Here is a 72,089-nt window from a genome sequence, read left to right as displayed (position 1 = left end):
TATTGTAAAGATAGGCTCACAGATAGATGGTCGACCAGTTTCGCCATTAGCAAGCAAGAAAGCCTATGAAAACTGCTAAGGGAACCAGAAATCATGAGTTATCATCAGCAATTTTGTTGACAGATCAAGATAAGTTCAGAAGATGGATGCTAGATAATCTGATAAGTTCAGAAGATGGATGCTAGATAATCTGATAAGAAGATAGAAATGAGTGTTACTTATCATATTATACTAGTAATTAGGAGTTATCTTTCTGTTGTAGTACTCTCAACTTGGATTGCATTTAGATCTCGTGGTTATCAACTTGTACAGATGATATCAACACTCACTAGTAAGTTGTCTATAAATATAACACATTGACACAACATGGCGGGATCATTATCCAGGCTAATATTCCTTTCCATCACAATATTCCTTTTATGGTATGTACCAGAGCAACAAGGTTAACGTTGCTTCATTTTTCTTCGTCTCCAATGGCTAGCTGGATCTAGTAGCAACTCAGTCAATGCATCACTTTCTTTTTCAATCCCCAATGCCAATTATTCGGCCTGGATATGTCAAATCACTCCCATACTCAGGATTAATGGACCCTTGGGCATTGGCAATGCATTGTTGATGGTTTAGAGCCCTATCCATCTTTAGCTCATTCCTGACCTTGACAAAAAGGATTCTATGATGCTGAGAACTCAACTTATGAACTATGGGAGAAAAATGACTAGTATATTTTGAGTTGGTTCATTGCCACACAATATGCTAAGATACTCCCAACAGTGTATGGTTGGACTTAATACTTCAAGGCAGTTATGGATTGCACTGTCTACAAATATTGATTATTAATGATAAAATTTGAAATTATTCAAAGAAACCCACATGTCTTTCTTAAATAGGTTCAAAATTCAAAATTATCAGAATTTTTTCAAAAATAGAAGAACTAAATTATTGTCTGAAAAATTAAATATGTAATTAAAACATAAGCCATAAGCCAGAATCATGGTCATTCCTCTGATCCTCCAGGTTCTGCGTTACTAAAGTACGCTGGATTAATTCCCTCTTTTTAGCTCTAAAATTTGCAATCATCACACGATCTTGTAAAGTTACAATCACGATAATTAAAGGGGCTTTCCATTCAGAACATGCCCACGCCGATCATGATTTTTATCACCCGTCATGAAAACTGGACCAGAATTACCCATATATATCAATTTGGGAATAGCTCATATTATTTCAATGATGTTTTTCACAATTTAACCAAAAAAAAACCCTATATTTTGGTCTAAAACATAATATTTCAGCAGTAAAATAATAGATGCAATATATTGATTATAGTGTGACGCACAATTAATTATATTTGCTGTTCATCATTCATGTACACTACACACTATATTTTTTTATTTTTTAAATTTTTTTAATTTTTATTCTTTTTAAATTAATTGAATTTTTCTATTCATCATTTATATATCATACATTTGACAAAAGAAAAAAAATGTGGTGTACGGAATGAATAGAATTTTTCATAATTATATCATCGAGCATGCTAATTTCTAGCTCAGTATGCAACTTGTTGATAAATAATTAGATAGCTAGCACCACAAACTAGGAAATTTCTTACCCAAAAAAAAAAAATAAAAAAAATAAAAAAAAGAGCATAATCTTGAGGCAAAAAGATACACATAATAAAAACAAGCTGCTTATATATTTTGAATTTCCAAATATAAAAATTAATTGTTTGGGAAGTTCTTTTCTTTGGATCGCAGCAGTACAGCTTGGTCCTGAAGGCGTGCCATATATGCAGCCCCTTTAAAAATCCTATATAGTCTCTGATCTCTATGTCTCTCCCTCTCCCTGATCTGATCTATCATGTGAAACACATGCATGCGCACGAAATTAAATTGGGGATGGAGAAATATATATTTCTTTGCTGCCGGCCATTCATGCCTCTGATGATCAGTAGCCTGATCGATCTCTTTTGTTTTTGTTTTTGTTTTTGTTCCACTTGATAAGAAATGTGCCTTTTTTAGGTAGAATTATTAAAGCAAAAGCTAAGCAACTGATTCTCTAACCAAACCCCCATTTTCTCTTGATCGAGATTGAACTCCACAAAAAGTAATAAAGTAATTAAAGTCGATACATGAGATGCTTTTTTAGTGGATCGATCCAACTCTTCCTAATGGGCGCTGTGTAAGCCTGCCTTATTAATATAATGTTTGAATCGAAGAAGATACCCTCTGGGCCCGAGCGACACCAGATCATGTATAAACAGTACATTGAAAAATATTTCGACTTCTTTTTCTTTCCTTTTTTTTTTTTTTTTTTTTTTCTTTTTTGTTTTTTTAATGATCAGCAATATTCCATTAAATTAAAAACTTAAATATAAAAGAGGAGTTGAAAATCATAAAAAATACTCATTACAACATATGATGGATACAAATAAAAATAAAAAAGATCGCAGAGGCAAGAAATTGAGAAATCAATTCTTATCCCAACAATTTAAACTAATAAGGATAGGTAGGTAGTTTTTATCATTTATATTATATCAATAGCTTAATATTATATTATATTAAATGTATAATCAAGGTTCTAATTTATTAGTTTTGCTTTAATACTATGTGAAAACATCACTTATCCTTAAAATTTAACCTGATAAGAAAATGTAGATTATATATATATATATAAATAGAATTGGTAAGGGCAAGTATTTATTTGCTTATTTAAGTAGGGAAAAGTGTAAATATATATTTTTTTACTAAGGCTTTGTTTGGTTACATATATAAGATGATGTGAGATGATAAACTGTAAATAGTAGTGAGATAGTTTGTAAATAGTAATGAAATATTTTGAATTAAGATCTTTTATGGGGTTTTGAGAAATGAGATAAAAAATGTTGAATAAAAATATTATAAAATTAAAATATTATTAAAATATATTTTTTTAGGTTTGAAAAAGTTGAATGGTTTTTGTGTTTTGTTAAAAAGTTTGAAAAATTTATAATGATTAAAAGAAAAAGTTTAAAATTTGAAAGTTTAAAATGAAAAGTACCATTTGTATTTAAATTATGTTTGAATGTTTAAATTAGATTAAATGAGTTGATACTATCTGTAAAACCAAACTAGTCACAAGGGGTTTGCGTGGTACCGCATCTCAAAGCTATAGAGGGGTGATAAAATAAATAAGTTCTTCTATATATAGTCATTTTTACATCTTCATTATGCATTCTATTAATGTAATTGATTAAAATATTTATTTTATATTAAAAAAAGTAACACAGTCAATCACATTAATAGAGTGCGTAAAAAAATATACAAGAATGACTATACAAATTTTTTTTATAAATAATAAACTAGATTGTTTCGAAGCATTCAATATATTATATATATACACACACTCTAATCAAATATATAGATCCTTACAAAAGGAAAACAAAAATGAACATTTGCTTCCGATAAAAGGGAGAACAAATAATATTTTCTCTAAAAGAGAGAGAAAGAAATCAAGAGTCGTATTAATTAAGATGCCCTATGATATACAAGATGTGGGCCTCATAAGCCAGCATCGGTGGTGGCGTAAGGAGTACGCATTGGCCTTGTACGTGGAAAAGTAGTGTTGAACGATATTGGATAAACAGTCAGCAAAACCAATATGAGAGCACATGGTGGATTGAAGAGCTGGTCACCGGAATTGGTACTTTCTTTTCTTGCTAAAAGGGAGGATCGAGCTATTAATGCTAATAGCATATATACATGATGTTTAAGTTCTTGTGAATATAAGCATTGGCACATCTACATATATAAACTGCATAAACTTATTTAAAAAAAAAAAAAAAAACTCAAAATTGGTTCCTGAAAATTTGCAGATAAAGTTAAAGGATATACAAATAAATGATTTTCTTAAGATTGAATAGCTAGTTTGTGAGCAAGATTAAATTTATCTAATAAATAAATGAAATGTTCGTAAACACAAAATAGAATAATTTGGTGATGAGATCAAACTCGACTCATTTTTTTTTTTTTTTAAAGAAGAGAAAGGAACCCTAATCATATCTGAACAATCATTAATTAACCACCCATGAATTAATATTCATTCACACTTCTACTTAATTACCACCGGTCTATTGGAGTGATTCTAGAATTTGTAACAACAAATGAATGAATCAAAATGTTCAAGTAGTGGAAAGCATGCACAAGTCATAATTCCAAATCAAAAGTAGCCAATAAACACGTATAAATCACTCGTGGACCCATTGCTTTTCTAACATAAAATATAGAAATAAAGTATCTCGGGATGAATGTTACCAAAATAACCCCGTTTCCCTAACTATATAGCCCTGTGTTCGCGATGCTCCACGTTCAGGCAGATGGAAATCCTCCAACTTCCCTTCTTATGGTATTGGTCCTAGAGCTCTTCTCCACAATTGCCTCTAAACCTACCTTAATATAACCCAGCCAGGTATATATATATATATATAGCCCTTTCGTCTTGAATTCGTAATTACTTCTACAATGGCTTCTATCAAGGTAGAAATAAAGATCAGAGCCTTCAACAACCATAAGAGGCATCAACTTCTAAACAATCTTTTCCTGTATTCCTTGACGGTATTAACTTTTAGCCTATTTTGTTCCAGCCCTTTTTGGTTTCCCTACCTTTTTTCATCCATGAAGGTCTTTCTCTTTGTCTCCCTCAGAGAAATCGCTTCGATCCTCTTTAGCTACAAGTTTGTGTTCATAGTAGGCAATCTCATCGTTGTTGCCCTCCTTATAGGACAATCCAAAATCTTTTCTTCAAACACTACTTCTCCATCTATTGATGATTTGTATGATGAATATGTACTTAACAGTACAAGGAGCCTTCAAAGTTCTTCAACAACTGAAGTCAAGAGAGAGATAAAAATAGAGAACTACGATGCGGAAAATGTGAGGAGGATTGGTAAAGGTGGAGAGAACGCTGAAGCAATCACGAATTGGGCCGTAAAAAGCCAGGATATAGATGGAAACAATATTCACTTTGCTTCGCCAGCGGAGGAACTGAGCAAAAGGGCTGATGATTACATTGCAAGAGTGAATAAGGAGAGGAAGCTTGAAGCTAGACTTCTCCTCTACGGTAGTGAAGAATATAATTGACATGCTTTTTAAGCAGTCTGAGTACTTATATATGTATATATATTTGATTGACTAATAAGCCATTCTAGTAATCTACAATCTCAGGTGCATTCAAAATGAAATGAGAATTCAAGCTTGAACAGAGGATAAGTTCAAGATTATGTACTTGATTATACACTTGAATAAAGGAGTATATACATGCACTTCGTGACCATCCTCTTATTCTAATTTTGTAAAGGGATACCGATAGGTCGCTCGTGGTTAGTATGTCACTTGGAATCCAGTTTTACTGCAACTTAGAATTATAGTATGATTCATGTACTAGAATATATGACAGCTAATTGAGACTAGGAAAGAAAATGATTAACGTAATATCCCGAGTTTAAGATAAAATTAGAATGGTGATATTATCCGAGAGGACTTAAAATGATTCAATTGAAGGCCGAAATCTATCAATTATAATATTGATTAATCATTTTAAAATATAAGTTTTTATATATGTAGTTTGAGTTTTTATAGAACCTTACAGATAGTATCAGAGGCAATCATAACTAGAGTGTAAGCCTTGAAATAATTAATAACTATGGGTATGGTATTTTAGCAATAATCATGATTAATTTAGTGTTTGATTGAAAACCGGCCGTGGAGTTAACATGAGGTGTGCATGGTATGTAATCTAGCTAGTACTGTGTTACAGCCACGGCCAGTATAAATAATGAAGATCGGTAGTTTCTATTTACTTTCTGTAATTTGTGAGTTGAGACGCTTGCTTCAAACTTGCAAATTAAGTCGAGAAATTATGAAAGAAGAGGCGTGAATTTCAAAAGCGAGAAGAAGACCTAAAATTCAAAAGCAGCAACAGTAGCTCTGCATGCTGAAGGAACATCAAAGCGAAATGATAATGGGTCCCGATCGAGCATTTCTCTCGATAATTTTTTTTTATTTTTTATTTATTTAATTAGTGATTAAGTAAGTATTTTTTAATTAATATATTTTTTTTCAAATGTCTAAAGATAAGAAGAAAATAAATAAATAAAAACCATTTGATCTTGTCGATCTTTACTACATCCTGTGTGGCTGTAGCAAGGCTCAACATAAAAAGCATTAACATCAAAAGTGACTTTAAAAAAAGAAAAAAAAAATAGTTAAATTAGCTGTGAGTAATACCACAGACTTTTATAAAGGGACCTCCATAAAACAAATATATATTAGAACAATGCTTGCCGCCCATGCAGCATGTAATGTTAGGCGTACTGCCGTACTTTTTTAAAAAATATTTTTTAAATATATTTAAACACACTAAAAAAATGCAACAATTTATTAATATTCATTTTTAATTATTAAATAAAAAATAAAATACATGTATATTTTAACTAAATAAATTATTTTATTAATTAAGATTATGAGCTTTCTTATTTTAAATTTTAGATTATTTATATGATATTATTTTAGGACTTTTAACTGTAAAATTTAATTTAAAGTGTTTCTTGTTTTAAACATTGTTCACTATTTAAATTGCTCTTTATTATAAATTATTTAATTATTTTATTTTATTTAGTCATTGCGTTTAAATTATTTTATTTAACTCGTCGTTTTGAAATTATTTTCGTTGGATCAGTTTTGAGACCCATATTAAAAAAATTAGACTTCTTTATTTCCATTCATTTTTCTTTTTTCCCTCTTTTTCTTTTCTCTTTTTCTCTTTTTCTTTCTTTTCCTCCTTTTCTTTTCTTCTCCCCTGCTTTCCTTTCTCGCGCGAGCCTCTCTTCCCCTCTCCCCAATTCAATTTTTGTTTCCTCCAGCGCGCCACCACTCGTCGGTGTGGCCTCCACCACCCATCACATTCTTTTCCCTTTCGACTGGCATCCCTTCCCTTCCAATCTCAGCCCCTCTCATGTCACTGTTAACCACCACAAGGGAACCCAAGCTACAACTATTTTTTCGTTCTAGCGCCGCCGTTGGCCACCATCTCTTCAACACACCATCATCAGCCCTCCAGCAACCAAAACCACCTAACCTCAGCTCCGATCAGCTACCTTTGAAGCCCCTCTTGCTCATTTTCCGATTTGGGTGTTTTAGCCCCCAACAGCCGCCCACGCCACCACCAACGGCCAAGCACCACCACTATCAGTTTCATCCACACCTTTAAGCTCTTCCCCAGTCATCCCAAGTCTTTGTTCATTCTTGTTCAAAATTAGGTATTTTGATACTCACGGCCTTAGCCCAAATTGCCTTGTTACGTTGGTTTGCTGTCACCTCTAGCACCTCTGTGATCCATTGAAAATTATACTTTAGCACTGTAAGTAATTTTTCAAAAATTTTTTTGAGATTTGAATATATTTTTGCACTAACATATTTCTTGCAGTCTAGTTGACTGTGCCAGATTTGAGTCCGAGGAGTATGGGGGTCAAGCTGAATTGAAGGAAGGGTTCGTTTGTAAAATTGGATCATGTTGGATATTTTATATGGGGTGTTTCATCTCATGACATTCATCATTGTGTTTTATGCATGTTCATGGTTGCAAATGAAAACTAGGTTTTCATTTGAGAGATGATTTTGGGTATGCTTGTAATGAATGAATTGAAAGAGAGGAAAAAGAGACAGTAGGTATGGTGGTAGTCCCACCTGCGATTCCAGCCTATATTGCTCAGATATATTAAAAGAGATGAAAAATAAACTATAGAGATAGTGGTAAGAAAAAATAGTGGTAGAATCCTGCCTGCGATTTCTACCTATAATGTTAATTGGTTAATGGACCATTTTTTGAAAACATTACAGTTTTTAATAAACAGATATGTGAACCATTTTCTGGAAAAATAGTTGATTTAATGATTGAGCAATTTTCCAGAAAAATGGCAAGTAATTATTTTAATGGATTTGTTTTTGGGCCAAATGGGAGTTTGGTGTGCATTAGAAAATAATCATTTTAGGGGAAATGATAGTTTGGGTCTAATACGTGTTTCATGTGGTGCATGCATACATGTTAGTTGCATGAATGTATTTTCATCTTTTAGACTGTTTGGTTTATTACTTGCTGAAACTCACAATCTGATGGTATTTAATATCCTGCGGTACCATTTCATGATAGCGTAGATTTTGATGCAGATGATGAAATAGAACCTGAGAATGTGGTTCCACTGGAGGAGTGATCAGGGATTACTTTCTCATAGGGTGGGATTTGTTTCCCGTTTTTTGATATTGTATTTTGGTTTATTTATGTTTTCACTAGATAACTGTAATATTTTTTCAAATGCTTGTCTTTAAGTGAATTTGTATTAAACAATTCTGGTACTTAACTTATTTAAATTATTCGCTGTGTTGTTTTTAGTGTACACTTTTTGCATATACACACTTGGCACTATTTGTTGGAATGCATGACCCATGTTGTCATTACCCTAACATCATGATTCTCATGTTTCCATTCGTAGGAGTCGTGGGCGTCACACAAAATGAGAGAGCAAAACCATGAGGCAAAGTGACATTTTCGTTTTATTAATCCAGCCAGCCACCATTCGCAAGCATGCAGAAATATATCTTAAATCAAAATGCATCATGTCTTGATAATTAGTACCCAAAAATATGATAAACTAGAAACCGCCAAAGCATTTAGTAGTAAAAGAAGGTTAAATCAATTTGATGATTTGTTTGTTAAGAATTTAATTAAGTACTATTAGTTTTAACAAAAGTATTGATTTCTTAATTTTTAACGAAGAATTCTACATCTAATTGTAATTAAATTTAAATCCAAGTTCGTGATTTTCAAGCCGCTTGATCTAAATGATCAGATGCGTCAGTCATGATCCAAGTTCGATCCAGACCATGGCAACTTATTCCATTTTTTTCCAGTTTTTTTTTTAAATATATTCTAAAATTTACCCTGATTCTATAATTATAATTGTATTTCTTTTAATGATTAATTAAACTTTTGATCAAGGACTTGAGGGAACTCATCCAAAATCGGTATGTTACGCGAGCCAAGAGGATCATTTCTCTCTTGCAACTCCATGCAGTACCAATCATAGACACATGGAGAGGTTCTTGGCAGATTGCTCAAAGCTCTTTTGTGTTTTGCTATCAAAAGTTGTTCTACACAAAGTCTACGTGTTGTTTCCTTTCCAACCGCTATGTCCTTACGTTGCAAACAGCCGACTTTCTATCGAGACTCCAACAAAAATTGCCCGAGGTTAAGGTCCTAGACATGCATGGTCAACCTAGCCTAGCATTGGAGGACTTCTCTAAGGATCTAATGCAGACCCTAGAGAGATTGTGAGAATGGCACGGGTCAATTGGAAGATGGCCCACATCTTTCCATTTGACTAAGCCATGGCTCAACCTTGACAGCCCATTGACACTGTTGTTGACATGCCACGATAACCCTATAGGTCATGCCTTGACATGCCCTGACAGCCCCATGAGCCCTGCCTTGACACTGTCGCTGACATGCCCTGACAGTCCCATGGGCCATCAGCATGGCCAACACCATCAGCACGCCTACAGGCATGCCAGGGCCCCCACTATAGCACGCACTTGACAGCACCACCATCATACCATGGCCCCTGCCATGGCACGGGCATGATAGGCTATGGCTCTTGCCATGACATGCACTTGATAGCATCTCTAGCATGCCATGGTGTACTCACACCATCCAGCGCATGGCTCCAGCCCATACCTTGCAGGCAAGGCCAATGACATGTCCACCAAGCATGTCATCCAGCGTATGGCTCCAGCCCGTGCCTTACAGCCCCAATACCCAGACCATCAGCTTGGGCCATTCATGCTAATCACCCAGGCCACCAGTCAAGGCCATGTAGGACCAATGCCCAAGCCACTTAATTGGGCCTCACAGCAGCAGCACGACACCACCATTTACCCACCATCAAGCCTAGGCTTGGCACCATGCCATGCCACCATCAGCAGGCCATGTACAGCGCCATGTCGTGTCCACCACCAGACCAACGCATGGCATCATGCCATGCCATGCAACCATGCCATCCAGCAGATCTATGCATGGCACCATGCCATGCCCAACATCAAGCCATCAAGCCATATACGACACCATGTTGTGCACCCCATGAGCCACCATGGCCCATCCATGGGTCGTCGCATGCCACAGGCCATCATGGCCCGTCCATCACTATGTTATTACTTTTAATTTATTTATTTATTTTATTTATTTTGCTAGGGCCCTTTTGGGGGTTTCCAACTTATAAGCTCTATAAATAGGAGCCTTAGGTATTTCATTTTGCATCTTTTATCATTTGGCATATTTTCCTTTGTTTAACGGTTTGGTGCGTTCTTGTGAACACTTTCAGTGCTTTTGCACTTGGGCTCTTTTGGATGCAATTTGTGAATCCCAATGAGAGGATTAATGCCTTGCAATTCGTGAATAGGTGTTGTCCATTTATCTATCTTTGTTTCATCACCTTGCAATTCGTAAATAGGTGTTGAATCTTTATCTATCTATCTTTGTTCTTCCATATATCTTTGTTCATATATTTTCCTATTTGTTCTTATGTTTCCTTGCATATCTAACATATCCTAAGCATTATTATTCTTATTCTTTGATTTCTCAAAATATTCATATATACCAAAAAGAGAATCTTCATCTTCCCTTGTTGAGTTGTTATCCTTTGTGTTCATATTGTTCATGCGTTTTTTTCGTATCCTTCCATCGTGCTCATCATTTATCTAACTTTAATCCATTTTCCAAACACCACACGCCTACCACCTTATTTCCCATAGTCCATATACGGCCAACACTTTCCAAAATGCCCTCCTTCCATTTTTCACAAACCCTAGCCACCCATCACTATCCATCTAGGGAATTCCTAAACTTTAAGATCCCAAATTGCCTTTCCCTATCCATTCTCCTTCATTTTTGGTGATTGATCTTACTTACCAAGTTGATCCCTAAATTCTAGGAGACATCTTAAAATTTCTCAATCACCTTATTCCTCCATCCCATCTTACCATATCAAATCCCTTCATTCTAGGAACTACCCTAGAATCACTCAAACTTTAAATCCCTCACTCACTCCATTCTTGCCTTAGCCGAAAAACCCTAATCCCTAATTCATTTCCTGCCTTTTAGGAATTCATCTTCCATCTTCCAATCCATCCAAATTCAAAATACATCTATTACCTTAATCAAACTCCAAGTTGTAAAAAATTCCCATCGATCTTATCATTTAGGATCAAACCCTAGCCACCTACCCATCATACAAACTCTATCTTCCATCTCCAAATCCCTACACTTTAAGAACAACACTAGACTAATTCAAACACCATCCAACTTCATCCGCTTACCATATTCAAATCTTACATTCTTCATCTTACCTTAGCTAATCCCTAAAGTCAATGAGCAAACCTAGACTCTTTCAAACACCTTCCAAACCCTAGTAACCCATTTTAGACTCCAACCCTAATACACCACTTCCCAATTTCATAATCCCCTTTAGCCACCACTCAAAACCCTAGCTACACTTCACCCTACCAACACTAAGTATCATCCAAGTGGGGCCAACATCAAGGGCAACCATCAAGTCGTTCCATATTGCATCAAACACACAAACTCACCACTTAGATCACCCGAGCTCATTATCATCATAAAATCTATCACTAAACACCATACCTTCATTAACCTAGGAACCCTTCATTGCCATATCCCAGCCGAGAGCAAGTAAGACAATGAGGAACATTCGGTCATCATAAGGCAACGCGAGACCCTTGGACCCCTAATGTTTGGGGACTAGATCGAAGTCCCCAACACTTTCACTTCCATGCATGTAGAAAATCAAATATATATCACTTGAAACTCCTCTCTCTGATAACATTCTAGATAATCAAGCTAGAAGCCATGGATCTCGTTCACAAACTGATGAACATTATAGTCCCTCCCATAGGCCTAACCATGTTACTCTTCTTTCTATCAACCTATTTGTTCTTCAAGCTTCTCATTTCCACCATAAAATCCATATTCAGTGAAGATGTGGCAGGAAAAGTAATACTCATCACCGGGGCATCCTTTGGAATTGGAGAGTTTGCACCAAGCTATACCCCCAACTCGTTTAATACCTCTATATTTTTTTTCCTTTTTTTTTTTTCAGGTATATATGTATATATATAATTTATATATTGTGGTTTTAAAGCATCTTGCGTATGAGTATGCAAGGAGGGGAGCTTGTCTAGCCCTCATAACACGAAGAGAGAACCGTCTCAGAGAAGTCGCCAGCACGACCTATCAGCTTGGCTCCCCTGAAGTTATCGTCATCCCTGCAGATGTCTCTAAGGTTGAAGATTGTAAGCGCTTTGTTGATGAAACAGTCGAGCACTTTGGGCAGTGTAAGAAAAAAATTAAACGAAAATGATACTACCTTTTTAATTTGTTTTTCTCGTCGAGATATTTTGAAAATAATATTATGTGAATTTTTATAGTAGTAGATCATCTGGTAAACCATGCCGGAATAACTCCGGTCTGCATCTTTGAGCACGCCCCCGATATTGCTAATCTTTGAATAGCTATGGTAATTATGTAGATTTTCGACATGACTCTCTTCTCTTGCTTTTTTATATACCTAATTAGACTTAATTTTATTATGTGAAAGGAAAAAAAAATTGTAAAAGACTGCGACCCAAGTTATATTGAATGAGATTAGCAAGATCAAAACTGAAATTCCGATGCAATTTCCTGGAAATACTTCATTGACATTCATTGCAAGTACCTATTGAATGACTTTTTACTGTATCCGACCTTTAGCAAAAAATGTATACCTAGGATGACAAAAATACTTTCAAATTCTTGTCCATTGTTCGAGACTCCCAAATTTAAGTAAGAGAGATGGACATATGAAATGATATTAATCACAACAAAAATACTTAATTGTGTGCTATGTTTTGTCAAAATGTAAACTTCTGGGGTGCAATATATGCTACCTATTTCACTATTCCACACCTTAAAAGGAACAAAGGGAAGATTGTAACCATTGCTTCCTCTACAACATGGTTACCAACACCAAGGCTAAGCTTCTATTATGTAATTAAAAATTAATCTCGTCGGCATTCTTTTCTCAGTATTATTCCCTTTTGTTTTTTTGTGCATATTTTTATTGAGTTTTCTTACTGCATTGAGATTGACATCAACCCAAGCAAGCAAAACAGCAGTCCAAAGCTTCTTCGAGACATTGAGAGTTGAACTTGGGGAAGACATTGGCATAAAAATTGTGAATCTAGGGTTGATCGAGTCAGAAATGACACAAGGGAAGTTCCTATCAAAGCAAGGTCGGATGGTACTTGATCAAGAAATGAGAGATGTAAGCTTCTCGGCATTCTATCTGCAACATAATGGTCATGCATGTTATTGCATGCGGTTTGGATAATAAATATATACTTAACTCAATCAATGCCATTGGTATTAGATTTTAGTGAGTATAATGCCAATAGAGCCCGTTGGAAAGTGCGCCAAAGCAATTATGAAAGGCGCTTGCCGTAGAGAGAAACACTTGACAGAACCAGCTTGGACGAGGGTGACATATTTTTGGAAGGTGTTCTACCCTAAGATACTGGAGTACTGGTTGCTACTCCCCAGACCTGGATTAGATTTGGAAAGAGACACACCTACCAAGAGGCTCCTCCATCTAACTGGACTAAAGAAATATATATACTCAGAATCTGTTCAATTCCCCGAGCTCAAGGCTACTGGATAGGACCAAAGTTAACATTAGTTAGAAGTGATGCAACGTGTATGGATTTATATATATATATATATATATATATATATAGTCTCTCTATGTATGTTAGCTTTAAAACTAAAGACTATGGGATTTGTCAGGCATCAAGCAACAAAGATATATATTGTCCTTAGAAGAGTACTCATGTAGTATTACTGTTTTTACTTTTCGAGGCCAATTGTCTGTGGTACTATGTGAAGAAGTCATATAGAGAGGTGTATTGTATTCCTTATATAACAATGTTACAGTGTGAATCTTGGCGAGTTTATACAAGGAACGCTAAAATTTCATAACAAGACTAGAAATCATGAAGCAAGTTGTTGCCCAGATGACTAACACAAGAGGGAAGTGAATTGAGTTGTATTAAAAAAAATAACAATTATAAATCAAATATATAATATAAAATATAAACAAAATATGAAATAACAATAAATATAAAGAGTAAGGGTAAGAGAGAAGCAAACTCAGTATTTTAACGAGGTTCGGCCCCACTGCCTACGTCCTCGCCTCAAGCTACCCCTTGAGGATTCCCAAATTCACTATTCAACCTCCTTCAGGTGGAGATAGAAACCTATTACACCTTTGAACAACACCACTACAAAGGATCCGTGTAGAACACCCTCTACACTTGCAATCACCTTACACATAGTGATTCAACTATTCCCCGTATAGAATACTTTCTACACACACAAGAGTTATACATACCATTTTTCTGATACAAGAGCTGATAGTGGGTAAGTTATCAGAAAACACTCCTCAATGAGTGAAATAAGAACAATACAGCGCAAACTATATCTCTCAAAATGAACAAGGATTAAGACTCAATGCTTAGAGAAGAGAGAACGAAAGCTTTGAATGAATATTGTATGCTCTTGGTGTTGTGAATGTGAAGCTCTCAAATGATCTATGTATAGGCATATGAGACTTCATATTCAAATTTAAAAAGATTCACATGTCAAAGACAACATCATTCACTTTTTCAAAAAATTCAAATAAAAGGTTCTTCTTTTTCAATTGTCAAAGACAACATCATTCATTTTTTTCAAAAAAATCAAACCTAATTTTTTACTTTTGGCATATGACAAAATGAACACACTTTCCTTTCCAAAAAATTCAAACCTAATCTTTTACTTTTTGCATATGACAAAAGGAGCACACTTTCCTTTTCAAAAAATTCAAACCTAATCTTTTACTTTTTGTAGATGACAAAATGAGCACACTTTACTTTTCAAATTTTTCAAACAAAATCATCTACCTTTTGTATAAGTCTAAAAAAGTATCAATTACTTTTGAAAATATTCAAATAAAACATGCACATGTGAAAGATGACAATCAATCATCTTTAATATTTTCAAAATTCAACCCTTTAATCAAGGCATGCACATGTAAAAGATGACAATCAATCATCTTTCAAAATTTTCAAATTTAATTTTCAAAAAAATTCATGCACATGTGGAAAATGTATTTTAATGATTTATGATAAAATATTAATTTTGAGCATTAATCCTAATTTCGAATTTTAAGAGATTTACAACATTACTCTATGACTTTAATGTGAACTTATTTCCTTCTTGCTCATACTTGGTTCTTTGATGTGTTTGATTTCATCGTGTGAACAACTTGAACTTGAAACTCCTTTATTCTTTGAATTCATTTGTTATCATCAAAATCTATGTGTAGATTTATAATCACATGAAACTTGAAACCTTGGGTTCAACAATCTCCCCCTTTTTGATGATGACAAATACTTAATAGAACTTGAAACCTGTATTAATACTTAAGCTTCCCCTGAAAATATGCGTTAGTTTTTTAAGCAAAAGTATAAATATAATTCCAAGCATATATAACAAGTTTAGCAATTTAAACAATGTTAATGTTCTAGTCTAAAACTTCTCCCCTTTTTGGCATCATTAAAAAGGATCGGCAGCAAGTAAATGAACTGAAGAAAATTATACGTTTAATAATCACTGTAGATAGTTGAAAAAGGAGTCGTCCATGACCCGACAAATGCTGCAAAGTCTCGAGGCCTAACTCTATGAATTTAGTGCGGCTGAAGATTTAAACAATCGCCTGATATTGTTGACAAACGTGATTGAAGGCTCTGAGTTGCTATAAAAAAATAATCATTTTCATCTATCGGATGCCAAAAAAATAATCGCTTCTTGACCTGAGTTCTATTTTTCCACAACGATAGAATGGCTGAGCAATTCTCTTCTACTAATATTTCAGACTTGAATCAGGAACCCTTGACGTATCAATCATCAATCTTCTCTCCTGAGGCCGTCAATACCATGATAGGAGCAGTGAACCGTTTTTCTAGTAAGGCTGATTCTGAGATTATTGCAGAATCAAGAATGCTCAGTAGTCAATATACTGCCTCTGTTACGATCATGTTTCAGAGGTTAATGGCGAGGGTGAGTGAGATTGATCATCTTAATATGCAAATATTTGAGTTACGACAGAAGCTTGCTAATAAGGATAGTGAGAATAAAAGGCTAAAGCAAGAAAATTAAGAATTGAAAAAATTTGCAGATTGGTATGCTCATGATCTGCAACCACGAATAGAGGAGCTGGAACGAGAAAGGGTTCAGATACAAGGTCAACATCGGCAGATAACAGCAGAGGTTCATCGTTTACTAGAAAAATATGGACATTCTACTGTTAATCTCGCTGGCTTAGTAAGAAAACTTTTGACAATGTGTGTCCAGCATATCTTGTATTTCTTTTGACTAAATAAGATTTGAAGAGACAATAGTTTGTCTTATTCTTTATGCTATCTCTATAAAATCAGTCCTGAAGTTCATCCAATCCGCTTCAAGTTTTTATCTCATCTCTATAACTCATCTGCATTCCTTCAGCATTCTCGTTTTAAGCTTTCTATTTTTTTCTCAATGGCTCATTCTTCTAACATTTCTCTAGATCCATCCATAAGGCATTCTTCACCTCAACCTCCTGTCCTTTCTGCAGCTGTCATTGGTGCCATGTTGCAGCAAGAAAATAATAATCTGACTAATAAGTCAGATTCTGATGCTATTTATGACTTGGTGAGTCTTGGGACTCGCTACTCTTCCTCTATTGTTATTTTTTCTCAGTGGCTACAAGCCAAAAATCATGAAGTTGAAAAGCTCAAAGAACAAATTGTTGTACTTCAACGAATTGTTCAAGAGTCTCACACAAGGGAAGGAATCATTCGGCAGAAGAATAAACAGTTGAAATCTTTATTAGATTCTTCATTCCGCTTGCCGGTTCCCATGGATAAGAATGACATGATATTGTATGAAGAGAATGAGCGTCTCAAACATGAGGCTAAGAATCTCAAGTTTATGTAAAAGTATTTAAAAAATCTATCTCTATTTTTATTGACTCTGGTCTATCTTTTAAGAGATATTCATAACATGCATCATACCTATTTCTCTTCTGATCATACATAATCTATCTTCTGGTAAAGGTTTTGTGAAAATATCTGCTAATTGATCGTGTGTGTTTGTGAACTCTAATATTATATCGCCTTTCTGCACATGATCTCGAAGAAAATGATACCTTATTTCAATATGCTTAGTTCTAGAATGTTGTATTGGATTCTTTAAAAGATTTATAGCACTTGTATTATCACATTTGATTGGAATGTGATTATACATAAGTTTAAAATCTTCAAGTTGTTGCTTCATGTAGAGAACTTGAGCACAACAACTACCCGCAGCAACATATTCTGCCTCAGCAGTAGATAGTGCAACAGAATTTTGTTTTTTACTAAACCAGGAAACTAGTGCATGACCTAAGAAATGACATGCTCCACTAGTACTTTTTCGATCTATTTTACAGCCAGCATAATCTGCATCTGTGTAACTGATTAGATCGAAAGATGTGTGCTTAGGGTACCATAACCCTAGGTTAATTGTACCACTAAGATATCTAAGAATGCGCTTAACTGCAATTAAATGTGATTCTTTTGGAGATGATTGAAAGCGTGCACATAAGCACACACTAAACATAATATCTGGTCTACTGGCTGTTAAATATAATAAGCTACCAATCATACCTCGATATATTTTCGAGTCAACTGGCTTACCAGATTCATCTTTATCAAGTTTAGTTGATGGGCTCATTGGTGTTCCAATTTCCTTAGCATTTTCCATCCCAAACTTCTTCAGTAATTCCTTAATATATTTTGATTGATTGATGAATGTCCCACTTTTTGCTTGCTTAATTTGCAATCCAAGAAAGAATCTAAGTTCTCCCATCATGCTCATCTCAAATTCTTCCTGCATAGTCTTAGCAAAAACTTGACACATATTTTCATTAGTAGCACCGAATATTATATCATCAACATAAATCTGAATCAAAAGAATATCATCATTTTCATATTTAATGAAAAGAGTTGTGTCGATTTTTCCTCTTAAAAAACATTTTTCAATCAAGAAACCACTAAGTCTTTCGTACCAAGCTCTAGGAGCTTGTTTAAGTCCATATAGTGCTTTTGTGAGTTTGAAAACATGATTTGGAGAAATATGATTTTCAAAACCTGGAGGTTGCTCAACATATACCTCTTCATTTATAAAACTATTTAAGAAAGCACTTTTAACATCCATTTGAAAAAGTTTGAAATTTTTATAACAAGCATATGCAAGTAGCATTCGAATAGCTTCTAATCTTGCGACAGGTGCATATGTCTCATCATAATCGATTCCTTCTTCTTGATTAAAACCTTGGGCTACAAGTCGAGCCTTATTTCTAATAATGACTCCGGACTCATCTTTCTTGTTTCTAAAAACCCATTTTGTTCCAATAATAATATAATTTTTGGGTCTAGGAACAAGTGTCCAAACATCATTTCTTTCAAATTGATTCAACTCTTCTTGCATAGCCAGAATCCAAGATTCATCCTGAAGTGCGTCATCAATATTTTTGGATTCAATTTGAGATAGAAAAGTAGTATGATTGCAAATATTTCTAAGAGATGATCGAGTACTTACACCTTGTGAAGGTTCTCCCAAAATTTGTTCCACTGGATAATCTTTCACAAATTTCCACTGTTTGGTTGTATCTTGTATTAAATTTTGATGATCTTTCCTGATGGCTCCATGTTGAACTTCCTCTATTGTTTTCTCTTTGTTGAGATTAAGACTTTCCGTATTATTTATACCTCCTGTTTCTTCATCAATAGATTTCTTGGAGAGTGAAGAATTAGATTCATCAAATACTAAATGCATAGATTCTTGTACAGTCAAAGTCTTTTTATTAAATACTCTATAAGGTTTACTATTAGTAGAATACCCGAGAAAGATACCTTCATCAGATTTTGCATCAAATTTGCCTAAATTATCCATATCATTCAAAATAAAACATTTGCATCCAAATACATGAAAGTAACCAATGTTGGGTTTTCTCTCATTCCAAAGCTCATAGGGGGTTTTATCTAACATAGACCTTAGTATAACTCTATTTATAACATAACATGCAGTACTTACCGCTTCGGCCCAAAAATAACTAGGCAAGTTGTTCTCATTGAGCATTGTTCTTGCCATCTCTTCAATCTCTTGAAGATATCTATTTTTCTTCTCTACTACCCCATTTTGTTGAATAGTTCGAGGAGCAGAAAAATTATGCACAAAACCGTTTTCATCACAAAATGTTTCAATATTTTTATTAACAAACTCTTTTCCCCTATTACTTCGGATACTTGAAATAGTATACCCCGTTTCATTTTGAATTCTCTTGCATAACTTGGTAAATGCATTATGTGCCTCATCTTTATGAGCAAGAAAGATGACCCAAGTATATCTAGAAAAATCATCAACAATAACAAATGCATAATATTTTCCTCCTAAATTTGTAACTCTATTTGGTCCAAAAAGATCCATGTGTATCAGTTGCAATGGTCTAGTAGTGGAAATATGTTTCTTAGTTTTAAAAGAAGTTTTTGTTTGTTTACCAAATTGACATGCATAATTTTGTCTTTAAGAAAATATGTTTTTGGTAAACCTCTCACAAGATCATTTTTTGAAAGTTTGGAAATAAGTTCCATGTTGGCATGACCTAATCTTCTATACCATAACCAACTAGTTTCATTTTGAACTGAAAAGCAAATAGTATCTTGTGAAGTAATTTCTTCAAAATCACTTGTATAAACATTATTGTTTCTAAAAGCAATAAAACAAATATTACAATCATGATCATTCAAAATAATGCACTTATCCATTTTGAAAGTAACTGTAAATCCTTTATCACATAATTGACTTATGCTCAAAAGATTATGTTTTAGACCTTCAACAAGTAGAACATCTTCAATTATGAGAGAAGATTCATTACCAATTTTACCTACTCCCACGATCTTCCCTTTCGAGTTGTCTCCAAATGTCACGTGTCCTTCTTCTTTAGATTTAAGATCAAAGAACTTAGTCTTGTCTCCTGTCATGTGTATTGAACATCCACTATCTAAAAACTATTTGTTTTTGCTTATGAAAGACTTCATGCATACCTATAAAAACAATTAAAATGATTTTTCTTGGTACCCAAGTTCTTTGGGTCCTTTATTTATTAGTATTAGAAGAAACAAAATTTTTAGGTACCCATATGGCCCTAATAGTCATTGTATGATTTCTTCTAATAGGACAAATATGATAATTATGACTATTTCTATTACAAAAATTGCAAATAGCATGTGACATATATGAAAAACTTAAATGATTATAATAATATCATTTTTTGAAAAAATTATTTTTATGAAAAGAATTTTGAATATTAGTCTTTGATGTAGAATGATTATCAAAGAAATTTTTATAAGGTTTGTATTTTTGTTTTGGCATATATCCCAAACCTGCCTTGTCAAAAACATATCTTTGACTACCAAGAAGTTTTTCAAAATTTCTTTTTCCATTCGTAAAGTTTTCAACAATATTTTCTAAATCGGTTTTCTTCTTATGCAATTCAAGATTTTCATCTTTCAAAATGATACTTTCTTTTCTTAAAATTTCAATTTCGTTTGTTAAAGAAGAATTTTTCTTTTTAAAAGCAGTATACTTGATACCCAATTTTTCAAATTCCTCATATACCTCTTCTAAAACATTTTGCAACTCTTCATATGAAGGATTTTCAATATTATCAAGATTTGTTACCTCAATGTTATCTTTAGCCATAAGACAAAGATTTGCTGATTCTCCATTGCTTGCTTCACTATCTGAACTACTTGAATCATCATCCCATGTAACTTTCATTGCTTTCTTGCCCTTGTTTCGATCTTTTTTTAGCAGAGGACAATCTGGTTTGATATGACCAGGTTTATTGCATTTATAACAAATTAAAGTGTCATTTTTACTTGAATCTTTCTTGGAAAACTTTTTGAAAGATTTCCTTGGAGGAGTTCTATTTTTCTTCAAGAACCTCTGAATTCTTCTTGTTATCATCGCAACTTCTTCATCTTTATCTTCATTTTCCTCATCTTTATCACTTTCACTTTCATAAGGAACAGTTTTAAGTGCTAAGCTCTTCTTTGGCTTTCCTTCTTCTTCTCCTCTTTTCAATGTGTACTCATGGGTGATAAGTGACCCGATGAGTTCATTGACTTCGAGCTTCTTGAGGTCTCTAACTTCAAGAATCGCTGTCACTTTTGATTCCCAGCTTTTTGGTAGAGAGTTGAGAATTTTTCTTACTATCTCCACCTTGGAATAAATTTTGCCAAGAGCTGTCAAGCTGTTTATGATGTTAGTAAAACGAGTGTGCATACTAGAAATAGATTCATCATCATTCATCTTAAACATTTCATATTCATGGGTAAGAATATAAATTTTTGATTCCTTGACTTGCGAAGTTCCTTCATAAGTAACTTCCAAGTTATCCCAAATTTCTTTTGCCGTAGCACAAGTCATTATTCTATTAAACTCATTTCCATTGAGAGCATTAAATAATAAATTCATAGCAGTTAAATTCAAAGTATAAAGTCTATCGTCTTCACGATCAAACTCTTCTTCTTCCTTTTTGACCTTTACTCCATCAACCACTTTTGTTGGAATATAAGGTTCATTTACAATACATTTCTAGATTTCTCGACCTTGAGTTTAAAGGAATATTCTCATTCTAATTTTCCTGAATGAGTAATTATCTCCACAAAAGAGTGGAGGCCGACTGCTAGATTGACCTTCACCAAACAAAGCTAAAATGTTAGCCATAAGATCTTAACTCAAAAGATAGTTAGTCTTATAATAGAGCTCTTAGCTCTGATACCAATTGTTGCCCAGATGACTAATACAAGAGGGGGAGGTGAATTGAGTTGTATTAAAAAAAATAACAATTATAAATCAAATATATAATATAAAATATAAACAAAATATGAAATAACAATAAATATAAAGAGTAAGGGTAAGAGAGAAGCAAACTCAGTATGTTAACGAGGTTCGGCCCCACTGCCTATGTCCTCGCCTCAAGCTACCCCTTGAGGATTCCCAAATTCACTATTCAACCTCCTTCAGGTGGAGATAGAAACCTATTACACCTTTGAACAACACCGCTACAAAGAATCCGTGTAGAACACCCTCTACACTTGCAATCACCTTACACGTGGTGATTCAACTATTCCCCGTGTAGAATACTTTCTACACACACAAGGGTTATACACACCCTTTTTCTGATACAAGAGCTGATAGTGGGTAGGTTATCAGAAAACACTCCTCAATGAGTGAAATGAGAACAATACAACGCAAACTATATCTCTCAAAATGAACAATGATTAAGACTCAATGCTTAGAAAAGAGAGAATGAAAGCTTTGAATGAATGTTGTATGCTCTTGGTGTTGTGAATGTGAAGCTCTCAAATGATCTATTTATAGGCATATGAGACTTCATATTCAAATTTAAAAAGATTCACATGTCAAAGACAACATCATTCACTTTTTCAAAAAATTCAAATAAAAGGTTCTTCTTTTTCAATTGTCAAAGACAACATCATTCATTTTTTTCAAAAAATTCAAACCTAATCTTTTACTTTTTATATATGACAAAATGAGCACACTTTACTTTTCAAATTTTTCAAACAAAATCATCTACCTTTTGTATAAGTCTAAAAAAATATCAATTACTTTTGAAAATATTCAAATAAAACATACACATATGAAAGATGACAATCAATCATCTTTAATATTTTCAAAGTTCAACCCTTTAATCAAGGCATGCACATGTAAAAGATGACAATCAATCATCTTTCAAAATTTTCAAATTTAATTTTCAAAAAAATTCATGCACATGTGGAAAATGTATTTTAATGCTTTATGATAAAATATTAATTTTGAACATTAATCCTAATTTTGAATTTTAAGAGATTTACAACATTACTCTATGACTTTAATGTGAACTTATTTCCTTCTTGCTCATGCTTGGTTCTTTGATGTGCTTGATTCCATTGTGTGAACAACTTGAGCTTGAAACTCTTTTATTCTTTGAATTCATTTGTTATCATCAAAATCCATGTGTAGATTTATAATCACATGAAACTTGAAACCTTGGGTTCAACACAAGTTAAGCATGTACAACCAAACACAACAGCTGGACTATCGGTATGGAGGATTATGTTGGATGATATCCTCCTCTGTTTCCTTAGTATACTTAGTTGGCTTCATGCTGTTGTGCGCTTGAGTCATGGCGGATGATTTTGGGAGCATTGTTGTCGCTAGCTAGGTCATGACTAATGAGCAAAAAAAATAAACTATGCCAAAGAGATCATGACTTTCCTTAATTAAACAAAGATAACTTGGAATCGGTTGAGTCAACAATGTTCTTAGTTATCAATTCACATAATAACATCTACAAATTAGAAGCATTCCGTCTATGAAACGGCTAAGCCCATTGATCTTTTTTAACCAACTGATCAAAAGGAGAGATCAAATGTTTGTATTTGCAATCTATGACTGGAGAAATTATTCATACTCATCCAAGTACTACAAATGGATTTTGATCACTCTCAACTTTCACAATGAGTTCTTTGCGTAGGTACTATTCATGATTTTCGTAATCTCGGCTCGTTTAATTTGTCTTCCTGAAAGGATATTATTTTTGGCGTTGTCAAGTTCAATAGTTCATCGATCAAGTGCTATTTGAGTTCTTGTAATGGGAAATAACAAATTGCACCGTAACGGGTCTCTCAACCAATAATTTCACCATTGAAAGTATGTGAATTTCGGCATCCAATGAGGGCGATAGGGATTGATATATATGTCATGCTTTGAGCTATTTAGTAAAGAATTGAAAAACAAAACTGATCATTTACAAAGTCATTTATTGAAAAACTATATATTTCTTGCAGGAGAACATGTCCTCAATATCTCAAATTAAGAAGTATGATAAAAATTCTTCTTATCGAAAACTGCTAATGACTTAGAAGATGGAGGAAAATTATATGGTAATTCAAAACATTGTGGCTAATCCACATGCCAGTGAGATCTAGGATTAGTGTTTTGAATCCCAAAATCAAACATCTACATGTGAACAGAGAGAAATGCAGAGTTTTAACCACCAGGTGATCTCTTATTGGTTCACATCCACTTATCTTGGAGAAAAGTGGCTAAAAGCCACATTTGGTGGATGCAACTCTAAGCATAAAACACTAACATATAATGGGATAGACCAACTTCCATATTTTAGCTATATCATCACTCTATTGCTATGTTTTCATGTAATCTTTTAAATATTTTATTTGCTTTAATCTTATGGGAATTGCATTCTAGAGTTCTGATCTCTCTATAAATGTATAGAACCTGGTGTTCTTTTCCAAGACATGCAGTAAAGTATGCCGCTTATAAAATAGGTGTAGAAAGTGTGAAGTTTTAAGTACTTTGTTATTGGTAGCCATGGTGTTGGGACTTTTGGTACTAGGTCCAAACCTAGTGGAATGTGCATTTGTGATACAACTCAACCCATGCACTCTTCCTCAATGCATTGCTGAATGCAAAAAGGACTTATGGGAAACTTTTCTTAATGAAACTTGTGCAATGCAGCCTCAAGGGAAATTTTGCACATGCTTAGGTTGAAAGCATCTGCTAGATTATGAATGTAATTGGTATTAACTATTAAAGTATTTTATGTTGCTTGAAATAACTTTGTTTGGGTGAAAGCATATAAAATACCCCCTAGCCTACTTGTAACTATGAGTAGATATTTTACTTCATTGTATTGTGCTAGCCAATAAGAATGGCCAGCTGATTTGTGTTCAGGTTGTAAATTCTGGAAGCAGTAGGTAAGCAATTAGGTAGGATTTGCTGTTGATAAGAGTGTTGTGTTGGGTTCCTTCTGTTGCGACTAAACTTTGACTCAAACTAATGAATAAAAAATTTAGTGCAGTTTTACCTGCAAGTATACAAGTGTTGTAGTACCTTATAGGTTTGAATTCACAGGAATTGACTTATATGATAAAGAAAATAAACTCAAATAATGAAAAAAAAAAATTACTAAAAGAAACGTGCGATCAAATATAAAATAAAATTAATGAGATGAAAATTTGTGATATAACTGAATAAAACTAAAATGATAAAATGAATTGATATGGAGAAAGACTAAGGTTTCAAGGATCCGTCTAATAATTTAAAATATTGTTTCTGAGCGATTTACTTCAATTAAACTAAAATAATGATTCCGTTTAATTGGAAGATTTAGCATTTAAGATTAGAAAAAATAGTCACTAATGATCAAGTATGAATGATTGATGATTATAACTTTCACAAACTCATTTGAATATCATAGGGATTTTTTTTCAAGTATTTACTGTATTCGAAAATTACAATGAATCAAGATAAATATATAAATAATCAAAATGTTCAATAATAAAATCATTCAATCGATCGAACTCATAAAATAAATTTCAATATTGATCTGAGAATAATGTTTAAACCATTAGACTTCACATCTAACCTTAGTACGAGAATGTAGCTAACCATATTCATCACAAGTGCTATAGAAATTAAATAAATGTTCTTCATGATAATACTAAAATAAAGTACAAGAAAACAGTAGAAAAATAACCGATAAATAGAACGAGAGTAAAGAGAAGATGAGAGCACCAAACTAAAAATACTCCCTTTCTGTTCAATCCAGCATTCCTTCGGAGGAAAAGAAATAAAAACTCTCGTCACCTTTTTCCTCCATTCATTTCTCTTGCTTCTCTTTTTTTATTTTTATTTTTTTTTTTTGTATCTCTTTTTCCGTAAAAGAACAAGAGCGTCCAGCAACCTCCCGTCATTCTTCTCTCCATCGAAAGTCAGACCAGATGCCCCAACCTCTCTCTCTAAGTCAGTAGCTCAGTTCTCACCGTAACCCCGTGAACTCCCAACTCCTTTCCTTCCGTCCCACTAGTCCAAATGAAAAATAGCAATCACTGTTTCAGTTCATCCGTCATTCTCAGCATGAAAAGTGCTCTGTTCGGCCTCCACTTCAATTCTCCTCTCTCACCCCGAAAGTCTCCGTTTTTCCATCTCAAAAATAGAGCAAAAATAAAATTCCTTCAAGTCTCACACCATTCATCCGTTCCTAGTACTCACTCCATAAAACCGTAAGCGTCCCCACCTCCCGTAGCTGAAGTCAAAAGCCCCACCTACCAGAAATGAAAAATCATCTACCAGAAAATAGTTCCTACGTGAGCCCCTTCTTCCATCATCTCCATGTAACTCAGAAGCTCCCTTTTTCATTTCTCTGCTTCAGTCTCTTTTTGTTTTCTTTTTCTTCGTAAGCTTCCTCTATGTTTCAGCTCTCTGCTTCTGTGTTTTTCTCTTTCGTAAAAACTTATCCCCTATATGTCCCCTCTAAACGTTCTTCTTCCCTGACTTTGCAAAAAACTTCTCTTTTTCACCTGCCTCTGAGATTTTCGTTCCAACGTAAGAAGATTTTTGTTCCAACCAATGTTCTTTTCCAAAACCTACTCCTTGACTTTCAGCCCCCCTTCTATGACTTTCACGTTTCCCCTCCCATACTCCCCTTAATCCCATTTCACGTTTTATGTGTTGTCCACCGAAAACTAGTTTTTTTTTTCTTCTATACGTAAAAACGTCCCCACTTTCAACGTGTCTCCGTGATTGCTTCTCGCCGAAAGTTCTTTTACATTCAAAGTCATCTTCATTTTAGGTCTTTTCAGCTGCCCAAGTCCACCGCTTCCTTCCTTCTCTTTGTCTTATCTTCTACATGTTTCTTTATATTTCATCTCAATTAGCATGTGCTTTTGGTCAAAAGTTTCAACTGGATCACATGTGAATTTTATTTAACCTGAAAATAAGGAGAGAAAAATAACACTCAAAAATAAATTAAAAAGAAAAATAGATTATAAAAAATATGTTATATATGTGAGGAAATATTGTCCAATTAAATCATAGTTATAAAATTAAGCATAAACATGATATTAATCAATTAAAAATCACAACTCGTATTTATGCTTATTAACCATTTTTCTATCTAAAATCAATAATAATGTCATGAAACATTTAAAATATATTGGTTTTAAATATATAAAATATACAATATTTCAGCTCAATCACCTTCCTATATAGAGGATAGCCCATGTGGTTACTTTGAATAGTTCTAATTATCATACTTGTAAAGGAAAAATGGAAGACCTTTGATTTGTGAAATAATTTCATTTACTGGTGTTTGCTTATGAGAAGCCTGAAAATAAATCTGATGAATAATAGACTTTGCAACATCAATAAGTTTGTGGATACATCAAGCAGTGGGTAGATAATAATGTTTTGAACTATATTAATAAGGAGACACATGCATGTACACTCTTGAATAAACTTGAACAGTTATATGCTCGGAAGATTGGAAATAATAAAATATATTTGATCAAGCATTTGATGACTCTGAGATACCAAAATGGAACTCCGTTGATAGATCAATTGAACACGTTACAAAGAATAATTAATGAGTTGGATGGAAGGTGTATCAACTTCAACAGGACTCTTAGGAAACATTTGGAATGTCATCATCTAACTCAACCCCAAATGGTGTAATCAATATAGATCAAGCAAAAAGCAGTGTTTGGATGAAGAGATTAGAAGAAAATCACAGAGTTTCTCTTCACAGTCAGAGGTCTTGGTTACAAAAAGAGGGGGAGGAGTAAAAGTAAAGATCCAAAGAACAAAGATAAGAGCAGAAGCAAGTCAAAATGGTTTGCTAATATTGAATGCTATCATTGTGTTATGAAGGGGCATATCAATAAATATTGCAAAAAATTGAAGAGAAAATACAAGGAGAAAGGGAATGAAAAGAAGAACGATGATGAAAAGAATGATAATCAAGTTGCCACCACTACTACTATAGACTTCTTCATTGTTTCTCATGAAACTAGTTGAGTGATTGATAGTGGTGCCTTCATTCATGCTACACCCCGAATTAAAGTACCCTGTGATTTTGGCACAGTAAAGATGGGCAATGGTGGCTTGGCTAAAATTATTGGTATTGGAGATATGTGCTTGGAAACGAATAATAGCACAATTCTTATTCTTAGAGATGTAAAGCACATTTCTAATATCCATTTGAACTTGATTTTTATACGTAAACTTGATGATGAAGGGTATTCCAACACCTTTTGTAATGGGCAATAAAAGCCTACTAGGGGTGCTATGGTTATAGCTCGAGGCAAGAAGGTTTCAACTCTATACATGGTACATGTAAGGCTCTCCAGTAGCATTATTAATGTTATGGAGAATAAGCTCACAGTACAATTGTGACATAAGAGACTTGCCCACATGAGTGAGAAAAGCTTAGCAATATTGGCTAAAAGGAACTTTCTGTTTAGAATGAAGAGTGCACATTTGAAAAAGTGTACTCACTGTTTGGCAGGGAAGCATAATAGAGTTTTCTTCAAAAGTTATCCTCCTTCAAGAAAGTCAAGTATACTTGATCTAGTTCATTCAGATGTTTGTAGTCCTATGAAAACAAGAACACTTGCTCCTTGTATTTTGTGACTTTCATAAATAATCATTCAAAAAAGTCATGGGTCTATACCTTGAAAAAAACAAGATCAAGTATTTGAAATGTTTAAACAGTTTCAGGCCTCAGTTGAGAGACATATCCTGAAAAGAAGCTGAAGTGCGTCCAAACTGATAACGAGGGTGAGTATTCAAGCCCATTTGATTATTATTGTGGTTAGCAAGGTATTCAGCATCAAAAGACACTTCCAAAGACTCCTCAGCTGAATGGTTTAGCTGAGAGGAAGAACATAACACTGATTGAGAGAGTTAGATGTTTGCTTTTACAGGCACAATTGCCTAGATCTATTTGGGGTGAGATTTTGAGGATAGTTGTACATGTTCTTAATCTCACACCATGTGTTCCACATCAGTTTGATGTACCAGACAAAGTTTGGACCGGCAAGGATGTTAGATGATCACTTACGTGTCTTTGGTTGTAAAGCATTTATGCATATTCCCAAGAATGAGAGATCTAAGCTCAATATAAAATCCCGATAGTGCTTCTTTCTAGGTTATGGTTTGGATGAGTTTGGGTATAGATTATATGATCCAGTTGACAAGAAACTAGTGAGAAGCCGAGACGTTGTGTTTATTGCAGATCAAACCATACAAGATATTGAGAAGATAGATAAAGTAGTATTTTGGTGTAATGATGGTTCAGTTAACTTGGGTATGGTGTCATTGATAGATTTGCTAGCATAGATTGAACATGCTGTTCAAGATGACCAATAGAGTCCAAGTGATGCAGATGCTCTCTTACAGAATGAGACCCTTGATCAGTTGCTAGAACCATAGATGCCTTCAGATGTTCCACTCAGGAGGTTTATCAGAGACTGACATCCTTCCACTCGATATTCTACAGATAAGCATGTGTTAATGACTGACAGGGGAGAGCTCGATTGTTATGCAAAATCCATGGAAGACAAACATATGGTAGAGTGGGTTGTCTTTGTGTTTTGTTAGAACTTGAAAAAAGTTCACATAGATGATAATGGTTATGATATGTTAACGAATGTTGTAATAAGGGAGAAGCTTGAGTCTTGTTCAATCACTGTGATGGTGAGTCCCCCCACAAAGTTGAGAAAGGGAAGATTTATTGTGTTGGGTTCGCTCCTATATAGAGGATGGCCCATGTGGGACCATTAAGCCTACATGTAGAGAGGGCCCAGTTTAATTAGGTTTTGTAAAACCTAAGTGATTCTACTATGTAGAGAAGTAGAGAGAGAACAAGTAAAGAAAAGAGAGAAAACCGTGTAAGAGATTGGAGAGAAAAAGAGATAGCCAAAAAAAAAAGGGAACTCACCCAGCTTCAATCAAACACCCTGATTGGAGTTGTCTATGATCTGATTGAGGTGAAATTTTGTAGGCACATTCATGACTCAAGACTCTACAATCTGAACAATGAAGATCGGATTTCGAGCATATTTCTAGTGTTCAAGGTCGTGAACAATAGCGCATCTCTTGGTAATATCTCTTCTAATCACATTGTTTGATTGCTAAGAAAGTTTTTTTTCTTGAGATAATTTTTTATTGTATGACTAGTGCTATCTAAAGAAAACACTTGTGTATACATTATTATTGATAGTGAAAGCTTTAATTGAAATAAGTCCCATGATTTTTCCCTCTACATTGAAGGGTTTTTTAAGTAAAAATTCTTGGCTCTATACGTGTGAATTTGCTTTATATTTCTTTCTATTCAATTACTTTCTAACAGACTCGTACAAAATGTGAGATAATTATTTTCACTATTTAGACTTCTCCCAACAGAGAGTGGAAAAATCAATGCCAGTGCAACTACACCTATATAGACTTAGATATCATACCAACATGTATTTAATTAACTCATTACGTGCAATCCTGTTTTTGACAAGTCAACAGGCATATATATATTTATAAATGTTAACAAATTAGACTCGTACATGGGTAGGAAATATGCCTAAATTTCTCTCTCTTATTCAATTTTGTGTTTATTTCTTAAGAGCCTAGGTTGAATCAAGCTCAAGACATCTACTACGTCGTACTTTGTTGAGCGTGGCAAACACATTTGTTTGTTGTCCAAAATTCTACTATTTGTTATATTTTACTTGTTGACCAATTATTTAATATCAAATTAAGAGATATTGAGAAGATGATGATAAATAGAATTATTCCTAAGCCTTTTAGTGGAGATCAAGAGACATCAATCTCTCGAGATTCAGGACGGCAATACAAACATGTGAGCTCACTTGCTGGTAGGAGTGAGATGCGATTGATGATCAACCAGGTTCCGTTGATGAGAAGCCAAGAAAGTCGGTAGAATGGCACATGTGGTGGTAGTAGACCCATATGCATGTAGAGATTGAACGACGTGTGAGGTTCACTTGCAATTCAAGTAGAGTGTAAGGGTCATGCGCTGACTGTAATAAGGATTTGCTGGTCTGCTACCAACAAGTGTGGCTGTGGTGGCCGGCTGTAAAATGTGTAGGCTGGAACGAGAGAAAAGTGAGCTGGGGACCTTACAGTTCCAGCTCTCATGGTTGGTTGGTGCGAGATTTGTTTTTTAGCAAGTAATTTTTAGGACCGAACCCTCCAGCTGCTCACCGTCCCATGGTCCCTAAAGACCAGGACGTACGGATGCCAGTCCGCCCAAAGGCCATAGGCGATTGGCGGTTGGTGCATGATTTAGTACATGAGTTGCTCTGTGACCTGTTCCCTCAAGTGCAACAAAAACAGCAAAAGTACTACGTAATTAAAACGTGTACGTACGTGATAAGGCAACGCCAATGACGAATATCTTCTTTCCAAAGTCCTTGGCAAATATATGCTTGCTTAGGTTTAGAGGATCAGAATCTCCGTTATGACATGAGGCCTTATAAATATGTACCACGTTGTTCTGGAATCCGCGTTACGCGTAGATCACTGATCTAGAAGCTAGGCTGGCCAAAAGCAACCTACATCAATCGTCCTTTAGTAGTGCTGTGGCCCCCAAACATGACCTTCCTCTAACTCCTACTTTTGCTGCGATTGCGCACCTCCTTCGTATATAGATTTAAAAAAAATAAATAAAAATAAATAATAAAAAAAACAGTACATCAGTACATGCAGCCAAAACGTTTTTTATTATATTTTATTTTCCCTCTCATTCGGCCAAAAGTATCTGAGAAATTTCGTAACAGATGAATATGACATGTTGGTATTGTTAAACGACAATACAGACAGACAGATTGAGATCAGATGGTCCATATATATATATCAAAAATTCTATGCGCAGTTATTTTTATGGACTCTTTTATGCATTTTAGTGATATAATTAGTTGTGAATTAAAAAAAAAATTAATCCAGCCAATCATATCAGTGGAGTGCGTAGAAAGTACGCAAAAATGACTGTATGTAACATTACTCTATATATATAAAATACTAAAATTACCATGCAAGGAAGCTGTGGGGGAGATGATACACCTCTTGGCTTTTTGAATAAGTGGAAGAATGATAACCACGTCGTTCAGCTTGATTTTTCCATTAATAATGTTGAACACTTCATTATCTTGCTGGAATTCTGCAACATAAGTACTGCAGAAATTCAATGCAGAAACTTTTGCATCTATGCTGGCCTGCATAAAGGTTGCAGTTAAACATGGCGGTGTAGGCATTTAAATACGTAATTGAACCAGAAATCTTGAGGCTCAGATTCAAATACGTAGAACCATACCAAGCCTTAGCTTTTCTTGGAAAAAAAAAAATAAGGCTAATTATGTTTTTCATTTAAGAAGCAAATTAAAGTCAATGATCGCCTTCTTTTAATTGGTTCTTTATATATATAACTAAATTGCACAGAAGTTATTAATGGATCAAGTACTCCCATTAATGCTCAAAATTTTTTTAAACGACGTAAGGGTAATGCATTATGAGTAAGGAGCTAGAAATATTGTATCTTTTATATATATAAAGTGTGTATGGAATAGAAATTCTTATTTTTTCGTCTATTTTACTTATTTTTCGTTAAGTCACCGTTAAGTCTCATTTCTGTCCATTTATATTCTTTTTTTTTTTTTAATATTGGTGTCCGTTTATATTTTATTATAATAGAAAAACATTATAACAGAGAGGGAGAGAGAGCCTGCGAAAGAAACTCAAGGGCCTCAAATGAGACTTCTTCATCTATAGACATCACTTCAACCCCACGGTGTTGAATCTCAGCCATCAAATGCCGACTCTCGAGGGCACTGAGGTTGCCTACTGCACCTCTAGCTGCATGGCTGCCATCTCCTTTGTTCTCCTCCATCTCATCAGCAATGGGGACCACATCGTTGCCTCCACATATCACAATGCATTCACTTTCTCCTCCTCCTCCTTCTTCACTCTAATACCAATTTCGATTGATGTTTTCGCCACCCACTCTTTTCCGTTATTTGCTTCCCTGTCCCATGACATTCTGACAGCTTTCGTCTTTGATTTTTATTGTTTGTCGAGACTTGGACTTGGTCACATTGGAGCTGGGGTTCGGCCTGATGGTGGATTTTGGGAGTTATGGAACCTTGAGTTGGGAAAAAGTTTCGGCTCGGCCGGAAGATCGGTAGTGGATCGTTCGGAGAGATCTATCTCGGTCTGTAAATTTAATTTCTATTTTTTTGGGGACCATGGTGATCTCACCGGCTCGGCATCGACGTCGTGGTAAAATGAAGAATAGAGGAAAGAAATAAAATAAAATGAAGAAGGAGAAGAAGAGAAGCAGCAACCACACGGATTGAAGGGTATGAAAACTGAAACGGAAAAGAGGTGGAGAAGCAATGCACGCAGGTGAAAGAAGGAGAAGAGAAGAAGAAGGCCTAGGGGTTGGACTAAACGATGCCGTTTGGGGGGATTTAGTGGGCTGGTTGAAGGCTCACAGGTTGGGCTTGGACCGAATGGGCTGGGTCCAAAAGAAAAATGAAACACACTCCAACAAGTCCAATCCGAAAATAAAAGAGTAAAAAAAAAAAAAAAAAAAAAAAAAAAGAGATACAACAAAAATAAATAAATAAGAGCTAAATAAAAATACTATACAACTCGATATTAATAAAATAAAATAATTAAAATCTAACATTAAACTAATGTAAAGTAAACAGCAATTTAAATGCAAAATAATAATTAATACCAAGAAAGTATATCAAAATAAATTTTACTTCACATTTTTTATATTTGTAATGTGGTGTATAGTAGTGATTTCTTAAAAATATATTAGTCTGGAATAATTGAAATAGTCTGGTAAGTAAGAGAAATAAATCTCATAATTTATATTAATTTACCATATTTTGAATTTTTTGCATTTATATTTTTTACTTTTCTATTGATCATACACAAGTATTAAATTCATATTATATAGGAACATTTGTCATATTTAAAAAACATTGTAATAATAGATTTCACAAAGAGGTGATTCAACTTGGTGTATTAATTAATTTTTTTATAAAAAATAAAACTAGACAAACGTGCTTTACACGTTGCTCCGACCTAATATGTTTAAAAAAGAAGAACAAGAAATGAGAATCCCCTAAAATATATTAATACAAAGATCGATATTAGTGGTACTATAGAAAGTTGCTCACAGAGACACAAAGATCTCCAGCGTTCCAATTCCACAGCTCTCATATATAATTCGTGTTCCTTGTTCAAAGGCCCGCAAGCAGAACATCCGAACCTTGAGAGCACTATCTGAAAATATACAAAACACGTCGTTAACACAATCAATCAACTTTAACAATACAAGTAGCATACCCAGTGTGTTGGGATTAGCATTTGCCACATATCTAGTAGACTAGTTGTTCGTTTATTTACGATAAGTACGATTCTCTTGTGCTTATATAACACAGTGGTTTTGATGTCCCCGGGATTTGGAAGACTGGTACTTGAATGGTCTCATTCCCTCTAGTTAACAAATCATTGTTTCTCTTTTGTCCTCTAATTCTCCCCACCTCAAAGTAAAACATCCTTATCCGATTGTCTTGTCTGTCCCGCCCAATTTAATGATCTGCTTAAAATCATAGGAAAATTTTATTTGCAGTCATTTTTATCGACTCTTTTATGCATTTTAGTGATATAATTAATTGTGTATTAAAAAAAATTAATCTAGCCAATCATATCAATGGAGTGCACAAGAAGTATGCAAAAATGACTATATGTAGCATTACTCAAAATCATAATATTCAGATAATTATTTTACGACTAATTATTTTATATTAAATAATATCAATTGTTTATCAAAATTATTAAATATCTTTTTATTTAGATTTCACATATCTATCAGTCTATCATCCATTTAAAATATAGTTATAAAAATAATTGTAAAACATGTAGGATGTGCATCATTGATTTAAATAATTATACGAATAGAATATGTAAAAAATATGCAAAATTGATTATCCTAACTTTACTGAAATGCCAAGTCGCGTGATTTAAAATTCCAGCGCGGGGTACGGACTCGTCTGTTGATATCTCACCTAAAGAATTAAGAATCCCCCAGTATGCAGCTTTAACTGTTTCCCGGCAACATCTTAACTGTTACTTTAACCAATCACAAATAGGCACGTTATCGCTGCTGATGTTCACGTTAGCTTTCCGGCCCCATATTTTAAACGGCATTGCAGCTTCACTCTGCTTACACAGTCTTTCTCTCAACCGAAAGTTCTCTATTTTCTTAGTTTTCAGTCTGGGTTTCTTCTCGAGGTTTGAGAGTTTGATCATGGATGATGTGTATGCAAAGTTCATTGAGAGAATGAACCCAACAAGGCATGCTACTCTCTCTTTCTCACTCTTACATACAAGCTTTATATCTCAACTAAGTTTCTGGGGATTTCTTGGGGATCATGTATTTGACCATTTGAAATGAATTGCATTTGGCTATCTGATTAATGATAATTATGAAGGCTGTGCAGGTAGAGTTTTAGTCTGCAATCCAAATTGCTAATGGCCTAGCCCTGCGGCTTCAACTTTCATTTTGGACTCCTCTTGCTCTCAAAATTTCGAGCTTTGAAGTTTATGAGACATTGACATTAGTTTTGTGGTTGCAGAGTTGTGATTGACAATGAGTCTTGTGAGCTTGCCACCATTATAGAGGTAAACTCTGCTTTGCCCCCATTTTCTACCTCGCAAAATGAACAGTTAAGAACAGAATTTTTCTGATTAGATTAGCTTTTTACTTAGGTTGTTAGTACTAATAGGCATGGAATACTCCTTGAAGTTGTCCAAGTACTTGCAGACTTAGACCTCATCATAACAAAAGCATACGTCTCCTCTGATGGAGGATGGTTCATGAATGGTATACTTCTACTATTTCCTCCCCTCCCCCCTTCTCTCTCTCTCTCTCTCTCTCTCTCTCTCTCTCTCTCTCACAGAGAGGAAGCAATGTTTACAATTTTCAATTGCGTACAAAACACCCATTATTTTTTTATCTCCATTTTCTCATTTCCAGTGTTTAATATGACTGACTGTGATGGGAACAAAGTTAGAGATGAAGGGATCCTCGATTATATACAGAAGGCAAGTGATTATAGCAGCAGTATTTTTCACTACTTTCTTTTCGTTTGGTTGGTATAACTTAGTTCTTTCGTTCCAAGATCACCTCCATTTGCAAGTGAAATCTCGAATAGCGTTGTCTGGCTGACCTATGAAACCTTTTATCTGGCTAGCACTTGGTTCATCTTTGTAAGTTTCCCATTACTAGATTCAGCTCAACGAAGTTTACCAAATTCCTTTAATTTTTTTGGGATGAGACTGACCTAAATTCAACTTATGTAGACTCAATTTGGGTTCACTAGAATAAGTTGTTGATCATGCCAACCTCGTTTTATGCATGATTCTTGTAGTGTTTTCCAGAACTTTTACATTCTCCTATTTAAACCTCGGATTTGTTGATCAATTTTGCAGACTGTTGAAACTGATGCGTGCTGCTTGGAGTCAATGAGAGGGTCAACTGGGGGAATGCCCTCGGAGGAGCATACGTCAATTGAACTAACTGGCACTGATAGGCCTGGGCTGTTGTCAGAAGTATTTGCAGTACTTACAGACCTCAGATGCAACGTGGTGAACGGTGAAATATGGACACACAATTCTAGAGCTGCTGCTGTTATTGACGTGACAGAACACTCAACTGGACAAGCAATTGAAGATCCAAAACGGCTCTCTACTATCAAGCAACTGCTTTGCAATGTCCTCCAAGGAAATATCAGTTTTATGACACCTAGAATCACAATATCCTCATCTGGGGTAACACACAGACAAAGAAGATTACATCAAATGATGTTTGCCTATAGGGATTTCGAAAGGCTTAAAGATGTCGAGCATAGTTCAAGAATCCATGTTTGCGTATTAGATTGTAATGATAGAGACTATACTGTTGTCTCCATAAGATCCAAAGACCGGCCGAAGCTTTTGTTTGACACACTGTGCACTCTAACAGATATGCAGTATGTGGTGTTCCATGGGACTGCCATCACAGAAAGGATGGAAGCTTATCAGGTATGATCAAAACTCTTAGTAACTGAGTAGTTGAAAATCAGATCAGATCCCATTATATAATGCATGAGAATTGAATAGACAGCCCTTGTTTGTACAACAACGTCTTTAAGTTTGTTTCATTAGAAACTCGGGTTCGTATTTAGGATTGGAAGACCAAATACCGTTTCCTCGCTCAGCCAAGGGATTTTCTTTTCCCTTTGAAGAAAATCTTGTTTTTGGATGTACATGTACTATCAACTAGGAGCTGCTCAAGTACGGTTCTGAATTTTCCTTTAGGTTCATCCTGTCAGACCCATGTCATAATAGTCCTCTGCTTGCAGGAATACTACATCAGACATATCGATGGGCTTCCCGTAAGTTCAGAGGCTGAGAGACAACGTGTTATAGAATGCCTTGAAGCAGCCATCCAGAGAAGAGCCTCTGAGGTAGATAGCCCACTTTAGACACTCGAGTTTAGAGTAGCATTTGTTTAGGTAATTTTCTAATAATTGCTTACTCCGGTACAGGAACTGGAACTAGAACTGTGCAGTGATGACAGACTCGGACTCCTCTCGGATATTACCAGAATATTTCGGGAAAATGGTTTGTGCATTAGACAGGCAGAGATGGCAACAAGAGGAGGGACAGCAAAAGATACATTCTTTGTCACTGATGTGTCTGGCCAACCTATTGATCCTAAAATCATTGATTTGATTAGGCAACAGATAGGACAAAACATATTGCAGGTGAAAGGGAACTTGAGTCTGTCTCCGAAATTTCCGCGGGAGATGGCTAGAAGTTTCCTCTTTACAAACCTTTTCAAAAGTCGAATTTGTTAAGTATATAATCGTGCCCATAGTTCGCTCATGTTATTTCTAGGAAGGAACAACATATAGACATTGAGTGCGATTTCAGAACAAAGGACAACAAAATTTAGTCACCATACACGGCAGGAATGATGATATATCGTTTCTTTGGGCTGCGTAATTGTGTGCGAGTGTGAAGGAAATAAATTGTAGAAATACAAGGAAACTGCTAGATATTTGAATGTAAAATCAAGGTGAAGACTTCAGATTGATACAAGAGTAGAAGATAAATGCTGCCAAGGAAATATTATTGAACCTAGTGCTGTGAACATTTCTAAAGAGCTTCTAGCCAACTAATGGGACGAAAATGGTGTTCATCAGCCTAATTGTAAATTTAAGTGCAACTGGCGGTAACATCGATTTCTGCTTAGAAATAAACACAAAAGCGTACATTGAAATTTCATAAGGCGCATCTTTTTTTTTATAAGGGTTTCATAACGTGCATCTCAGATCTCATCTCTTCGTCTTCTTCTTCTTCTCCTTTGCCTTCTCAATGATATCAACAAAATCTTCAGTTAAATATGCTACCAATCTTAAGATTTTACAGAGTGATCCCTCCATCTAGAGATACCGGCATTGATTGCCTTCTGTAGGACTCCAATCCGTTCTGCTAAAAGGCAATCTTTAAGTTCTTCCATTTCAGCGTATTCCTTCTCCATTATCAGCTCCAGATCTTCAAAATGCTTGATTTTGTGGTGCAACTTTTTCATCTACATATGCATTCAAGCAAAGAATATATTCTTAGGCCTGCCTACCTCTTAAATGGAAAGTTTTCAGCAAGTAGAACGTAAAAGGGCAAAGCATGTGGACCATGAACAAAGAAAGCTGTGACCCACCTGTGTTTCAATTATGATCGCCACTAAATTTTCAACCTCTCTGTCCTCCTGCTCAGCTAACAATTTAGCACGAGCAGCAGCTGCCCCAAGAGCTGTTGCAATGGAAGCTCTAATTTGCAGAGCTAGAGGTATATCATCCCTCTTGTGGGGTGTATTTGCAGTTTCTGTAAGAAGTAAAGCTTCGTAAAATGATAAAGAGTGACATGCTACGGCAATCAATAACCTAATAAAAGAATAGAAAATGGCTGCCCAGAGAAATTGTGGAAGTGAACGATGATATCCAGTGGCCACATGGGAATGAAGCACCAAAAAAAAAAACTACAAACAAAAGGAGCCCCGTTTGGTTACACAGATGAGATGAGATGAGATGTTTTAAATAAAAATGAATAAAATATTATTATAATATAATTTTTTAATATTAATTTTGTATTGAGATTTGAAAAAGTTAAATTTTTTATTATATTTTATATAGGAATTTAAAAAAATTGTAATGATGAGTTAAGATGAGATGTTTTGGGTTTCGGTAACCAATCGGGCCCTCTGACTCTTCCATTATGTTATGAACAAATCAATCTTTCCTTAACAAAACTAAAATGGTTTAGATCTTAAAAAAATAACAGAAAAATCAATGCATTTCAGAAGCCAACATATATAATATACCAAAAGATATCTTCACTGTGACATAGTTACAGACAAAACTTTTGAAATCATTTTGCTTCTTCATACCTGATTGAGTCAAACCTTCCTTCGTCTTAGATTCTTCATTCTTAAGGACTCTGAAACAGATAACAGAAAATTTTAAAATCATAGTATCAGTAGAAGAGCCAGATAATGCTTCCAGTTCCAAGAATCCAGGGGCATTACAATAGGTACTAAATGAATGAATGAATGAATAACCTTTCTGCTTCGTAACTTGCAGTGGGCGAAGATAATCCATTAGAAATATGATCCTCCTCAACATCAAAGATCTCTCTTGGAAATGAGTTTTCGTCACAAAGTGCTGTAACAGCAGCCTCAGCTGCAGCAGCTGTGATTTGAGAACCAACCATGGTTGAGATCCGAGCAACCTGATGCAAACAATTTTTTTTTTTTGGATCGGCAATCAAGAAGTTTTATTCATAGTAATACGCAAAGCCCAAGTACACAGGGAGTATACTTGAGAAGTCATGGACATTCAGTCCATTACAGACAATGGCCCCTACCCATGAAAACCCTGATGCAAACAATATTAACTTCTTGTTGTGCATAATAAGAGGGAAAGGAAAAGCTCGACAGCATGCCCCTACCCCCCCCCCCCCCCCCCCCCCCTCCCCCCTCTCTCCCTCTCTCCAGCCAGAAAAATAAATAAGATTTTAAAAAAATGATTTTCTCCATCATTCATTTACAGGAGAAAAGTTCAGTTAGCCGATATAAAAACATGTGGGAAAAAAAGCTATGCAACTTGAACACATAAATAAATATATATTTATAGATATAACAGAATATCATTTCTTCTTTCTCTCTTTTGCGTCGGATCTTTTGCCCCAGCATTGGAAACCATAAAGCACATTTCACTACTTTTTGTCTTCCAACAATTTTACACAGTTATTGTTTGAATATAATACTCAATTTACCAACTAAACAGAGTACAAACCAGCTAAAACAACAATAATGTCCCAAAATAATGGTTAGCTTGGAAGTCTGAAAAACAATATTTTTGTAACAAGGTCTCCTACCTGTTTCATAAGTGAACTACCGGCATCTGAAAGGGATGCAATGCGCTGTCTTTTTGAAGGATGACCTTGGTCCACAGTGTCTCCATTTTCCTCCCTTTCATTAATCTGTTCATGACATTGACCCTCTAATCTGATAGCTTCATGACGTTCAAATGAAGATAACTGGACTTGTTTTGTTCCATTCATACTGCCATTGAGGCCACCATAATTACCATATTTGTGGGCAGAACCCAACACAAGCTCTCCAAAAGGCAATTCAATGAGTTTCAATATACAATCAACCTTGCTTTTGGTTTGAACATTTTGAGCAACGAGCTCCCAGTCATCCCCATGCTTCAATACAGATTCTAAAAGAAGTAGGGTTTCTGCCTCAGTCCAGATAGCTCCATTACTACCCTTGTTTTCTGCACACTCATTGAGCTTGAATTCATCCATAGACCTGTTCTCCCCATAATTTTGACTTTTGAAACAGTTTATGCAAATTATGAATTCACCCTGCCAGTGTAATAATCATAACAAATATGGGGGTCACAAGCTCTCAAGCACAAAAGAAAATAATATAGGGTGATAGATAATATGAATTACGAACTCATAACAGCGCAGAGAGAGAGAGAGAGAGAGAGAGAGAGAGAGAGAGAGAGAGAGAGAGAGTTTTGTGATGAATTTATTGTACTGCTAAAACTGCAAACCAGCGCTATGAAAATCATGAAAATCAAACCCAGAACATTGTCGCATATTTATCAAGTTCAGAACATTGCTATAATTTGTAGGGCACTTTTTCCTGTTGAAAACTGGAGCGTTGGACATTTGAGGTAACAACACTCAATAACTCAGGTCCTGCACTCAATCGTACTCCAAAAGAATTCACCTTCATCAAACCAAAAAACATGTAGAATCATAATGGTTTTGTGCATATATTTCAATAAACTTATACCTAGCTGTTAGTTTCATGATTGTTTCAATCCTTTGGTGTCGTTTTCAACACAATCAAACAATGACATATATGTTTGCCATCATAAATAAAAAAAAAGATACACATAAACAGCCAAATTCTAAATCTCATCCTTGAGGAAGATAAGAAACATGTATTTGGATTGGTTATACCAATGTTATAACCAATGTTTAACACAAAGACCCGAACATAGAGGATATGTACAGCAAACTCCCACAAAATACCTGACCAATAAGATTATTCATGACTACAGTAAATTTAAGTGGACATGCTAGGCATCCAATCAGTAAAACTAGCCCACTATTTCTTGCAAACAACTTATAATAGACAACAAAACCTGAGATCAAATGTAAACATAAAAGAGCTAATACCTTGGTATATTTATAGTGACCAGAGTCGCAAATTCCACCACAATTTCCACAAATCAGCCCCTTCGGCTTCACCAAATCGCCAAAAACATCTGAATAGGATGCCAATGGCAGAAATTTGAATCCACTCTCAACTGCATTATCCACGACGTTTGGTGGCACGCAAATAGGCTTTGGCGAATTTGGTGAGGCACCAACTCGAACCGCATTCGGGACAACACTCTCAATCTTAATTCTAGACCTATCCTCCCCATCCTCCACCACCACCAAACTAGTATTGCTACCGGAAGGCGCACCGAAATTTATCAACCCCCGCTCGTCCAAGAACTTAAAAACCTTGTGGAGCAAGCTAACATCGCCCACCAGCGATTTTCGGACGTCAGTGAAGCTAAGCCGCCTCGAAGGCTCTTCTCTGTACTTATTGATGATAAAATCTCTGTACTCCTTGTATATTTTGGGCGTCCTTGAAAAAGAGCTTCCGTCGAAGAATTCTCTTAGAGCGAGTTTCTCGGTTTCGTGGATTTCGTCCCACAAGAACCAACCTAAGAGAATTCGATTTCAATCTCAGGTTTTTTGAGATTCTAAAAACAACAAGATAATGATAATAATCATAATTTCGAATTTCTTTCTCTCTCTCTCTCTCTTTTTTTTTTTTTTTTGTAAATTCAACTGTTTGATTAGAAACAAAAACTTCCAAAATACCCTAAAACAACAACTAGCTAAAGAGAATGTATGGTGGGCTTCAATGACAAATTTTGAATCATTTTAATAGAAAGTTGCAGAATTTTATTGTCTTTTCACCCGAAAAATTTTTAGAGGAATTGGATTCAGGGGAACCAGACGAAGAGATTAGGGTTTGAACGAAAAGTGAAGAGGGATCAAAGCCTCGGATTAGAGGAGAGAGAGAAAGAGAGAGACTTACTAGAGTGGCTTGGAATGGTGTAGAGGTCGAGCTCTGGTTCGTCGGGTTTAGAAGTCGGGTCATGTGGTGTGGTTTCCATCTTTTCGGAGTCTCGGACCAGGCTAACTGAGCACGCTCCTGAGTGAGTCCCTGTGTTCGGATCTTACCTGTCCCTCGAAACCCTTAACATTTGCGCGGATTATTATGGCCCTACGAAGGGTAATTAATTTGCGGGCAACTTTGGTCACGGACCAATGAGATTTCAAGTCAACATTTTGACTATCTTTTTTCTTTTTTTTTTGGATAACATTTTTTGACTATCTTTTATGTATGTTCGTATGTATCATGCAAAGGGCCTGTGAACTGAGATCTGGAAAATGGAGTTCTTCAACCTCTCTTTCCCAATGTATCAAAAACAAAAAAATAAAAATAAAAACAAAAAATTCATTATCACATTCACAGCCAATCAAAATTATAAAAATACAGAGATAATTTGACATTCTCCACTCTAAGGCTTCTCCTTCGTAGGGGTTTTTCACTCGTCTTTTGTACAGTTTTTTCGAACGTACAGCATTAAGTATAGTATTATTGGTTTGGATTTATGTGGAGAACAATGGATTGGAGGAACTCAACAAGAAACTATATGTCTCTAACCGATCAAGAACAAAAAATTCAAGTCGAGACAAATAAGCCAGAAGATACCATGACCAAAGGAGATAAGTGCCTTATTATCAAACTCTAAAAGGATCGTCAAATACAATAAGGAAGTTCTCAAGCAAATAATAAAGAAGATATGTAGACAAGTAAAAATATCAGATTTTGAGATTTGGGACCAAAGTTAATTTTAGTGGAATTTGAAGATAACAAGGATAAAGATTGCGTCAAACAGTATGGACCTTGGTCTTTTGTCAAACACCTGCTATTGGTGAAAGAGTTGGAATGGACATTACTACAACTATATTCTGGATATGGACATATGATCTGCCTCTGATTGTGATTGTGCCATGAATGAGTATGTAGGCAAACTGATTAGTAGGGCAAACTGATTAGTAGTGCGAAGGATGGAAGAAATTGATTTCAAGAAGGAGGATATGGCATGGGGAGAGTTCATGAGAGTCCTTGTCTGTATAGATACCACAAAGCCCCTCCTGAGAGGAAAATTAAAACAGTTAATTTAGGTTCATCAAGCTCTTGCTAAGTTCGTTTTACCAATGAACAACTCTCAAACTTCTACTACTACTGCCAATGGACATTGGTGCTACAATCTTTAGCAGAAAAAGAAGGAAATATTTGAGAACGAAGGTTTTCCATATGGCCAGTGGATGCATATAGGAGGTAATGGAGGAAGGGAGTGGGAATGGCAGAACTAGAGGAAAGAGGATGACCTGCCACTATCCCCTATGAATGCTTCAACGAATGAAAGAAAAGAACCAAGATGTCTAGTGGGAATTATAGGGAAATCTGTCAGCCAATTTGAAAATGTGAAAACAGGGGTGGACATCATAAAAAGAATCAAAGCCAATATGGAACGTTACCAAATAAAGACACAAAATGGATGGAGAAAGATAGGCAATCGAATATGACTAGAAGCAATAAATCAAGGAAGGAAAAAGGAAAGAATGAAAATTGAAAAGGGAAGAAAGAAAAGAAGACAACAAATATGGAGGAATTTGTGTCTTTAATGGAAACTCAAGCAAGAAAGCGTACAACTGAAGTGGGCCTGAAAGTTCAACAAAATTGATTGGTCACTTCAAACTAGATCATTGATGAAGGCCTAATAGCCCACTTGATGAGTAAGCCTTTACCTACTAGGGGAAGGCAGTGGAAACATCTGATCAAGAAAACTTAGACAAAAGCCCAATAGTAACCTCTATTCAGAAGAAGAGAAGAGAATTGGAAAAGTTTGAAGATGAACTGGAAAGGAGCTCAAAATGACAATCGACATAGAGGAAGAATGAGGCTAATTAGGAGGTTGATAAACAAAGCAAACCGGCATAGGCTGGCTACCAGCCCTACTGGAGCAATGAAAACTCTGAGTTGGAATTCCTATAGGCTTGGGAACCTATTGAGATTTCAAGCGCTTCATGACATCGTCAGGAAGGAAGATCCCAATATTGTGATCTTACAAGAAACAAAGCTGAAGGTGAGACAGATAGAGAAATGTAAGTTCAGATTAGGTTTTGATAACTATCTAGTTGTGGATTGTAATGGGAGGAGCGGTGGATTAGCTCTTTTGTGGAAGAATGAGGTACTACAAAAGGTAAACAATTATTCAAAATCTCATATTGATGCTCAAATTAAAAAGGAAGGATCTACTGAAGCTGAATGACACCTTACTATGTGTATAGAAATTCTGATACTGAGAATAGACATGAAAGGTAGAGCTTAATCAGATCATGAATATTTGACTATATAGGTCAATCCGAACCCAGTCCTTTAAGTTAAACGTATCAAACTTTCAAACTCTAACTTAACCCTTTTAGATAACGGCTCATGTCGTGCTACCTATTTTAACTTATTTAATAATTAATTAGAAATATGTTAACATGACACAATTTATTTAAACTTTTTTTCATATAAATGAGTTGAACTAAAACACATAACTTATTTAACTTAATTAACATAATTTCACTTAAAAGTTAAAATATATATTTATTAATAACCACAATATCTTTAAAAATATATATCAATATTTTTCAAATTTTAAAATATAATAAAACCCATATTACATTTGGACATGAGAAGAGTGGTCAATTTAGTGTAAGGAGTGCATATAGATTCTTCAAGTCTTCTGGACAATTTAATCAAGTGGGTGAATGTTCTAATGTCGAGGAACAAATGAAGAATGGAGATACATTTGGAAGTTGAAAATTCCTAACAGAATTAGAATATTAGCTTGGAGGGCTTGCAAGAAGGGGCTGCCAACAAAAAGGAATCTAAGAAATAAAAAGGTCATTGTGGAAACCTTGTGTCAATGGTGTAATGTGGCAAAGGAGGATGTTAATCATGCTTTGTTATCATGCCCTTCTATCAAAGATTGCTGGAAGATGTATTTTCATGATTTGAGGGTGGAGGAAGAGTAAATCGATTTTCTACAGAAGGTAAGGAAATTGCAGCAGCTGGGAAATAAGGGTGAGGTTGAAAAGTTTTTCTTAACAGCTATACTAGAGACAACCGAAGTGAGGAACCGAGAGATAACCGACCATACGTGAAACTTATGTGGAATTATAAAAGAAAGAAAAAAGGCAAAAAACAAAATGTAAAATGCATCTCTCTCTTTATCTTCTTCACTTCAAATCCCTCTCTTCCCTCCAGTCTCTCTCCACGCTACTGCTTTGTTTCTCCCAACGCAACATGGATGATGCCATAGTTCTATACCCCTGTGCAAACAGAAGCCACCTGACCGCAATAAAGCTTGGCAAGCTCATACTCCTCTAGTGGTGGATTTCTTCCCACCCACAAGAACCTTTGGCCACTATTTTCTATTCCTACTGCCATTTCTTTCAACTATTATGCCGAAAACAATCCCTTTCATGCTTCCAAATGAAATAAACACAACGTGAGAAACCAAAACCGAGCAACACCCACGACACTATCAGCCTCTCCTCCATAGATGAGCAATCGACGGCAAACCGCAACAACCATAATGCCATAAGACAAGTTCCACCGTGTTCTCTGTTTTGGGAAGTAAAAAACAGAGCAAATTTTCTTGGTCCTTAGCTTAGCTTAACCTCACACAGAAACTTCCAACCACCTCGTGAGTCAGCTTCTCAACAGACCAAGCCACTGAATACTCATGAAAAAATTCTAACAATCGAGAAATCTAACAATCAGAACCCAACATTCAGAGTAAGACAATGAACTCATTAGAAAAATAATACCTTAATGAAGCCAATTTCCTTGGCGTTGCTGCGGAAGGGAAAATGTCTAACGACACAAAAAAAAATCGAACAAAAAAAACTCTATAAATAAATCAGAAGCCTGGCAAGGATCGGAACAAGTTAGATTTCTTTCGATCAATGATAATTTCTCGGGGACCAAACAGGCTGGAAGAGAAGAAGCAATATTTTATACCAGGCGTAGGAGCCAGGGCCATAGTTCTTAGGGTGAGAATTCCACACGTTGGAGTGCCCCATGATCTTGTTCTGTGTCTCAGTGACGGTAGTTTTGTAATGGCTCACGATAGAGACTGGGTGTTGTGTTTTGGTGCGAGAAACTGAGACTTACGGTGGCTTGGGTGCAGTTGGTGTCGGTTTTAAGTCGGTGGTCGTGCGTGGGAGGTATCTGGGCTAAGAGCACAAAATTGTTCCGTTTTGGCTCTTTAAAACAGAGGATTAATGGCAACAGGGAGGTTTGCTAGACTATTCTCATGGAGTCTCCAATGTGATGCAGTGACTTGCGAGATGGTTGGAGTTGCCTTGCGTGAAGGGATTCACGTGTGGTGACAGCAGCTAAGAGGTGGAGATGCTTCACTGAAGCGTGAAGGTTTGCGGCAGTGGTGGTTTCTTTGCTCATAAGGGGGGGCCAAACCTGTTTGGTTTCCTTAAGGAGACAGACGTGCATGGGGCACTAGGCATCTTCAAGGGAGAAGGAGTGCTCCAATGGAGATGGAGATTGAGGAAGGGAGAAACGAAATGTCAAGCGGGAGAGAGAGGGAACGAAAGGAGAGGGAGAGGAAGGAAAAAGTAAAACGGATGACATGGATACGTCGGTTGCACTAACCGGTTGTAGTTATCATTTTTCTTTTTTTAATTGCCTAGGGCATCTGGTATAGAAGGAACGAGCACATATATGAGAATCAAATTCTCAATCTTGGTCTGATAGTTGAATATGCTTTGTCTATAGCTGAGGAATATCAAGCAGTACATGATTTGGCTGATCAAAGCATACAAAAAAGTGTCGATGGAGGCCACCTCAGAATGATTCTATAAAACTAAATATGGATGGGCCTATTTTTATAGACCAATGCAGTGCTGGTGTGGGAGTGATCTTAAGGAAGGAAGGGGGTGAGGTCATTTTATCAACTAGTAATAAGGAAAGAGAGGTTAATGATCCTATTGAGATTGAGTTGATGGCTGTGGTGAGAGGCCTTCAGATCTGCATTCCTTTGGGCATACCAAACTTGCTCATTGAAACTAACTCCTTGTTGCTAGTTAATGAAGTTGTGAATGACAAAGAGACAACGACACATTTTGGCAATATGGTCTATGAAATGAAAAGATTGATGAAATATTTTCCAAAGTGTAAGATTAAGCATATTGTAAGAACAACTAATGAAGCAGCTCATAAGTTGGCTAGACATGCATGGCATCTTGAAGACTTAGTTATGTGGTGGTATTCATGTCCTAAATGTATTACTCAAACCATTTGGGCTAAGGGCAGGCTTGATAAGTAAGATAAGAATTTTGAGTTGAAATGAAAGTTTAAAATATTATTTTTTTAGTATTATTATTGTTTTGAGATTTGAAAATGTTGAATTGGAATTTAAAAAAGTTAAATTGTTTATTATATTTTATATAGGAATTTGATAAAGTTGTAATGATGAGATGAGAATTTTGAATTGAGATGTATCTTCCAAACCTGCCCTGATGTAATGTTGAATGTTATTGGAATAAAAGTCAAATTTTCTTATAAAAAAAAAAAACAACATTACAAATTATATAATAACAAATATGAACATAGGTCTAAAATTATAGTTCCAATAATAAAAATAATAAAAATATAAGCATACTGAGAAATACCAATATTACAACTTAACAATAATAAAATTTTAATTTTGAAATAAATTCAAAATGGGTTGATTTTGTGTTAAATATATTGATCTATTATTGATCTATTTATAAATCCTGTCTTAATAGATCTATCTATTTTGATGCAAATTCATTAACATCATGTCAAAATCTGCTAATTTTGTACTGTGTCCTTGTTGGTTTCATACATTGTGTCATGTATTACACCCATATTTTACATTGGTGGGGGGACTGGCTAGTCATTTCCTTCGGTCATTTTAGAGATCCATATAGCAACTATCGGGCTCAACCAGCCCACCGCCCGACCAAATCGTTAAAGTTCTTTCGGTTTTTTATTTTTTATTTTTTTGAGAACAATTTTTTTCAATTATTAATATGCATATGTGTATATAAAAACGTATAGATCGAATGAAGTCCTTGAGAAATTCTTATACGTATTTATATAACCCATACAATTAATACATGTGGATTGTTATCTAGTGATGGAGGAGAAAGAAATGAAGGAATAGATCGAAGAAGGTGAAGTCATATGCACCAAAATGTGAAGTCTTCCCTATTGATCTATCATTTCTCTCTTGCCTATTCGGCTATTTTCAACTGCTCCATTGCCTCCGTTACCAGCTTTTTGTCCTCTTTCGTTAATATTGAGTCTCGTCTTGCCTGGACCTGTATAGATAAATCACAGGCGCCTTTCGTCTTCCCTGTTGGAAAGGAAAGCCCTTCAATTTATCATTCATGGGTCTAAGATTGGAGTTCACAATAAAGATAATCGCAAAAAACTATCTTAACACATGATATATTAAAATATGGGCAGACAGATAGATTTTCATCCGCCTGGAGATAGTAGAATCACCTATATACATCCAGAAGACGAACCCCCACCCAACCCCAAAAAAATACGTAGATAATTACCTGCTCGATCTAGTTTATGTGTTTGTATTCTATTGTTCATGTGTGTATGTATCCATGTATACATGAGATCATGTTCGCGCGTTTGTCATTTTTATTAGGAATATATGCGCGTTCGGCCTCTTGTCATGATCATGATGATATCATGTTCAGTGCCTGGAGTTGATCATCACGTTTAATCATCCTGATGATCAAGTGGATATATGAAAGATTAATTGCTTCATCCAATTCCACTGAATACTTAGTTATGGCTGCCCCTTCTATAAGACTCCTGATTGAACATGATTACCCTAAAATTAGGTAAATCCAATGAAATCATCAATCTTCACGTTGCTACCGCAGGTCGTGAATGGTATGTTTCAGCAAACTGGATATATCCTCGTATTTAAAACTCTATGATTTCCTTTTCTCACACAACTCAATAATATCTAACCACTATGGATGGACGGCTGTAATGATCTTTAGGGCAGGAACTTGAGAAAGAAAACACAAGTATAAAAATTAAAGCATTTAATATAATTTGGAGACCCCTGCTCATGAGGCTATCTTGCTGTCATGCAAATGCAGAGGTGATCATCAGAGCCACGAGCCCTATGTTTTTCCCTTAGATAGCTGGTAAAGAAAAGTATCCTGGTCCGTCACTACAAATTAGCAATGAGTTTTTTATTTTTTGCGAGGAATTTAAGTAATGCAAAAGTTCATTTTTCTTGTACCACGTTACTTTTTTGAATGGCGTTAATTAATTCTTGATTAATATACACTTGGTTGAATCTTCCACGTAAGCCGTTATTTACCTGCTTATGCAAGATAATCCTTTCTTTTGTCAACATCATGGCCCCGCAGCAGTTCTGAGGTATCTTCATATATTAATCAAGTTAAGTTTAATTGATGTCCTTCTACTAATTGGTACCATATTCAAAAGATAACAATAACAAGGAAAGTTGGCTAGGTAACCATGTTTTGGACGCCAACTCCACCAACCAACTCCACTTTCTCTCCACTCTCTTACGCCACACTCCCCGGCTGGTCATGTTTTGGTTCATGGCAAGTTGCCTACCGCAACGCGTACGTACGACCTTAGCACGATCTGCATAATCTCTCTCTCTCTCTCTCTCTCTCTCTCTCTCTCTCTCTCTCTCTCTCTCTCTCTCTCTCTCTCTCTCTCTCTCTCCCTCCCTCAATACGGCTTCTCCCTTCATTCATGTTTGCGTATATCAAACTAATCCATTTGGTCATCGACATCCTTCTCTCTTACATGTTGTTGTATTTTGCTAACCGAAACTATTATTTTGTCAAGTTTTTGGCCCACACCTTTCTATATAACTCTTCTAACCACACTCCAAAAGGGAATAGGCAAATCCCAGTTCATTGTGCAAACCCATTCTTCTCTCATCAAATAATCCTTCTTTACAGGTAGATGGCAAGAGCATTTTTGCAATTCCCTTTCTGTATTAGCTTTTAACTCTTTGTTTGCCGTGTTCATATCAAAGTGAAACACAGGTTCTTTGAATGGTAATCTGCTCATTTCAATCCACCCCGTTCTAATGGGGAGAAGAGATATCATTTTCTGGAGCTCATTACCAATTTTGTTTTATGTTATCAGATTATAACCTCTCTTTTTTTGGTTTGTTGATTGTGTTGGTCGGATTTAGAATCTAAAAGTCTGTCTTCCGATGGAGAATGCTGGTAATAGCTCCTTTCAACTTCGTGTAAAGCAAGAAGAACCAACTCTGGTTACTCCTGCAGAGGAAACAGAGAAGCATCTGTACTTCCTCTCAAACCTGGACCAGAACATTGCAGTTGCAGTACGTACTATCTACTGCTTCAAATCAGATGGTAAGGGCAACGAGGAAGCTGCGAAAGTAATAAAGGAAGCCTTGTCAAAGGTTCTTGTTCACTACTACCCACTTGCGGGGCGGTTAACAATCAGCTCAGAAGGAAAGCTGATAGTGGATTGCACGGGGGAGGGTGCTGTTTTTGTTGAAGCCGAAGCAGACTGTAGAATAGAGGAGATTGGAGGCAATACAAAGCCTGATCCAATAACTCTTGGAAAGCTGGTTTATGACATTCCTGGTGCAAAGAACATACTTGAAATACCTCCTCTTGTGGTTCAGGTTTGAGCATCTTCTGTTATTTTCGAAGCAATAGTACTTTTGTTTATTCGTATGTCATGGCTATACATACTTGCTGATCAACAACGTTTCGTTTTCTTTCCTTCGTATTTGATTTCTTAAATAATAACTTTACTCATGTTGGGCCACATCATGCTTATATTTTTAATAATTTAAAATATCATGAAATTTTAATCATCAAGAACATTACCTCCTGCCATTAACTCTTATATTACTTCCTGTTAAGAGTTTAATAGCATGATGGCATATAATCTAATTCTTTAAATAAAAAATCTAGATTTAAAATTTTCCACTCAAAAAAATAAAATAAAATAATTCTTTTTTTATCTATAAAAATAAAAATAAAAATAAAATTACTTTCAAACAACTTTTCATATAAATTTTAAAATAGAAATAAATTTTAATATAGATAAGAACTGAGAATTACAACTATGACTTTTCTTTTTGGGTAAATACCAAAGAGAGTGGGGAAGGGCAATCAGAGGCACTTCTTCAAGCTGTACTGTTCGAGCCATAACTTAGATTCTAGTTCCACTGCAAAAATTAAATGAATCCATATGCGGCTGAAATTAGGCTTTACTTGTTATACAGATGAAATAAAGTCCTAGAGGACGAGATACAATAGGCACTTCTTCAAGCTATGTTCGAGCCATAACTTAGAATCTAGTTCTATTGAAAAATTTAAATCCATATGCGGTTATGATTAGTCCTTGTTTGGTTATACAGACGAAATGAGATTGAATAAAATAAAAGTTAAAAATTAAAAGTTATACAAAATATTATTAGAATGAAATTCCAAAACAAAAACTATATTATAATAATATTTTAATTTTATCATATTTTTATTTAATTATTGTTGTCTCATTTTTTAAAAATCTAATAAAACATTCAAACAATTTGACCAATGCTTTAGTTATTACTTTACGTGACACGGAGTTTTTTATTGCATGATAAGAAATGGAAATATGACAGAACTGTACTCTGCTTTGCTTCTTATTTTTGAACTCTGTTTTCCTCTTTTTAATTTCGAAACAAGAATCACTTTTTTGAGTGTTATATTCCTAATTTAATCTACCAGGTGACAAAGTTCAAATGTGGAGGTTTTGTTCTTGGGCTATGCATGAACCATTGTATGTTTGATGGAATTAGTGCCATGGAATTTGTGAACTCATGGGGTGAAACTGCAAGGGGCTTGTCCCTAAACATCCCGCCGTTTCTTGATAGAAGCATACTCAAATCCCGAAACCCACCAAAGATAGAGTCTCAGCACCATGAATTTGCCGAGATTGAAGATATATCAGACACCAACAAAGTTTACAAAGAAGAAATGCTTTATAGTTCCTTCTGTTTTGACCCCGAACAGCTTAAACAACTCAAGGAAAAAGCCATGGAAGATGGGGTTCTAGACAAGTGCACAACATTTGAAGCCCTTACAGCTTTCGTCTGGAGGGCTCGAACTCAATCATTAAGAATGCAACCAGATCAAAAGACAAAGCTTCTCTTTGCTGTTGATGGGCGGTCTAGATTTGAGCCTCCATTACCAAAAGGGTACTCTGGCAATGGGATTGTGTTAACTAATGCAATATGTAGTGCAGGTGAACAACTGGAACACCCGCTGTCATTCACAGTCAGTCTGGTTCAAAACGCAGTGAATATGATTACAGACAGTTATATGAGATCGGCCATAGATTATTTTGAAGTAACAAGAGCAAGGCCTTCTCTTGCGGCAACCCTGTTGGTCACAACTTGGTCTAGGCTATCTTTCCACACTACAGACTTTGGATGGGGAGAGCCCATTTTTTCTGGGCCGGTTGCTTTGCCTGAGAAGGAAGTAATTCTTTTCCTCTCTCATGGGACAGAGAGAAAAAGCATAAATGTTCTTCTAGGTTTGCCGGCTTCTACTATGAAAATCTTTGAACAACTGATGCATGTTTGAGGGGACGGGACCTTCCTGAATTTTCTGTATTGAAGCATTTGTTGAAGCGTGTGTTATTCATTGCCAGAAAGGGGGCTAATTATACAGGCCAAAGTGCACTCCAAGCAATCACTGGTTCTGGAGGAAACCAGATATATTCCATTTTGGTTCAAATGGTAGCCCTGCATGACCATATTTATTGGCACTCTAGAATTGCAAATTTATATCCCCTAGTTGTTTATGATTTAAATGAAGTTCTAATTTATGTATTAAGTTCTAAGCTCAAATTCAATAATTCATTAGAAATATGTGTCTGTGAATTTCTGAATCAGATTTCATGTTTTACGGTTTGTTATTTTGTTGAATAAAAAAGTTTGTTGCTCTCTTTCAAAAGTATTGATCTAAAATAAGAACCATATATATTATCTATTTCAATTTGAAATTGCTAATTTTGTTTAGAAAAGCTAGGGGCGTACAAAAAAATCCAATCCACCATTAGACTACAAGAAAAACGAGCATTTATTATAAATTATTTGTAACGAAAATGACTGTTTTTGTGACAAAAATATACTCATTTTGATAAGACATAGTCATTTTTGCAGGAAATAGCTTGTCCCAAATAAGCAAATTTCTTGTAACGTGCAGCATGCATCCGACTCTAACTCTGTCGGGGAAGGATTTTCCATATTAAATATGATCGAAGTCAGAGTCAGAGGTAGAGAATTTTTCTAATTGACTCGGACTCTGCCTCTGACTCTAATATCATTTATAAAATATATATTAACTATATAATTATTCTATATAGTAATCTCATATATATATATATATATATCTCTATAACTCATATTCAATACTATACTAGTAGAAATGTAATTAATTATGTCATAATATATTTATTGTATGACACATGTATGTATATATTCTCTATTAAATGCTAGTTAGTTTATGTATTAATACATATACAGGGGTAGCAAGGGCTAAATATGAGTCATGTACTATTACTAATTTCCACTATATATATAGTAATCTACTATGTGTACTACTAGATTAATATTAAATGTATGCTATATAATTTATATTAAATGTATTCTATTATATTATACATACACAGAGTAACGTTAGGAATATTGTAATAATTAACTATCTTTTTATATATTTTCTCATAATTTATATTGTGTTGTGTTTAATACAAAAAATTATTATAAACAGAACTCAACATCCATTGTTAGCAACAACAGGAGAACACCAAACATTTGAGTGTATTATTTCAAGAGGTTCAGCGATTACATTATTGGACTTAGAGAAAGGAAGAGACTTGGACTTAGCCTATTGACATGGCTCACAAAGAGACTTATGCAAGTTGGACTTATTATGGGAAAAGTGAATTAGAATTTTTAGTTTGTCAAATGTAGAAAAGGCCGTGTGACCTAATCTTCTATGCCAAGTGACTGGATCAACTGTTGTTCCAATGAAAGCAGTAAGATCTTTGGCTTTGTTAATTGATTTAGACAAAAGATTGGGTAGATTCCATCCTTGCTAGGCCCTTGTAAAAGAGTCTGTCTCGTGCACTTGTCCTTCACAAAATAATGAGAGTCAATCAAGACAAAACAACAATGGTTATCTAAACAAAATCGTTGGATTAACAATAAGTTGGTAGCAGCAGAGGAACAATGCATAATTTTGTTTAATTTAAAGGGAGTATTGGAGTTATACAACACTGTAGACCCTTGATTTAAGATAGACAAACTTGTCTCATTACCTACAGCCACCTCTTCATCAACTTGATAGGGCTCTTGGATTAACAGATTCTCTAGATTTGTAGTTACATGACTGTTAGCACCACTGTCTGCATACCATGGTTATTCTTGAGCATGTTCCATGATGGGATTTGTTCTAGCAGCCATGGCAGCATGTTGAGCAGGTGGATGCCTTCCTTGAAAGGCAAAATTCATGCGTTGATAACAATCAAGAGCTTGATGACCTGATTTTCCACATATTTGACAAGGTGCTCTGCTGGAGTTGGTGGGTTTTGAGTTGCCATTGAATGGATTCTTAGTTTCTGGTTGTTTTTGGTTCTATTTGTAATGACCCTTATTTTGTCCAAAGCTTTTCCTTCTGAAGTGTGATCCAGATGGCTTTGATTTTTGTGTTTTAAGGCAAAAGTGCCTAAATTTGCAGTATTGTAATGTTGAGTGCCCAACAGTGTTTCATAGTTTAAGAGTTCAACCTGAAAATATTGAAAAGACATGGAAAGTTCTCGGCTTGCAAAATAAAATGAAATGATAAAAGCAGTATAAGCTGGGTTGAGTCCACCCAAGATATATGAGATAAGATCATCATCTTCTACGGGTTTCCAACAGCCATAAGTTGATCAGCCCAAGACTTGGCTTGACCAAGATATTGAGAACATGTTTGGGAACCTTGCTGCAAGGATTGTAGTTGGCGCTTTAAATAAACAACCCTTGAATGAGATTGGGAAGCAAATCTTGCTACCAATGATTTCCACACTTGTCTTAAAGTGTTTAGTCCATATATAAAGGACAAAACATTTTTAGAAAGTGTTGTGGTGAACTAGCCAAGGAGATACTGATCCTTTTTCTGCCACAATCAGAATTGATTATTGTGGTGTTTTTCCCTATATCATCAGTAAGGAACTACAATGGGCATAGCTCAGTGCCATCCACAATACTCATGAGTTCATGGCTTCTGAGAATTAGAAGAAATTGTGACACCCAATTTAGGTAGTTGGTGCCATCTAATTTGATAGATAAATGGTGGGTGATGCTAGGCAATGCAAAGGTATTTGCAATAGGTGTGGCAGCAAGAGTGTTAGAATTGGATTCCATGTTTCTAGAGCAGGATCAGAGGAGTGGTCCTATGATTGTTCTGATACCATGAAAGAAATGAGAAAATAGTTTGGTAATCCCACACCAAACCAACGTGTATATTACTGAATATATATACAGCAGCACTGCTGCTTACAATTTCTATAGAAAGTACAAAAGAGAAGGAAACAAAGATACAACAAATTGTGTACAGCAAGGAAAGTATTACAAAGATCAAAAGGAGAATTAAAAGGGAATTAGTTCCCATATGAGGCTTGATCCTAAGAGATTACAGTAGGAATAGAAGTTGACTTTCCATCTAGAGCTTGCTGATCTGGTGCTCTTTCCTTAGTTGGAATATGTGTGTTAACATATATCAAGTTAGGAATATGTTGAGCACATTTATACTAATGAAAAAAGATCCAGAATTAGATATAAGATTTATCTCTCTCTAAGAAAAGTTTTAATATCCTTAGTTGACATAATAATAATAAAAAATGTTATTCAAGGAAAAAAGAAAGAAAAGAAAAATCATGCCTAAGAAGGATAGAGCAAAAGAGAGTGAGGGAAAACATGAATGAGACTGCTAGCTAGTAGATCAAAATGGCCATGGAGATTATGTATATTACTATTTGTTTAAATATATATATATATATATATACATATATTAACTAATTTTTTTAATAGCCAAAGTTGTAAATTTTTAAGAAAATCATTTTTTCATATGAATTGGAGTTAGATTATAAGTTTTGATAGAAACCTAATTGTATGCATATATATTTTTATTTTTATTTTGTAAAAAGAATGATAATTTTTCATATTTTGGGTTTTTTATATTTTGGGGATAACAAGAATAATTTTTTTTGTAGATTATAAAATATAAGGGGAACTTTATTTTCAAAATATTTGGGGGTAATTAGGGTTAATTCTAAATTTCTTGGGAAAATGATTTTATTAAAAATTAAGGGAAAAACATGTTTGAAAAATCCTGCCACTACTAATCAGCTAGGGGCTTTACAATATTAGGGATAGTATTAAATGGTCTCACTATTCATCTAAAAAATTTTCAGTTAAACCTACTTATATAGCAATTTCAGCACAAAATAATGTTCTAAGCTCTGCTCATCCCTCTCCTATTTGGACAAAGCTTTGATCATTAAAAATGTAAGTTTGTCTTAAATTGTTCCTCTGGAAGTTACTTAACAACATTATGCCTACTTGGTCTCTTCTAAAAAGTTGTATTCCTCTAACTGCATGTTTGAGATTGCGGTGAGAAATATAAATTATAATTTTAGAACTTATATCTTATAACTTAATTAATAAGTTCTACTATTAAAAAATTATTTACTATTTGGTAACTATATATTTAAAACACTTTCAAACATGTTACGTTTCTTTGGAAAGAAATTAAAAAATAATTTCTGATATAGAATTTATGATTATTTAAATTTTTAAAAATTATGATCATACTTTTGAAAGTTTGAAAGTTATAATTATCTAGTAATTATATAGGTATTTTCATCAATTGACAATCTTTTTAAAATTTAAATTATGTTTCGCATTCTTCGAAAAAATATTGTTTAGGAAAAACATCAAAATTATACTTTTTCTTAAACGTATTTTTTAACTTATTTAAAATTAAAAGTGATTTAATATGTAATATACAAACAACTTAATTTTTTCATTAGTAAGTTTTTAAGACCATTTAAATATTTTTTAAAACTCAAACGGCAACCCCAAACAAACTTTAAATGATTATCAGGCTCTTTGTCCCATTGGCCAAATAGAAGATGAAACAACGTCACATCTTTTTCTATGTTATCCTTACTCTTAAATCTTGTGGAGATAATCACCTGGCCATTATATATATCTTTCTTAACCGGTCAAGATATTAACTAAATGGATTCTGTTAATTCTTAACCCTGCTAACAACCTGAATATTATGGTCAAGGACATTCACCACTACCAAATACTGTTTGATGTGATTGCAATGGATAACCCTGTTATATATAGAAATCAAATCATTGATAAGTTCCTCAAAATCACCATTGACCAATTTCAGTTTGTCTCTAAAGACATCAAATCTCATAGAGATCAAGTTTTTTATTCCCTATCAACTCCAAAAATAAAATCCTTTCTTTATGTAAACTTTATAACGTTTGCCCCTGACTTTACCTTATATTATATTCTGTGATCGACGTAAGCCGACAAAGATTTTTTTCATATTATATGTATCATGCAAGGCCAACTATTCTCTATTATTTAACAATATTTCATTATAAATAGTTTTCGATTTGCGGAGATTTTATTTATTTATTTATTCTAGCACTAATTGGTACATGTTGACCACGTCGAGATCTGTACATGATTTTCTTTTTCCCATTACAGCTATTACTACCATTCTTTCTCATTTCTCTATAAATCATCATCATTTGAAGATTCCTTCATTTTCTTACGTTGCTCATGCCCTTACACCAATATATACAGTGAACTAAACTGCAATTTCAAGAAGAAATGGCTGCATTAACAACGCGCTTTCTGATGGAGAATGTTAGCAATAACACCTCTCCACCTAGTGTAAAACAAAAAGAACCCAGTTTGGTTCCTCCTGCAGAAGAAACAGAGAAGGGTCTTTACTTCCTATCAAACTTTGACCAGACTTCATATGTAGTTCGTACCGTTTACTGCTTTAAATCGGAAGATAAAGGCAATGAGGACGCCGTGAAAGTGATCATGGATGCTTTATCAAAGGTTCTTGTCCATTACTACCCACTTGCAGGGAGGTTAAGTGTTAACTCAGAAGGGAGGCTGATGGTGGATTGCACAGGTGAGGGTGCTGTTTTTGTGGAGGCCAATGCAGACGGTACAGTAGAGGAGATAGGAGACATCACGAAGCATGATCCGGTCACCCTTGGAAAGCTGGTTTATGACAAATATTCCTGCCGCAAAGGAAATACTTGAGATACATCCTATGCTGGCTCAGGGTTGGAGATCTTTTGGCTGTTTTGTTCTAATGATCTCTTATATATTATATATGTATATATATTTCTCATTGAAAGAGGTTCCCCCTCTAGGTGAAATTAAAGATCATATTAACCTGATTGATATGATCTCTTTTATTTCCCTTGTCGATTTTCACTATTACATACGTAGTCAAACAGATCTAGAACGATCGAGCTTAAAAAAAAAAAAAATCTTATCGAGCTAGTTGAAGGGAAATGGTCTTACATTATACGAGTGATTTTTCTAAACATCCCTTTTTAAAAGTTGTATTGTGAACTTAATGTTCTAGGTGACTAAGTTTAAATGTGGAGGTTTTGTTCTTGGCATATGCTTGAACCATTGTATGTTCGATGGAATTGGTGCCGGGGAATTTATGAACTCATGGACTGAAACTACAAGAGGTTTATCCCTCAAAGTCCCTCCATTTCTTGATAGAAGCATGCTCAAAGCCAGAAACCCACCTAAGATAGAATTTCAACTACATGATAATATTGCTGAGATTGAAGATATATCAGAGAGCGATAAACTCTATCAAGAAGAAATGCTATATGGTTCCTTTTGTTTTGATCTTGAGAGGCTTCAACAACTCAAGAAAAATGCCATGGAAGATGGTGTTCTGAAAAAGTGCACAACGTTTGAAGTCCTCTCAGCTTTCGTCTGGAGAGCTCGAGTCCAAGCATTAGGGATGCAGCCGGATCAACTGACAAAGCTTCTAGTTGCTGTTGATGGGCGGTCTAGATTTGAGCCACCATTACCGAGGGGGTACTTCGGGAATGCTGTGGTTTTAACAAATTCAATATGCAAGGTAAGTGAACTTCTGAAGGACTCGCTCTCCACTACAAGAAAATAGGCCTATTGCAGCGATTTTTATATTGTTGCAAAATAAATCGCTGCAAAAGGTTATCTATTACAGCATTTTTTAAGTCGCCGCTTTTTTTGGTCTTAAAAGATGAAACGATGCATGATTTACCTGTTTACAGCGAAATATCTAATATTTACAACGATTTAAATCGCTGTATGTGTAAAATTATGTTTGCAGCGCCTAAATATAGTCGAAATTGATATGGCGCCAAGTTTCAATTTTTTTTCCCCCAATTTATGTTTTGTTTTCCCTCCAGCAGACCCCCCCCCTCACTCTCTCCCCGCTCTCGTTCCCCCAGCGATCCTCCCTCGACCCACGCCGCCGCGCACAGCCCGTCGCCAGCGACCCCACCACGTCGCCGCGCTCTGCTCCTCTCTCTCTCTCGCACTCTGCTCTTCTCTCTCTCGCACTCTGCTCCTCTCTCTAGCTTGTCTTATTTTTTATCTTGTGGTTCAATGCAGGGTTCATCAGCTGTTGGGACCGGACTAGGAGAAGATCTAGGGTTGCAACCTCAAACAAACCTTGCTCATCTACCACCAAACGAGGCTCTGAGAAGAAATGGTATGTCAATCATCACTTGTTTTCGGTTTCCTTAATGCGTTTCTCCCTTGGCCTCCTCTCCAACTCGTCTCTTCAGTACAAATGGTGGAACCCTAGCCTAAATCTCCTCAAGGAGAGGGATAAACATAGGTAAGCTTTCAAATTTTGGTTTCCATTTTTGGGGATTTTGATTCTACACGAAATGGACACCTAGGGTTGCTCTGAAAATTTTATTTTTCTTCCAGCCGAGAGTTCTCCTCCATTCCTTCGGATTAGTATAATAGATGACATCAAAAAGAACCACTGCGGTTCACAAACAAGAGAAAATGGATCCAACATTGGTTTTGGGTTAGAGAAATTATACAAGTGCCTGAAAACTAGAAAGCCAAAAATTGCAGTTGTTGGGCGTGACATTGGTGCTCTAATTGTCTATCGTGTTCTGCAAATGGAAAGCAATTTTTGCTTTGGGGAGGTTATATCTCAATTCACTAAGTTCTTTTAAGGTTGTTTTAGTATCTTCAATTCTAGTTGGTGTTGTTGCTCTGTTCAAGTCTTCCACCTATTATTTTAAGAGGAATCACATGTGTTTGCTTGTTTGGCCAAGTGATGTCGAGAATATTCATTGTCATACTGCATTCTATTTATTGAGTCCATGACTATTTACATCATATCTTAGATAGATTGTTGACTTTTTGGAGACTAGAAGGATCTTAATAACTTACCTAAAAGAGTATACTTGTGTTTCTATTTTTCTTCTTGTCCTCCTTTCTTTGTTTCTTGATAGTTAAGAACTATCAATTTTTCTTTTCTAAAAAAGAACTATCAATTTAAGTAAAAAAGAGCTATCTCTTAATTTTATAGGATCTCTATGAGAAGTTGGTTCACTATCATTTTCTTTCCAGTTTTTTATTTACTTCAAAGACAATAGTATTAATCAAATCACCACACATATACAAAGGCATCAAAAACATATATGTTTTCCTTTTCTTTTCCTTAATTATTGATCATGGTAGTAGCATAAATTAGATAATGGTTGCTGCATTTCATTCATTTCCACCATTGAGACTATGTTAGGCACATAGAACACAACCACCCTGAGAGCCTTGGATGTGTTTCTTTTTATTTTTGGTTCATGTCTTCTTCTAGCTGTGTTAATTAATATCATAACGATTCAAGAGCATTCTGTTTTAGTTAGAACCCTTGTAGTGTGTCACAGCTTGAAGTCGTTTTTGATATTTGCTGTTTTTGGGTGTCATCTTTTGATATGGGGTTATTAGGACGTTGAACCAAACAATACATAAAATGAAGTACTACTTTAATTAAATCAGATACTGTTTATCTTTTCCAATATTGAAATCTATTTATTTATAATAATTATGCAGCGTTGTATCATTGCATTGACTCTATGCATGACTAAATCTATATCTAACAATATATTATTAGCAAACACAAAGAATGTGACACATGTATGCCTTTTTTTCAGCTTTAGCTTATGAGTACATATATATATATATATATATATATATATATATATATAAGTGAGTGATGGCTTACTTAGACACTAAGCATATCTAGGCATGCATTAGCATCATATACACTCATAATATTGTTAACTCTCAAATAATGACAAAGACCTATTGAAGATACTCATGACTGGAAAAAGTTTTGTTAAGTATTGGTTTTGTTCTTTTGTTAGTTGTAAGCAAGGAATTATTGTAATCCTCAAGATGATTGGTACTTGTTTATGATCAATCATGCATTAGTTGCATCAATACACTCAATTCCCTCAACAAAGATCAGTTTTGTTTCACATTTTACAAGTAATTAAAGCTAATAATCCTCCAGGATAATTTATAATTAAACTACTGAAAACAACAATAATGCATGCATGCTCATATACTTATATATATATATATATATATATTCAGTTTTACTTTTGCTTATCTAAAATTGACAAAAGAAAATAGATATACACAGACCTCTCAACATAAGCAAGTGCATAATATCAAAATTCCAAAGATGTTCTGTTTTTCCCTATTAATTTAACTTCTACTTTAACACTGCCATGTGATGAAGTTAAATCAACACATTAACTTAAGGTTCTTAATGGATTCCAACCTTAGATTCAGTTGTTTATGAAGAAAAAGTTATAAACATTAGGTTCACTATGGACATGTCTCCATGGATGCTGGAGACTATTCCTGCACGCAAGCTGAACATGTTATTACATAAGAAAAAGCATCCAGACATGTCTTTCTTTTCTTGTGATGTATTTTGATGTTCTTGCCAAATGATCGGAATTTTCATATAAATATTTATTGGGTTAGTGATATGAGTTTATATATGCATGCTCCATTTTAGCTAGCTTTTATGATTTACATTTTTTAAGTAGTTGTGGTAGTGATTATGTATAATAAACTATTTAAATTAATAGTTTTCAGCCATGCTATAATGGTCCATGCATTGGGAGGGTTATGTACATAGGTGTGCAACTGCAGCCTTTTAAAATTTCTTACAAGTCAAGGGACATGTGTTTTTATTTACAAAACATGCACCTGGAGGAACTTTCTTTTTAGAGGAATTTTTTTTACCACATGTCCCTTCATCTATCACTTTTATGGACAAATTGTTAGTATTTATTTTTAACATTTTCCTCAACCTAATAACCTAAGTATACATATAGGTTATTGGCTGTAAAACTCGAATGAAATTTCCAATATGCATTCTGTTTTAGTTCAAATCAGGCCATTTTCATTTCTATCTTCCATTTGATCTTCCACTCAACTAAAGTTACTTGCAGCTTTCTGTGATGAACTACTTAAGATCAAGGGCAAAACTAGCTATCAAGTGATCCTTAGTTCTTAAAACTTTTTGGTTTCAACAAAGATACCAAAAGCTGTCAAACATATACACAGTAAATTGATGGATACAGAGAATGTTTTAGTTGTTGTCATTCCATTTTTTTTTTTATTTTATAAATTGCCTATGCATGTGTTTGTGTATGTATAATGTAACTGTGGCTACTTAGGTATCTAATTCCATGAAGTACTTTAGCTATAATTTTACATCCTTTGCCTTCCTATGTGTATGTCATTGGGTGTGTGTGTGTTTGTGTGTGTGTGTGTATATATACAACTTAAATAAAAAAAGTGTATATATACACATTTGAATTTGTAATATATACATCTCTTTAGAGAGCTGGTTTAGAACATTGTATATGTTGGTATTATAAGCAATAGCTAATGCACACGAGAGATAGGAGTACATATATATATATATATATATATATATATATACTCTAACTGATTAGGCCCTTCTTGGACAGCAGTCGCTACTTTTTTATAAATAAATATCTAAACAAATTGTTTGTAAATTTGTATAGGAGTTTTGGTTTGGACAGTTATTGATGAGCTTCTAGTGTTAACAATACACATTTTTCCAGAATTTTAATAAAAAGAGGTTTGATTCTAAAGTTGTACTTTACTTGAATGAAGTTCTACTTTGAGATTAGCAAATTAGATTGATGCTGATGTGTTACAACTACTATGAAAAGTAGGGTTTCATGCATTCTTTACCTATAATAAGGCTTTCTTCTGTTTGTATGACTTCATGCTCCACTTTCCAGGTTTTTTGTTCTACTAATCAGTTGGTATTGTGTCTTTTCAGAAAACTCATATACAGGTATGCCTTTGAATATGGGAGCAATTAAGTTTAGTTGAAAGTGATGAAGTGCACTTAGGATCGACTTGAAGTTTCTGCTTGGCTATGTACTAAACATATTTCTACTTGTTGTATACTGAATGTACTGAACATATTTCTACTTGTTGTATACTGAATGTACTTTGTTGTTATTTTCTATGTACCCTTTGTATTATTAAGTAAAGGGAATTAAATCCTAGCTGATCTACTAACTTTGCTTCTAATACAAGTGAAAAAAATTACTGAAACTGTATGTTTCAGTAGTAATTTTTTTTTTTTAATTTTGTAATTAAGTATTTGCAGCGATTTTTAGTCGATGCAAATAGGCCAAAATTCGTTGCAAATCATCAGTTTCAGCGATTTTAGTCCTTGAAAAGTATGCAAAATGCAACAAAGGAAGCAAGCGTTGCTTTTGCTCATTTGCAGCGCTTTTTGATTTTTTGTAGCGATTTTAGTCCTTGCAAAAAGTATCAAAAGCAGCGCTAGAATGGTATGTTGCTTTTGACGTACACAAATTGCAGCGCTTATAAATCAATTGCAGCGATTTTAAGTGTTGCAAAAAATGGCAAAAGCAACGAACCAAATGTAGCGCTGCTGTTGTTGGGAGGCTATTGCAGCGAAATTTAATGATATAGCAAGGATAAATTTCGCTGCAATTGATCAAATGCAGCGCCATGGCAGTCACATGGGGTGGCCTTTTGCAGCGTGAAATTAGTGCATTTGCAGCGGTTTAAAAACGCTGCAAATGAAGTCTTTTGCAGCGTTTTTTCAATAACGTTGCTATTGATCAAAAATATCACTTTTATACTGTCGAACATGCAAGGAGGGTAATAACGCTTCAATTGATCAATTACAGCGTTTTTTTAATGTATTTGCAACGATTTTAAGTGCTGCAAAAGGGTTAATTTCTTGTAGTGCTCATTTACGGTATGGAGAGTTCAAAAGGCAATAAAACTGATCACAGACAGCTACATGAGATCAAAGATAGACTACTTAGAAGAAACAAGAGCCAAACCTTCTCGAGCAGCATCCTTGCTGATCACAGATTGGTCTAGGCTAAATGTCAACGCGCTAGACTTTGGATGGGGGGAGCCTATTTTTCTTGGGCCGGGGGACTTGCCTGATAAGGAAGTAGCTTTTCTTCTATCTCATGGGAAAGGGAGTAGAAGCATAAGTGTTCTTTTGGGTTTGCCGGCTTCTCCCATGAAAATCTTTGAAGAACTAATGCAAATTTGAAGATATCTAACTTCATGGACTTTCTTCATTATTGAATCGTTTGCTATATATGGTGTTAATCTTAGTGCCATTCATGCCAACGGTCCGGAAGAAACTATTTTGGGATTAATAAGCCGATCTACAATTGCAAATTATGTATCCTGAATTAAGTCCTTCATGCATTGTAAGGTGTTCTATGTTTGGAAGCCATTTCTTTTCTTTTTTTCAGCAAGTTGTTGTGTTCATGTCGAATTTCAAGATCACTATGTCAATGAGATTTTGTGCTAGGAGTCTCGGAAATCCAAGGAGTACTCTAAAAACGTTTTTTTATTTTTTATTTTTTCGAACGTTTCGTAATATCATAGATGCTAAAGTCAAACATGAGCGGTCCCGACTGAGATCTTGATGGTAGTTTTTTATTATTATTATTTTGTGATTAAAGAAGTATTTTTTATAAATTTGTTTTAAAAAAAATATTTAAAATTATTAACAAAATACATAAAAAAATAAGTAAAAAAAAAATTAATTTGACTGGTTGGTACGTATATAATATGATATATTTAATTTCTAGCTGCAACGTCAATATTATTATAATTATTTTGCACACAAAAATATTATTAAATTAAAGCACCTGTTATAATATGATTCTAGCAATCGTTCTAAAAAGATCCATCGATCGATGATTAATATATAATATTTGACTTGTTGGTAGCATGCTTAATTGCTATTTAATTTTTTTATTTATTTAATTTCCAGCTACCTCCAATATATGTGTGTGTATATATATATACATATATATATAGATACACACACATGTGTTGCGCATTAATGCATATTTTATCAGCTTTGGGGGATTAATTTGATTCCCTCATCACCATTCTTGGTGGTCCTGGGACCCATATTTTTTTTTTAAAAGGTTTTAAATTGAGATTATTTTTATAAGTTATTTTATAAAAATATTTTAGAGCTAAAATATAGTTCTATAAAAAATTGTAAGTGTATCATTTTCCAATTAGCAATTAGTATGATACATTGCTTTCCAAATAATAATATGTGCACAACTCTTTTTGTAACTTTTTATAACCATTTAAAGTTATTTTACCTTTGTAAGTTATTTTACTAAATTTTCACTTATTTAAAACATAATTGTATAAATAATTATAAAAATATATATATATATATATTATATGGCTATCATTTTCCTTTCCTAATAGAGAAGTCATCCATCAACATGTCATCTTTAACTAATTCACAACTTTTAAAATTTAAACACATCAAATGAAAGAAAAAATAATATAGAAATTTCAAAAATTATTATGTTATTAAGTAGTGAGTTGTAGTTGAGTTGTTAGTCTATTATTTCTAAAAACAAAAGTTGAAAAGTTAAAAATTATCTTTTTTAAGATCTAAACACATTCAATTTCTTTTTATACATTTTGTAAAAGTAAACTAACTTATTAGAGCATTTACATTGGAACGATCAAATTTTTTTCTTAAATTTTAGTCAAAATCATATTTTTCCTATTTTAATCATTTATTTTTTCAAAATATCCGACATTTGATCACTCTATCTTTTCTCTATTCTATTAAAATAATATTTTTTTATTTTTTCTCTCACTTCTCTTTACAATCTTAACTACTTATTCTTTTATCTTTTTCCTTATTTTTTGAACTATTAATCTCTAGTGAATATTTAAAAAAATTAAATTATTTTTTGCAAGTATGATAATAATTTCAAGAGGATTACGTTTTTAAGATTTTTTTTTCAAAATTCACATTTTCCAATAGTAATATTTTGTAATGGTTAACTTATCAACCGTAATATTTTTTGTCTTTCTTCTAATGGTAATATTTTGTGTCATTTTCCTACCGGTCATATTTTTTAACGATAATATTTTGGTGTATAAATAAGAGCACTTACTCTTTCATTTAAATCCAAAGCAACCTAAGTTTCATTTTAAATCATAGCCAAAATTTTCATTCCAATCTCATTCTTCACTTTTGTCTTTGAGGCATGTTTTTTCTTTCACAAATTGCTTCCTCACTTGGACTCTCAACATGAGTTGGAGACAATTCTCAATGAAGATGGAGGATAAACAAATACCCATGGTAGTTCTTCAAGCTCTGTACGAGCCATAACTTAGAATCTAGTTCCATTGAAAAATTTAAATCCATATGCGATTATGACTAGCCCTAATTTGGTTATACAGATTAAATGAGATTGAATGAAATAAAAGTTAAAAGTTAGAAGTTGTAGAAAATATTGTTAGAATATAATTTTAAAACAAAAATTATATTATAATAATATTTTAATTTTATAATATCTTTATTCAATTTTTTCAATCTTATTTTTTTAAAATATAATAAAACATTCAAACAATTTCACTAATGCTTTAGTTATTACTTAACGTGACAGGGAGTTTTTTATTGCATGATAAGAAAATGGAAATATGACAGAAATGTACCCTGCTTTATTTTTGAACTCTGTTTTCCTCTCTAATTTCGAAACAAGCATCCCTCTTTTGAGCGTTGTATTCTTAATTTAATCTACCAGGTGACAAAGTTCAAATGTGGAGGTTTTGTTCTTGGGCTATGCATGAGCCATTGTATGTTCGATGGAATTAGTGCCATGGAATTTGTGAACTCATGGGGTGAAACTGCAAGAGGCTTGTCCCTAAACATCCCGCCGTTTCTTGATAGAAGCATACTCAAATCCCGAAACCCACCAAAGATAGAGTCTCAGCACCATGAATTTGCTAAGATTGAAGATATATCAGAGACCAGCAAAGTTTACAAAGAAGAAATGCTTTATAGTTCCTTCTGTTTTGACCCCGAATAGCTTAAACAACACAAGGAAAAAGCTATGGAAGATGGGGTTCTAGACAAGTGCACAACATTTGAAGCCCTTGCAGCTTTCGTCTGGAGGGCTCGAACTCAGTCATTAAGAATGCAACCAGATCACAAGACAAAGCTTCTCTTTGCTGTTGATGGGCGGTCTAGATTTGAGCCTCCATTACCAAAAGGGTACTCTGGCAATGGGATTGTGTTAACTAATGCAATATGTAGTGCAGGTGAACAACTGGAACACCCGCTGTCATTCACAGTCGGGCTGGTTCAAAATGCAGTGAATATGATTACAGACAGTATATGAGATCGGCCATAGATTATTTTGAAGTAACAAGAGCTAGGCCTTCTCTTTCAGCGACCCTGTTGGTCACAACTTGGTCTAGGCTTTCTTTCCACACTACAAACTTTGGATGGGGAGAGCCCATTTTTTCTAGGCTGGTTGCTTTGCCTGAGAAGGAAGTAATTCTTTTCCTCTCTCATGGGAAAGAGAGAAAAAGCATAAATGTTCTTCTGGGTTTGCCGGCTTCTGCTATGAAAATCTTTGAACAACTCATGCATGTTTGAGGGGACGGGACCTTGCTGAATTTTCTGTATTGAAGCATTTGTTGAAACGTGTGTTATTCATTGCCAGAAAGGGGGCTAATTATACAGGCCAAAGTGCACTCCAAGCAATCACTGGTTCTGGAGGAAACCAGACATGTTCCATTTTGGTTCAGATGGTAGCCCTGCATGACCCTATTTATTGGCACTCTAGAATTGCAAATTTATATCCCCTAGTTGTTTATGATTTAAATGAAGTTCTAATTTATGTATTGAGTTCTAAGCTTAAATTCAATAATTCATTAGAAATATGTGTCTGTGAACTTCTGAATCAGATTTCATGTTTTACGGTTTGTTATTTTGTTGAATAAAAAAGTTTGTTGCTCTCTTTAAAAAGTGATCTAAAATAAGAACCATATATATTATCTATTTCTATTTGAAATTGCTAATTTTGTTTAGAAAAGCTAGGGGTGTACAAAAAAATCCAATCCACCATTAGGCTACAAGAAAAACAAACATTTATGATGAATTATTTGCGACGAGAATGACTGTTTGTTACAAAAACATACTCATTTTAATAAGACATAGTCATTTTTGCAAGAAATAGCTGGTCCCAAATGAGCAAGTTTCTTGTAACGCGTAGCACACATCTGACTCGGACTTTGTCGGGGAAGAATTTTCCATATTAAATATGTTCAAAGTCAAAGTCAGAGCTAGAGAATTTTTTTGATAGACTCAGACTCTGCCTCCGACTCTGATATCATTAACTATACGTCATAAAATATATATTAACTGTATAATTATTTTATATAGTAATCTCATATATATATATATAGATATAGCATATACTTATATTGAAGTCTATAACTTATTTTCAATACTATACTAGTAGAAATGTAATTAATTATGTCATAATATATTTATAGTATGACACATGTATGTATATATTCTCTATTAAATACTAGTTAGTTTATGTATTAATACATATCTAGGGGTAGCAACTGCTAAATATGAGTCATGTACTATTACTAATTTACACTATAAATATATATATATATATATATATATATTAATCTACCATGTGTACCACTAGATTAATATTAAATATATGCTATATAATTTATATTAAATGTATTCTATTATATTATACATACATATAGTAGCGATAGGAATATTGTATTAATATTTAACTATCTTCGAGGGGACTAAAACGTGTTGTAATAATTAACTATCTTTTTATATATTTTCTCATAATTTATATTGTGTTGTGTTTAATACAAAAAATTATTATAAACATAACTCAACATACAAAAAATGATATTTTCAATATATATAAATATATCAAGTTAGGAATATGTTGAGCACATTTATAATAACGAAAAAAGATCTAGAATTAGAGATAAGATTTATCTCTCTCTAAGAAAAGTTTTAATATCCTTAGTTGACATAATAATAAAAAAAAAATTTATTCAAGGAAAAAAGAAAGAAAAGAAAAATCATGCCTAAGAAGGATAGAGCAAAAGAGCGTGAGGGAAAACTTGAATGAGACTCCTAGTAGATCAAAATGGCCATGGAGATTATATATATGACTCTTTGTTTAAATATATATATATATATACACACACACACATATATTAACTAATTTTTTTAATTGCAAAAGTTGTAAGTTTTTAAGAAAATCAGTTTTTCATATGAATTGGAGTTAGATTATAAGTTTTGATAGAAACCTAAGTGAATGCACATATATTTTTATTTTTATTTTGTAAAAAGAATGATAATTTTTAATATTTTGGGTTTTTTAATATTTTCGGGATAAAAATTTATTTATTATTTGGTAACTATATATTTAAAGCACTTTTAAATATGTTACGTTTCTTAGGAAACAAATTTAAAAAAAAATAATAATAATTTCTGATGTAGAAATTACGATTATTTAAATTTTTAAAAATTATGATTATATATTTGAAAGTTTAAAAGTTGTAATTATCTAATAATTGTATGGATATTTTCGTCAATTGATAATTTTTTTAAAATTCAAATTATGTTCCGTATTCTTAGGAAAATATTTTTGAGAAAAAGTATTAAAATTATGCTTTTTCTTGACCGTATTTTTTAGTTTATTTGAGATTAAAAGTGATTTAATATATAATACACAAACAACTTAATTTTTCTATTAATGAGTTTTTAAGACCATTTAAATATTTTTTAAGGCCATACTGCAACCCCAAACAAGTCCTAAATGAATATCAAACCCTTTGTCCCATCTGTGAAATGAAAAAGGAAACAACTTCACATCTTTTTCTATGTTGTACTTACTCTTGAATCTTTTCTGGAGATAATCTCCCCGAACATTAGACAGCAATGGACCTCTGCTTTTATAGAAATCAAGTCATTCATAAGTTCCTCAATATCACCATTGACCAGTTTGTCCTCAAGTTCAGTTTTTCTCTAAAGTCATCAAATCCTATAGAGATCATTGTAATGCATAGGAATTGAGAACTTTGAATGGCAGCCCCACTGGGTCCCCACCTCCCACAAACTACTTCTCAATTTCATTTGATATAGCACTAAGATCATTGGGTAGTACTGCAGCAACAGTTAGCCGAGCCCATGATGGTTCTATAGAGTTTGTGATCACTAAATTTGTGAGTACCAACAATGCGAATCGAGGTGAAGCTATGACAGCATTTATAAGTATAGGCGATAGGTGTATAGGAAGCTCATCTAATACACTCCACGAATATTATCATTGAAGGAGATTCTCAAGTATTCATTACAAATTTACAACCCTAATGCAGCCCAACAAATTGCATATTGGATAATAGATGGAACAGTCAGATATACAACAATACTACTCTAAAGCTTTGAAAGATGGGCGATAATTAAAATACATTGATCTTAAAATTGATGCACGACTGCACGTATTCCATTGCGCAATCTGCATAGCTTCAAATAACTTGTATAGAAGCTTCCCTTTAATTAAAGTCCAATAATGTTTACTA

General features: G+C 34.4%; 3 protein-coding genes and 3 pseudogenes across 6 annotated transcripts; 5 read left to right on the top strand and 1 right to left on the bottom strand.

Annotated features, from left to right (window-relative positions):
- Positions 1-11,949: 11,949 nt before the first annotated feature.
- On the top strand, positions 11,950-13,795 carry LOC122281262 (annotated as a pseudogene).
- A 21,560-nt stretch (positions 13,796-35,355) lies between these two features.
- LOC122281594 (ACT domain-containing protein ACR6-like) lies at positions 35,356-38,500 on the top strand. 2 transcript variants are annotated; one of them, XM_043093221.1, is made up of 7 exons: positions 35,356-35,505; positions 35,787-35,832; positions 35,920-36,034; positions 36,188-36,255; positions 36,643-37,233; positions 37,554-37,658; positions 37,740-38,500. In XM_043093221.1, the coding sequence occupies exons 1-7, from the start codon at positions 35,459-35,461 to the stop codon at positions 38,049-38,051; spliced, it is 1,284 nt and encodes a 427-aa protein (XP_042949155.1). In that variant the 5' UTR covers positions 35,356-35,458; the 3' UTR covers positions 38,052-38,500. The 2 variants fall into 2 exon arrangements, with proteins under 2 accessions (XP_042949155.1, XP_042949156.1); XM_043093222.1 differs by lacking the exon at positions 35,356-35,505 and adding an exon at positions 35,573-35,651.
- On the bottom strand, positions 38,299-43,051 carry LOC122281593 (SWI/SNF complex subunit SWI3A). Its single transcript, XM_043093220.1, has 7 exons — positions 42,872-43,051; positions 41,953-42,491; positions 40,630-41,124; positions 39,812-39,981; positions 39,641-39,690; positions 38,915-39,078; positions 38,299-38,788 (listed from the first exon to the last, which is right to left on the bottom strand). The coding sequence occupies exons 1-7, from the start codon at positions 42,948-42,950 to the stop codon at positions 38,612-38,614; spliced, it is 1,674 nt and encodes a 557-aa protein (XP_042949154.1). The 5' UTR covers positions 42,951-43,051; the 3' UTR covers positions 38,299-38,611.
- A 7,709-nt stretch (positions 43,052-50,760) lies between these two features.
- Positions 50,761-53,949, top strand: LOC122280411 (omega-hydroxypalmitate O-feruloyl transferase-like). 3 transcript variants are annotated; one of them, XM_043091301.1, is made up of 3 exons: positions 50,761-50,922; positions 51,162-51,623; positions 52,720-53,949. In XM_043091301.1, exons 2-3 carry the CDS (start codon positions 51,183-51,185, stop codon positions 53,575-53,577), a joined length of 1,299 nt encoding a protein of 432 aa, XP_042947235.1. In that variant the 5' UTR covers positions 50,761-50,922; positions 51,162-51,182; the 3' UTR covers positions 53,578-53,949. The 3 variants fall into 3 exon arrangements, with proteins under 3 accessions (XP_042947235.1, XP_042947234.1, XP_042947236.1); XM_043091300.1 differs by having other exon boundaries at positions 50,868-51,021; XM_043091302.1 differs by lacking the exon at positions 50,761-50,922 and having other exon boundaries at positions 51,034-51,623.
- Positions 53,950-58,922: 4,973 nt separating this feature from the next.
- Positions 58,923-65,905, top strand: LOC122282778 (annotated as a pseudogene).
- Positions 65,906-67,785: 1,880 nt separating this feature from the next.
- Positions 67,786-69,350, top strand: LOC122281261 (annotated as a pseudogene).
- The last annotated feature ends 2,739 nt before the right edge of the window (positions 69,351-72,089 follow it).

Source organism: Carya illinoinensis, chromosome 11 (assembly GCF_018687715.1).
Source record: "Carya illinoinensis cultivar Pawnee chromosome 11, C.illinoinensisPawnee_v1, whole genome shotgun sequence".
In the NCBI taxonomy this organism is placed as follows: Eukaryota; Viridiplantae; Streptophyta; class Magnoliopsida; order Fagales; family Juglandaceae; genus Carya; species Carya illinoinensis.
The sequence above is the reverse complement of the archived record's forward strand: the minus strand, read 5'-3'. Positions and strand labels throughout refer to the sequence as shown.

What these genes read in the sequence shown, in the direction of transcription:
- LOC122280411 (XM_043091300.1), top strand. An exon ending in TACCTCCTCTTGTGGTTCAG is followed by an intron (nt 51,624 to 52,719) that starts GTTTGAGCATCT and finishes TTAATCTACCAG; the next exon opens with GTGACAAAGTTCAAATGTGG.
- LOC122281594 (XM_043093221.1), top strand. Translation starts at nt 35,459, where the DNA reads ATGGATGATGTGTATGCAAAGTTCATTGAGAGAATGAACCCAACAAG. An exon ending in AGCTTGCCACCATTATAGAG is followed by an intron (nt 35,833 to 35,919) that starts GTAAACTCTGCT and finishes CTTTTTACTTAG; the next exon opens with GTTGTTAGTACTAATAGGCA. An exon ending in TCCAGAGAAGAGCCTCTGAG is followed by an intron (nt 37,659 to 37,739) that starts GTAGATAGCCCA and finishes ACTCCGGTACAG; the next exon opens with GAACTGGAACTAGAACTGTG.
- LOC122281593 (XM_043093220.1), bottom strand. Translation starts at nt 42,950, where the DNA reads ATGGAAACCACACCACATGACCCGACTTCTAAACCCGACGAACCAGAG. An exon ending in GTAGTTCACTTATGAAACAG is followed by an intron (nt 39,982 to 40,629) that starts GTAGGAGACCTT and finishes TGTTTGCATCAG; the next exon opens with GTTGCTCGGATCTCAACCAT. An exon ending in GCAAGTTACGAAGCAGAAAG is followed by an intron (nt 39,691 to 39,811) that starts GTTATTCATTCA and finishes TATCTGTTTCAG; the next exon opens with AGTCCTTAAGAATGAAGAAT.